We start from the raw sequence: 71,776 nt of genomic DNA, 5'->3' as shown, positions 1-71,776 counted from the left end.
GAAAGCTAAAGTACTTCAGATAGAAAATCTAAAAGTAAAAAATGGGAATTTAGAAACCCCTGTTGACATAACAAAGTTTGTTGAAGGAGAGACTCGATCACTGGGTACCGGTAAAGTGTGCAAAAGCTGGCTTTTGGGAGTGGTGGGGAATGCCTGGTTTGTGGCAATTGCCAATTTCTGTGGTGTAAATACTTCCACCACAGAGTTCAAGTTAACAATGTGATGTCAACCAGCTCACAAAAATTCTTTAAAAACTACCAATTCACTCTTGTTGGTGAGCTCCAGCATGCCACAGGAATAAGCCAGAATGACCGCTTCTGATGCCACCAGACCTCTTGTTCCCTTAGGTACATCCACCAAGGACAACTTTGAAATCTCAGAACTTCAGCGGGTCTGAGATCATAGCCCCTTTCCTATGGGCCAAGAGACTAAAATAAAAAGGGAACTCTAGCCATGAATTCTACTGGTTCTAATGTATTTTTGATATTAAGGTTAAGAATAGGTGTCTGTATTTTCTCCCTTTTCCCCCAAATTATTGAAAAAATTAAGTGAATAAGATAAAATCACATACAGAGATTCAGAGAGGTCACTTCCCATGTTTCAACATGTCTGTGCAATTCCAGGCCTTATGTTCTTAAGCAGTAGTTACACAGCTTGAGACTCAAGTAAGTGGCTGAGAAGTTGGTGTTGATTTATTGGATAATATAAATGACTTTGTTTCCTGTATGAAAACAATTCACACACAGAGATTTAGCTTAATGCCATCTTAAACAAAGGATTCATTGACCTTCTAGTTTCAAGTTTAAGATTATGAGTACTCACCAAAGTAGTGCATTTACAAAGTCATGGTTGATTGTCATGTGAACTTTCAGAACTATGCCTTTCCAGTTCCATTTCTGATTCATGTATGGTTTATAGTCTAGGCTTGAAACGGAACTTTAGGGTGGAATCAAGTTTTCTTTTCCATGTGATTGCTAGATTTTTTTAATGTCAATGTTCCTGGTATTATAGGAACACTAAATTCTTTTGTCATTTTAAATAAACATTTATTTGAAATTGGGATTCTAGATAAATATCTCAAAAAAAACAAGAGAAGTAACAAACAGTATTATTTGGAAAGGGAGAATTAAGCAATGTGTGATCCTGTGACTGACAAAATGTATTCATTCATTCATTAAATTTTTATTGAGTACCCATTAAGTTCCAGGCATTGTTCAGACTTGCTGAGATTAATCACTGTTCCTAAAGTACAAAGATCAGAAACAAAGTGCCCATGTGGTGGGAACAAAGTGAGAAAGGGCAAGTGATGGCGGAGATGACCTGACAGATGTAAGGGGAGCAGAGATCCAGATCACGTGTTGCCTGGTAGGATATTGTAAGGGCTCAAGACTGTTGTTCTCTGGGGCACATGGAAAAATATATCAGGGTTTTTAGTAGCCCAGGCAAGAATCACTGGTGACCAGACCAGGATAGTAGCAATAGAGAAGTGGTCAGATTCTGGATATATTTTGAAGGTTGAGCCAATAAAAAATTCCTGATGGGCTGATGTGAAATGTCAGAGAGTCAATTATGAATCGAGTGCCTGGGAGGATACAGTTGTCATCCATTGAGGTGAGGAAGGCTGTGGGAAGGGCTTAGGGAAGATCAGGAGTTCAGTATGGGATGTGGTTAGTACAGGATGTCTATTATTGTGCACATTTAAGTGGTGACGGCAAGTAGGAGGCTGGATGGATGCAACTGGAGTCCAAGAGAGAAGTCTGGAATGGAGAGATACACTTGGGGGTCATCAGCAGACAGCTGATACAAGACTGTATGACATCACCAAAAGAGGAAATATAAAGAAAAGGGAACCAAAGACTGAGCTCTGGGACACTCTATTGTTAACACGCTGGGAGAAGTGGCATGCAGGAAAAGAGGAAAGCCCAGAGTGTGGAGTCCCAGGAATCAAACAAATGGATTGTATCAAGGAGGAGGACATGGTTGGCTGTGCCAATGCTGCTTACTAGTTGTACCTGTGAGGACCAAAATCACCACTGGGTTAAGTATCATGGAGGTTATTGGTGACCTGGACCGCAGGCAAAGCAATATGAAGTACTGGGTACAATGGTCTGACTGCAGTGGCTTGAAGAGGAAATGGGAGGAGGAGATTGGAAACTACAACAAATGTAATTCCGTCTAGCAGTTTTGGTGCGAAGGAGAGTGAGGAAATGGGGCATTAGCTGGTGGAGAAAATAAAATCAAGAAAAGCTTTTCTTAGATGGCAGAGATTAATAGGATATCTCCAAATTAATTGTATACACATAGCTCCACGTACACACTCCAATCTTTGCACTTTTATTATACTATTTACATATCTCCCTCCCCCAATAAGTTGTGAGTTTCATGAGGCCAGGGACCTTGTTTTATTCAACTATAATGCACATAGGCTAACAGGGAATATTGGTTTTCTATCGCTGCTGTAACAAATTACCACAACTTTACAGGCTTAAAACAACACAGCTCTCTAAATTAGAAATCTGACGCAGGTCACTGGGCTAAAATGAAGGTGTCAGCAGAGTGTCTATTTCTTTGCTTTTCCCAGCTTCTAGAAGCTGCCTGCATTTCTTGGCTAACAGCCCCTCCTCCATTTCAACACCAGCATGTCTGCACCTTCCTGATGCCATCCCCATAGTCACCTCTCCCTCTGACTCAGAAATCAACTGTGAGCGGTTCTCTGACTGCAAGGAGGCGTGTAATTAGATTGGGCCTACCAGGCTATCCCAAACAACATCTCCATTTCAGGGTCCTTAGTTTAATCGCATCTGCAAGATCCTTCTACCATGTAAGGTAATGTATTCACAGGTTCTGAGGACTAAGACATGGACATCTACCCAGGTATTATTCTGCCTAGCACACCCAGTGACTGACATGTGGATAAATAAGCATTAAGAATGTAAAACGTGCATTTTTCCTTTTGACATTGGTCATACTGCATTATAAAGGCCTGAATTCCCTAAAAGACTACAATCTTTCTGAGAGCAGAAACTGCTTCACTTTTGTTCTTTACCCTATTCTGGGCCCTTAGCCCAGGGCATGAAGTAGGTGCTGAAGAAATAGTTGTTGAACGACGGAATGAATAAACAGATTTGAGCACTCCAGTTCTTTCTCGGAAGCTGCTGTAGGAGAATTCCCTTCTTTGGGCACAACAGATGACATCTAATCCCTTCAAGCGAGGTGGGACACCCTCTCAGGGAGCAGGGTCAGGTCCTCTTCCTCACCCCTCCTTCCGTCTAATCTAACAGGATTATGCAAGATCTAACTTTATGCAGACACAACTCTTTTACCTGAGAATGGGAGCATCCCAAGACAAACTTCTACTCCTTGTATTTTTTGACAATGCCAATCTTTCTAACAGCTGCTTAGTGTGTTATTAAGTAGAGCTTCACCGACTTATTAAACCTTTATATACAGGGCCCTAAAGTGGCAACTCAGAAGTGTGGTAGAATTTCAGGCCTTCAAGGAAGAGCGAATGCGACTGATCCTGTGTGGAAAAAAATGGTGGGAACCATGGTGTAGATTAGGCATCCAGAAGCCCAGACACGTGTCACAGCAAATCTTAAGGAAAGCAATATAGACAGGGCTGCAACAGCCAGAAGGCTGCTGAACAACTTCAGATGCCAGAAGAGGGAAGCCCAAGAAAGCAGAAGGAATGGGCGTTCAGGGCCGTTTGCAGACCATGCCCACCCAACCCATCCAGGTGCATCTTCCTCTACTTCCCTCAGTGCCGCATCCCTCAGAGCAGGTGTGTGTGCTCCTCCAGCTCCCCTCCCTCCCAAGCACATTCCTGCAGCTTTGCTCACATCCTCCTGCTTGCCTGGATGCATTGAACCCATTGCCTGCGCCCTCCTTCCTGAGCTCTCACCTGCCCAGTGTCCTGAGTCACCTTGCCCTACTGGTATTCCTGCTACCTCTCTGAACTTGCTTTGATTTTCTCTGGATCCCATTTTCTATTAGTTGCCTAGGGCTGCTGCAACAAGTACCACAAACTTTGTGTCTGGAAACAACAGAAACATATTGCATCACAATTCTGGAGGCTGGAAGTTCGAAATCAATAGGGACACAGTTCAACCTGTACCACTGTCCTATAAAGCAGGTATCTACAAAGTGGAGTGAGAACCCCACAGAATACACAAGATAATCCTTAGAAAAGGAAAGAAAGTACTGAAATTTTTATTTCTACTTATTTTTTTCTAAAAAAATAAGAGAGAAATTAAGTGTTACCAGCATTTACTACGTGGACCGACGCAGGTGACATCCCTTGTATTCCCTCTGTCAGAGCCCATGTCACGCGCCATGAGTGCCGGGTCCCAAGGGAATGGCAGACTCTCCTTAGTGCAGGGGGCCAAGGGAGATACCCTGCTTCCTATTGGACTTCCGTGTACTTCTGCATAACTCATTTGTGTGCTTTAAGATACCATCAATGTAGCTGCTTTTGTGTGAACAGGACCTTTAACTAGTAGAATCATTACAACACTTTGTATTAAGGCAAAGCATGACTGTGGAAAGATCTAAATTCTAACCAAAAGATGAGATTGCACTTTATTTTACAACATTACAAGTTTTCCAGTTTTGCTAACCTTTTTTATGATGATGGCAAATAACAATTAGTATGTCATCTACCAAATATATTGGGGGGAAAACAAAAGAGTAGGAGCTGGAACTGGGGAACCCTGGTAAAGCTGGGTCTTCCGTGGAAGGATGCACTGGAAGATCTCCATTCTCCAGCACAGAAACGCCTGGGGACATGTGTCAGAGTCAGCCTGCTCTTCAGGTGTGGACAAGGAAGTCTCCACATGGATTTTTAAGCCTGAGTCTGGCCTCATGTCATTTGAGGGGGTTCGAACTGTACTAATTACATGGAGTAGGTAGCTTGAAGCCAAGAAATCTGCATTAAAATTGTTCTTAAGCCGCTGACACCCATGGCAGAAGCAAACCAAAACCAATTCAGAGGGTGCTCCCTCAGCCTAGGTCTGGCAGGATTCTTCTTAACATATTTTTTAGTAAGTAAACTATTTGCATGATTAAAACCCATTTAAAAGGCTGTGGTAGTACAGGTTAGAGGTTCCAGCATCTGAACTAGAGGGGAGTGGAAGAGATAATCGGTAGGCTTTGATGACTGATTTAGAGGTGGTAGGTGAAGGAGTGGAAAGTTAAGGATGACTCCCTGGTCTCTAACTTGCAAACCTGAGTGAAATAATGTTGCCCCTTACTAAAACTGCACAGAGGAGCAGCAACAGGTTTGTAGGTAAGGAAGTTTGCTCAGCTTGGCTTGTGTGGAGCTAGAGTCACCTATAATGCATCCACATCCATCAGCAGGGAGGCTGTTCCAGTCTGGAGCTGAAGATAAAAACTCCAATGCTGTCAGCATATGTAAATGGAATTTTAGCCACAGCAATGGATTAAAAAGCCCAGGAGGTGTACAGAGTGACACAAGCCTAGGACAGAGCCTGAAGAACAACAGCTTTAAGAGGATGGGTGGAGAAACAAGCCAGCCAAGTCTAGGGTCACAGAGGCTAAATGTCAGTAAATATCAAGTGCAAGTCATATTGACAGGGGTCAACAGCCAGTTTCCTTTAGTCATCCTCACACAAAGCACAGCTTGTCCAAACACTCGGAACACTTCTGAGCCACACCTCTGCTCAATCTTCATTCATGAGAAAATAAATAAACATAAGGCACCCAACACAGCAGTGCTGTATTTGCCCAGTTGATCACATTTACTTGGGACATCTATTTGTCTTCTTTCTTGGTATTGTATTTCACTATTTCAATAAAACGATATGCAGAGCAGAAGTTGCATATAACAGCAATAAATCCTCTACACTAGGAAATTCTCTGATACGATCTCCTATCAACCCACTAATGTGAGAACCACGGGTTTATTTAGATGGTAAACTTTATAATGCAGTTTCCTTGAAGGAGGCTGTCAGGGATCCAGTGACTCAGAGGCCCTCTCTCCTTGTCTCACTGGTATCTGTCTGAGATGCATTACACATTCTTTGCTGCTGACTGGCTCAGTTCGAACGCTGGGCTAGCAGATTTGGGGTCACGAGACCAGTTAGTCCATTTCTCATTCTGTAGCCATATCTTGGCTACTTCCCTTTGTACTAGATGTATGACTTCTGCCTGTTACTCAACATTCCCCTCAGATTTGGCTGCTATCGCAAATCTTTCCTTGAACATTTCAGCCTATGGGTCTTTTTCCTTCCTATGAACTTTTATCAGATTTTTCTGTCACTCACCTGGTTCTTGATAATGTCTGGTTTGAAATTAACTTCACTAGATCTTATTTTTCCTCTGAGTTATTTGCTGTCATTAGGAAAGGCATTGAAAGACTTGGCATCTTTTATTCATTCCCCTGGAAGCTCAGACCCTCCTTTATCCTTGGCATAGGTATTACTAATAACTAATTACTAATTATATATAAAATATGGACATATTTATAATCACATATAAACCTGATTATGTCATGGTTCATTCTGAAATGATTCATTCCTTACTGAGGACCAGAGGTGAAGGAGGCATAGAAGAATAGGCTAAGATCATGTCTAGGCTAGGTACAATACAAGTGATTCATTTATTTCATAGTTACTTATTTTAATTTTAATGTTAAAATTGAGTGAATTGAAAAACCATTTGTTATAGAATGGTAATGTGTCAGTTACTGATCTGTTGCTTCTCATCTCGAAATTTGCCCTTCATTGCCAGTGTGTGGTACTAGAACTAGAGCTGGATCTGTAACCATCCTCTTACCTGGTAGCATTGCTAAGCTTTGTCTGGAGGGTACTGCGGGACAGAAGGAGAAAGGGAGTTATCTCCCAGTTCTGGTGTGTTTTGTTTGCTTCTTACCCCTGTGGCTTTTCCGTGGCAGAGGACAAGGTGGGGGGCACACTCACCTGAGCAAGCTTCAGCAGCAGGCCCACAGGCAGCCCCTGTGGAGTCAGTGCACACGCACTGTGCTGGCTTCCAGTGAGACCAGCAGTACTCCCGCGGGCAGCTTCTCAACAACTCTTTCTAGCGCCCCAGTGGATGACTCTGGCCTGCCAGCCCCAGCCTGCAACCCCTCCAAGAATTTTTGTGCCATTCATTGAGTCATGGTTGTAGGGTCTTTATTTCAGTCTTGGGGGTGGGGACTCTTTGAATTTGTCCCTCCCTTGAGTCCTCTGCCTCAGCCCTAGCGTAGGCCCTAGGCTGCTCTATCTGCTATTCCAATATTCTTCAGAGTTCATGTTACCTCTGAGTAGTTAGTTCTCTGTTATTAGTTCCAAGTACTGTGTGGTTTCTCCTACCTGGACCCTGAATAATACAGACAGAATGAAACGGGATCATTTCATCCAACTTCCTTACTTTACAGTTGAGGAGGTTGGACCAGAGAGACCAGGAGAGGGACCAGGAAAGGAAATGCCTTTTCTAAGTCACGGCTAGTGAGCAGTGGAATTAGAGGTGGAAGTCACATCACCTACTGGTCATTTTAAGTAGTGATGGCACTACATTAACCCTGGACAATACATAGGTGTTGAGTGAATGGGTTAATGACTAAAGGCTCTGAGAGCAAGGCTTCACAGCGGAAGGCCCAGGAGTCTTTGATAGTGGTGATGAAAGTTATCACAGAGACTAGAAAAGCACATAGTTAGGAGAGGCCAAGACCTCTTAGCAAAGAAATTGCCAATTATATCACAATGGAACAGGCTAAACCAATAGCTCTACTTCAGCCCACAGATGGCCAGGGGGGTGGGGGTGGGGTAACTTCTAGGGACATTTGCTTGCCAGGTTCCTGAGCCTTGAGCATCTTTGGCCAGAAAACATGTCTGTGTATCCCAGTGCCCACCCACCAACCCTTCAGATCACCCAGGCTGTCCAAATATTCACCAGATGGTGGCAGCTTCTCTGGAAGAGTCCCAACCTAATTGTAGCATCCAGAGGAGGTAGCCCTTTGTTGTGGCTGAAAACTAATGGCAGTGGAGAGGATGCCTCCTAAACAACCGCCATCACCCACCCACGTTCATGAGAGTCCCACAACCCACAAAGCAGTGGTTTGGATTTTGTAATTAATAGTTTTTCTTTTACTAGGATGGTTTTGGCACATGGGGGCCAATATACAGTCTCTTTGAAGCATTGGCCTGGGCCCAGCAGTTGCTTCTGATTTCTAATGAGGGCATGTTTACATAGCAAGAGAAGAAAGGCCAGTCTAGCAGCAGTGATTAGAATTAGGAAGGTGGTGGGAAGGGTTAGCCTCAGGCAAACTCACTTCAGACAAGTTCCTTAAAGGAGAGAGAATTCCAGCCGAAGAAGATAGAGTAGAAAGAATATTAGGCTTGAAGTCCAGCACCCAGAGGTCAAGTCCCAGCTCTGCTACTAGTAGTTGTTATGATTCTGGACCCCAGTAATAGCATTCCAAGAGTTGGGGAAGGAATTAGGAAAGCACCTCTCCTTTTCACCCACTGCTCCCTTCAATAAATTGACTCCAGTGTGTTTCAGAAAAAATACTATGCTTTAAAAGAATAAGGGTTTCACTTTGTACCTGTCTGGGGCCAAATGGCCCAATGTGCATTTCTTATGCATGCATTCATCCAGGTACCCTCTGCACACCTTCCGGGTCTTTCAGGTTCACACTCAGAGCCGTCCTCTGCAGAGCTTCCCTGCTCGCTGGCACACTTGAACGCCTTTCACCTAATTTCACAATTAATCCTATAACCTGTAGACCTTAGCCAATAAATTGTTACTTTATTTCTCAAGACTGACTCTCAGAAACTTAATTCACCAATCCATTAACCCATTTCTTGCCCATAGACTTGTAGGCAAATCCACCAATTTGCTGTGTCTCTATAACCAGGCTGTGGGCTCTCAAGGGTAGGAACTGGCCCTTACACTTTGTAACTTCCACAGATTCAAGCACAGTGTCCTGCATACTGTTAGTGTTCAATTAATGATCCTTAATCGATTGGTCCATTAGCACTGTGGTTGTACAAAGGCATGTAAGTAAAAGTTCTTGTCTCAGGAAGGATTCAGTCTGACTGAGGGATGTAGTCCAACCCGAGGAGGTAAGGGACGACATAAGAAGCAGCCCTGGCCTGTGACTCACTGTAAGTAAACGCAATAGGCCAGTGGGTCCCAAACTTCCAGCCTTGGATCCTTTCTTGTCCATGAGTTGTTCTAAGTACCACAAATCCTTACATTTATAAGAAACTCAGCCAATCCCGGAAGATACATATACTTATTTTTGAAATGTATATTGTGATTGGCAAAGTATAGAGCCACTTAAAAGCCTAGGAGTTCATGCTTTGCTTTGGTCATCACGAAATTTTAAAATAGTATTAAAAGATAATTATTGTCATGTGGGTTTCTGTGAACATTTTTTGAAGTTAAAAATTATCATAATCAAATAGGGTTATTCAAACCACTGGCATAGACAGCTGAAATGTACAAAAGAAAGTGAACACTTTAGCCTAGATAAGTCAAAGGATCAAAGAATTTTTTTTTCCTTAAAGAGATCGGATTTGAATTGAGCTTTGAGTAATAAATTCTTAACAGCGGGTCATATCTGCAGTTCAACTCATTTCAGGTGTTTCAATGTATTTGCCAGGATAAAGGCCACAAGACTCATACCTTCATGCCACCATTCTCTCCGCAAAGTGTCATGATACTTCAAAAGCAGAAGGTACGCCGATGAATTGGAGCACAGGTGGAAGGAATCCTCAGGTTAATTAACTTCCTTTACAAGCATCCAGGTTATTCACAAAGACTTGAGAAACCATTCACCCTACGAATGTATACCAATCAGTCAAGAGACTCTGAAACTTACTTGATCAGGTTTTTTTTTTAATTTCTTCTAAGCACTACATCAACTGTGAACATCTGTCACACCCTCAAAACTAAACAAACAAAACGTTGTATGAGTATGCCTGTGTACGAGGAATCATGTCTATGAGGACCGCGCGTTCAGATGAGGTGCAATGGTTTTTATTTGTCATGTGATGTGGGTGGAGATGTGGACATTAGTTCAAGATGGACCACAGACTCCCCCTGTACAACTTCTTGGGCAAGTCACTTTATTTTTTTTTCTAGCCTTTGATCAGAAAATAAGGGGTAGGAGCAAAGAACCTGTAAGGTCTCCTCTACTGGCATGTTTCTGCTTTTTGGATGGTTGCTGTGGTGGGACAAGCCCCACCTCTGTCCCCACGGAATCTGGCTGGTACCACTGCTCAGCCCTCTGACCCAGGAGACATGCACAGGGAGTTGCTCAGCGGGAGAGCAGAGAGAAAGCAGATGACTTCCCCATTCCATCTAGAAAAAGTCCCAGTAGGCTCTCATTCCTATAAAGCTTTCTGCAAAAGTAACAGCTCTGCAGAGAAGTAACACTTCACCCTCTCCGGTTCTGACCTTTCTCTTTAGGCTAAAATTTGTCAGTAAATCAAATTTCTGCCTTTCTTTGAACTTGATTTCAGTAACATAAAAATGATGCCTATTCACTCCACCGCACTGCCTAGGGGAGATCATGTAAGACACAGGTGGCAAACACAAGGCCTTCGGGCCGAATCCGGCCCTCCACCTTGTTTTATCTGGCCCAGCACCTTGTTTCTACCTGGTGGCAGTGCCGAGCTCCTTGCCCCTAGTTAAGGAGTAGTTACATTTATACAGTCCTAACATTACATTCAGCCCTTTGAAAGCAACCTCAAGGCTGACGTGGCCCCAGGTGAAAATGAGTTTGACACCCCTAATAAGATGACACAGCGCCTTTGCATAAACATTTTGGCATGAAGGATCACAATGCTTCAAAATATTCATACCCTTTTATCTTATAATTCCTTCCAGAAATCTACCTTAAGGAAGTAATTCTAAACATATAAAATCCAGTCATAAAGATGTTCACCATCAAATTATATAATTTACAATTGAAAAAAATGGAAGCAAACTAAATGCCTGGGATAAGGGAATGGTTAAGTAAGTCATAGTTTACGAAAAAAGTGAAATGTTGTGTTAATAAATGGTCTTAAAGAGTTTGAAATAACAAGTTGGAGACTGCTTAGTTTACAAAATGACAGAGAGAGATACAAAACTGGCTGACAAAATATAAATTGAAAAATATTGAAAAGCGCCCTGGCTGGCGTAGCTCAGTGGATTGAGCGCGGGCTGCGAACCAAAGTGTTGCAGGTTCGATTCCCAGTCAGGGTACATGCCTGGGTTGCAGGCCATGACCCCCAGCAACCACACATTGATGTTTCTCTCTCTCTCTCTCCCCCTCCCTTCCCTCTCTAAAAATAAATAAATAAAATCTTAAAAAAAAGGAAAAAAAAGAAAAATATTGAAAAGCAATACAGCAAAATGTTAACAGTGATATTTCTGAATGCTGGGATCCTTTGTTGATCATGTTCATCTATTTTTATTGATAAGCTTTTATTATTATCAAAATAAAAATATGGTTCAAATAAAAGGGAACACACCTGAACAAAATATTAACAAGAAAACCTCTCAGTGAAAGAATACAAATATTAATTTCTTCTTGATATTTTTCTTCATTTTTCAAATTATATACTATTTATATAACCAAAGCAAAAAAAATTCAGAAAGTCCACAGTTTAGGAGATCATACCAGGACAATTATCACAGGGCTCCCATGCACCCCCAACCCCCAGGGTGGCCCTGATGAGTTGGTGCAGCTCAGTAGCCTGCCAACGTGACCCAGTCAAAAGGTGCTCTACTGGGCTTGTCACTACATTTAGATTACAGGTGGCAGGAGGAAGGAGAATGATCCTAGTGGCAGCTGACTAGGATGTCTTGAGAACCCCAATCTGGGTTGTGCTATTGAATGGTAACACCACTTTCAAAAGTCCCAAACAGCCATTGATGTCCTGTTTGTCCTGAGAACTGAGGGCACACTCACTTGTCCCCACAAATGCGCAGCCCGTGCACCGCCAGCGGGAGATAGGGCAGGGAGCCAACTGAACAGGGGACCCCACTAGAGACTTTAGGGTGTGCTCCACTGCTTCCCTCTGTTGCCCTAAAGGCTGGCAGATTCCAGCTGCTGGGAGGTCAGATTCCAGCAGATTACAGGTTGGAAAAATCCCAGGAAACAACTAGAAGTTCTTCTCTTCATTTCAAACATTTGGCATCAAGACGAACTATGAGAGTCACATTGTTTTCCAGCTCTTCCACTCACTAGCTGAGGAACCTTGGATAAGCTGCTTGACCTGTGCCTCAGTTTCCCCATTTAGCATTGTTCCTAGGACATGGATGCTGGATACACGGTGATGAATGAAGGACAAAGAGTGAGATAGGGAGGGTTTCATGAAGCATGCCCAGGAAGGCTCGCAGGGATTTCTCCCCTTTGGGAAGAAGCAAGTAGTTCTCCCTCCCCTCCCACGCCCCGCTTATCTCGACAAATTCCCTTCTGCCCAGCACAGGCTTTTCCCGGCTTTCATCTTGGTTGGGGACACAAATCTACAATCCAGTCCATGATTAGGTGTTACTCGGTCTCATCTCCAGTGTCACCCAGGACAAGTTCATTCAACATCTATTTAAATGCTTGTTAAAGAAATAGGTAATATCTGTCCTTCCATTATAAATGAGAGCTTTGCTGGTTAGAGCAATCTTGGATGTAGGTCCTTGCCTTTCATGATTTTGAATACTTCTTTCCAGCCCCTTCTTGCCTGTAAGGTTTCCCCATTACATGAAATGTTCAATGGACTTATCTAAGAAAAGGAAGATCAAAACTATGAACAGTAAAATGACAACAAACTTACAGCTATTAACAACTGTACCTAAAAATAACAAAAACAAAAACAAACTAAGCAAACAACTAGAACAGGAACAGAATCATGGAAATGGAGATCACATGGAGGGTTATCAGCAGCAGAGTGGGAGGGGGAGAGGAGGAAAAGGTATAGAGAATAAGGAGCATAAAAAGTTGGTACAAAATAGACAGGGGGAGGTTTAGAATAGTGTAGGAAATGGAGAAGCCAAAGAACTTATATGTATGACCCATGGACATGAACTAAAGGGGGGAATGCAGGTGTGAAGGGTGTGCAGGGCAGAGAGGAATAAACAGGGGGAAATGGGACAACTGTAATAGCATAATCAATAAAATGTATTAAGAAAAGAAATAAGTAAGAAGTGGAGCTAGAAACAGGCATTGAAGACCATGTTCTGGCCCTCACCAAGTTCACTGTTTAGCCAGAGGAGAGAGAACTGGTTGTGGTTCACAATGTTAGGTGTAAAGTAGAAGTCTATATCAAGTGCTTCCTGGGCTCTCATATTAGGGAGCCCAGGAAAAGGATGGGGAGGGTGAGGCAAATCTTCACCTTTGAACTGATGTTGAGAAGGAACAACTTGCCTGAGGGACAGTAGGTGTTCAGAGTTGAATGAGAGCTGAAGAGAGAAGGACGGTGCCTAGGCTTCAGAGGAAGGGGTGAGTCTGCTGCATATAAGAAATGAAAAAGTGAAAAGATGTGGAGGCAGGAACAGAGGGTCCTCAAAGTCAGCAGGAGAGTGTGTGGTGGGTTGGAAGGGGAATCCTGGGGACAGTGCTTGCCCAGGAGATCTGCACAGGAGCTACCTAGCTGCTTATTGCAGAGATGCTGTTTGGAATGATGGAGGGCTGCGGTTAGTCTCTGTGCTGTCGTGGGTTAAACTGAGACACAAGACAAGAAGGACTGCAGGTGCTGGGAACAGAAGCAATCTGTGGGAAATCAGCCCCTGGACTCAGGAAATCACAGAGGGAGCGTTGTAGCATTGTCACGGGTGGGGGATGGTTAAGGGCTAAGCCAGGGTGTGCCTAGTGGCCGGGTTGGGCACAGCAGAGTTCCACCATTGGCTGGTGGGGCAGTGGGAGCCGCTGTTTTCCATCTGTCTCACAATCGAGCTTCCTCTGACATATTTCTATATTAGTCTTAGCTATGATTGTATATTATCTTTAAAAACATGGAAAAGCCCCCAACCCCCATTTCCCACCACCCCTACCCGGCTGCACTGCTGTGGTCACACACAGTGGAGTCCAGGCTGGAGCCCAGTATAACCAGCCCACAAGGGTCAAGGGCGCCCCAGGGGATCTTAAACATAAAAGGGAAAATAACAGCACATCAAGGCGGTCCCAAAGGGCCAGCCAAGTGAATGTTGAAGCCCACGCACACTCCTCTTAATGTTGGCACTGCAGGAAGAGCTTCCCGTGGGTGGGTCCCGGGGGAAAGATAAACAAAGGAAAATCAGCATTCAGAGGAGAGGGAGAGAAGGGAGGCCCCAAATGCAGCTGGTGTGAGTACGTGCGTAAAATGGGGTTTGATCGGCCCAACTGCTGCTTCCACAGTTGGGGATTTGGGGTGTCCTCTGAGAGGCCAGTGGAGCTAATTTAAGTCATCTGTCTGCTGGAATTTAGTTGAAATGAGGTTTTAGTAGGATTCTTCCTGTGGATACTGTGGTTAAACAGAAATTCCTTTTAAATGATGTCTGAAGAGTGAGTCAAAATGAAGTCAGGAAGCTCGAGATGAGTAACTCCAGGCTGGAGCACGCAGGAGCAGGGCTGAGAAGGTCTTTCTGCGGCAGGGGCAGCGCAGGAGCGCACAGGGAAGAAGCCTTCGGAGGGAGGAGCTGCTTCTCCTCACGAGGGGCGTGGCTCTTCCACTCCTCCCACCTCACCTGGGTTTTAGAAGGAGCCCCTTTTCCTTACAGAATTCTTTAGCATGCTTGAACTTCAATAATCATAGTCAATACCACTTGATTTTTTCAAAATAAAGTTTCTTCTATTGCTTTTTCTTATTAAAAAGTACCACTGTTCATTACAGGAAAACTAGTATATATAGGTAAGTACAAAGAACAAATAGCAAAATATTCATAATCTCATCTACTTTATAGAATCACTAATAACGCCATGTTAGATAATTAAAATACCCTCCTAAGTAAATATATATTTGTGATAAACAGAATATATTATACATAATATAATACACATGATACATATAATATATATTACATATACACAAACGTACCTTTCTTCAAACAAAAATGGGTTAATCCTGTATATATTTTGTGATTTCTTTCCTTCTTTTACCTGACATTTTCTGTGGCTTTAGATACATTTCTCAAGATCATTTTGAGGCCTTCATACTATCCTATTACCTGAAGTACTAAGTTTATTTAACCAGTCCCCTGCTGCTGGACACTTAGGTTATTACAACTTTTTCTCTGTTAATAATAGTGCTATAATGAACATCTATGCAGCTAAATATTTGCATGAATTCTTAATGCTTTTTTGGCAGGGATACATTCCCAGAAGCCAAATTGCTTGCAGTTTCTTGATTTTCATGTGTTAGGAAAATGAACTTCAGAGACTGGCCCAAAGACTGCACAAACAGTAGAAGCTGGTGGGGCAGGGGAATGGACAGCCCGGAGCCAGAGCCCAGGCCTGCTGGCTCAGGTGCAGTGCTCTTTGCACTGTGCAAGGTGAGGAAGGGACTCACCAGATTCCTCTTACCGTTGGAAACACCAGCTGTGAATATGGGAGCCACAATTATAATACTACTTCTTGTAAAAGCCAGGACTCTTAGGTCAAAGTCATCTGTGAGAGCTCCTCATGTCCTGGAGCCTCAGGTCTGGGGTACAGCTGGACCCGTGCTGCATGCATCAGCCCTGTTGGTGAGCACCTGTCTTCAGCATGCTTGGGCATTGCATGTCTATACCTCTCTCTCCTCCAGGCCACAGGGGAATTGGTATGTAAATGTTTTTTGAAGTTCTATAAGAATGTCCTGGACCATTATTACACAGTGCTTACTTCTCACTTAACATCTCTGCCCTGAGTGCTTTTGGAGAACATTCCAAAAGCCTCGGAACAGAAACACAAATTGCTGTATTTATTATAAAGCAGGGCAAGACTCCTCTCACCCACCATGCCCCACCGTGCCCTGTAGTACCATTTAAATTCAGCCACCTAGTAGCTGAATCTACTTACCCATAGTCCGCACCCAGGGAGGTAGTATCTGGATGGGGAAGGGGTGCTGGGACAGGCAGTAGATTTATAGAGGAATACAAGTTGGGGGTGTGGAAGTAAGGGGAGAGTGTGCAGTGAAGTTAAAGGCATGTTGGCCTGGGAGTGAGGAGACTGGGCTCCAGCTCTGCCAGTGTGCTGTGTGGTTTTGAGGAAGCTGCTTTCCTACTCTGGTCCTGTTTGTTCATCAGTTAACCAGGGGCCCCAAACCAGATGAGCTCCACTGTCCCTTTCTGCTTTCGCTGCTCTGCTGTTTTCCTCGCTCATTTGATAAGTTTGTTTTGTAACATGGTTCAGAGAATTCTTTATGTGACTTTTGATACTCTTTTTTGCTTTTTTGAGTATTATAGATAAGTTGCCCATAACTGATGCTATGTTAATGCCTTCAAAAAAAAAAAAACCTCTAATGCAAGTTTTGAAGTGCCGATGGCCAGTGTCAAAGGCTCTCAGTCACCTCTCCCATAGCAACAAGCTCTCATTTATAGTTGTCCATGCCATTTGTGTTTTTTTAAGCCTTCTATTTTCTAAAAGAATTTTTTAAATTATAGTTAATGTACAATACTATATTAGTTTCAGGTGTCCAACCCAGTGATTAGACATTACATAACTTACAAAGTGATCACCCGAAAAATCTGGTACCCATATGGCACCAGACATAGTTATTACAATATTATTGACTATATTCCCTATGCTGAACTTTACGTCCCCAAGACTGTTCTGAAACTACCAACTTAATCCCTCCACTTTTTTCAACCATCCTTCCCAACCTTCTTCCTGTCTGGCAACCATCAATAAGTTCTCTGTATCTGTGAGTCTGTTTCTGTTTTGCTTGTTTGTTTATTTTATGCTGTAGATTTCACATATAATTGAATCATATGGTATTTATCTTTCTTCATCTGACTTATTTCATCCAGCATCCACTAGGTCCATCCGTGTTGCTGCCAATGGCAAGATTTCATTCTTCTTATGGCTGAGTCATATTCCATTGTACATTGCACCACTTCTTCTTTATCCATTTGTCTACTGATGGACACTTAAATTACTTCAATATCTTGGCTATTGTAAATAATGCTGAAATGAACATATGTTCAATGTTCTGATTTCTTCAAATAAATACCCAGAAATGGAATTGTTATGTTATTTTGTGTCTTTTGCTACAGCTTTTGTTTTAAAGTATTGCTACCCCAGCTTTCTTTGTTATTTTGATTTTAATGAAGTATATTTTTCCATTCCTTTACTTTTAATTTGTGTGTGTCTTTCAGTCTAAAGTGAGTCCCTTGTAGACAACAAATATATATGGGTCTTGTTTTTGTTTTTTTTTAATCCATACAGCCACTCTGTGTCTTTTGACTAGAGCATTTAATCCATTTATATTTAAATTAATTTTTGATAGAGATGTAGTTATTGCCATTTCATTATTTATATCTTTTATCTTTTTTCTTCTTCTTAAAGATGACCCTTTAACATTTTTCATAATTCTGATTTAGTGATAATAAACTCCTTTAGCTTTTTGTTATATGGGAAGCCCCTTATCTCTCCTTTGATTCTAAATAATAGCTTTGCTGGAGAGTAATCTTGGTTGTAGGTCATTGCTTTTCATCACTTCGAATATTTCATGCCAATCCTTTCTGGCCTGCAAAGTTTCTGTTGAGAAATCAGTTAGTAGTCTTATGGGAGCTCCCTTGTAGATAACTAACTGCTTTCCTCTTGCTGCTTTTAGGATTCTCTCTTTGTCTTTAACCTTGGCATTTTAATTGTGATGTGTGTCAGTGTGAGCCCCTTTGGATTCATCTTGTTTGGGATGCTGAGCTTCCTAGACTTGTGTGTTTCTTTCTTTTGCCAAGTTGGAAGTTTTCTGACATTATTTTTGTTCAAATAAGTTTTCAATTCTTTGCTCCCTCTCTTCTTCTTCTGGCACCCCACTGATGTGAATGTTGGCACATTTGGTGCTATCCCAGGCACCACTTAAACTATCCCCATTTTTGTGGATTCTATTTTCTTTTTGCTGTTCTGATTGAGTGTTTTCTGCTACCATCTAAATCACTGATTTGATCCTCTGCTTCACCTAATCTACTGTTGATTTATTCTAGTGTATTCTTCATTTCAGTTATTCATTTCTGACTGGTCCCATTTTTTTAAGGTTTCTGTCTCTATTTTTATGTTTCCTATCTCTTTATTGAAGTTCTCACTGAGTTGATCTGTTCCTTTTCTAAGTTTATTGAGCATCCTTAAAACCAGCATTTTAAACTCTTGTAGATAACTTATTTCCATTTTGTTTAAGTTCTTTTTTCAGTTGGGACATATATTTTATCTCCTTATTTTGGCTGCTTCCCTGTGCTTGTTTCCATGTATTAGGTAGAGCTCCTACATCTCCCAGTCTTGGTAGAGCATCCTTATGTAGTAGGTGTCTTGTGGGGCCCAGTGGCACAGCCTCCCTAGACACCGAAGAGGGATGATCCAGGTGCATTGTCCACCCCCCCACACTGGTGTGGGCTGTGTGCATACTCCTGCTATAGTTGAGCGTTGACTGCTGTTGGCATATCAATGAAAAAGATAAGCCCCCAGACCCATCAGCTCTGAGGACTAGCTGAAACAATAGTAGAGGAGCTGCAGGGGCCCACCTCATGGAGCAGGACTCACTTCAGTGAGGCTCTGGTGCTTACTGAGTCTACCTCGTGAGTGTGTTACTCATGGAGAAGGTTGGGTGGTGCTTCCACATGGTCTGAAGCTGTCCAAGCTGGTGCTCTGGGGCCTTCTGGGAGGTGCAGGAAAGGTAAGCTGCTGCCTGTGCCCTGCCCAAGGCCACCCAGTATGAGCTACAGAGCTACCTGCAGATGGTTGCCTCTTGTCCTCGGCTTGGAGATGCCCAGGAGGGCACGCTGAGTCCAGGTGCTATTTATTTGTAGTTTTGGGGCCTTTGAGAAATTATTAGGGAAGTCCAAAGCAGGAGCCAAGACAGGCCTTTTGTATGGAAATGGTACTGGAAGTGGCTTGGAAGGGCTTGAAATTTGGGTGGAGCAGGGTCTCAGAGAATCACTAAGGCTGGGTGAATGGTGTTAGCCAGGTGGATGGAGACTCAGATATGGTGCCCGCCTGTGCCAGAAGTGGGAGGGCTCATCAATGGAACAATGGCCTCTGTCAACACTTCTTTCTGGGAGAAGGCTGCCTCCCAGCTCTCATCCTGATGCCAGACAATTCAGTTTCTCCCCATATGTCCCTGGTGACTTTCAAGCTGCTGCCCCAGTGCTGAAGCTCAGGGCAAGTGAGTCTCAGTAAGCCTGTGCATGGGCCCTTTAAGAGGAATGCCTAGGACTCCAGAAGCCCTTTTTCTCAGTTAGCCACATTCCTGGTTGGTTTTCACAATGGGAAACCAGGGAACTTCTCTTTCTAATATTGGAACCCTGGGCTGGGGAGCTGGTGTGGGGTTGGGACCACTCACTCCTCAGGGGAGACCTCTGCAGCCCAGATATTCCTCTTGATTTTTAACCACTGCATGTGGGTGTGGGACCAACTTATTCCCATCTCTGCCCCTCCTACCAGTCACCACATGGCTCCTTCTGTTATATCCTTAGTTATAGGACTTCTGTTCAGCTACACCTCATGTGGTTCTCATGATGGCTGCTTTCTAGTTTAGTTGTAATTTTCATGTGGTCATAGGAAGAGGTGAGTAGTGCATTTACCTTCTCTGTCATCTGATCAGAAGCCCATGCCCCAATGTATTTAAAGCCTAGAAGACGGAGGCCTCCAGGAACCAGGAATGCCCAGCTCATACATGCCTGGAACATTCTGCATTTCTGCCTACTCTCCGTAGGCCTTTGGGTCAGCAGGGACTACAGAGTGGGCAGGGAGATTTTGTCCAGCATGCCAGCCCAATCAAGTGGTGGTAGCTGCCTCAAGCGTTATAGTAAAAAGGACTCTAAGCCACTGCAATTCTCAATGAGAAAGATTGTCATGCCTACCACAAGCAAGAAATGTGGGACAGCATCACCATTTCTCATTCTCAGTAACCTAAACTATGAGAATCAAGATGTTTACTCTAGTTCCAGTTTTCCAATGGGTTCTTATGCTCCAGGATAGTGATACAAAAAATCATCTCTCTCAAGGAAGATGAGTCAGGGTAGAAGGAGGTGACTGCATCTCACCTCAAACCTTCCAGCTGCGTGGAGGCAGGGCGTCTCCTGTCATTCATACACAGGACTTCCTTAGATTGCATTTTTTCTCTCAGGTGGTAGCTTATCCTCTCCAAGGCTTTTCTCTACATTAACTTTAAATTTTCTCCTGTAACACATTTCGTTTGGAGGAAGTACATTGGGTACTTACAGGGAAATTAGCTCTGGGCCTTGTGCTGACTGGTGGCTCAGTTGGTTGGAGTGTCATCCCATACACCAAAAGGATGAAGGTTCAATTCCCGGTCAGGGTACATACCTAGGTTGTGGGTTCAATCCCTGGTCAGGGTGCATGCAGGAGGCAACCAATCAATGTTTCTCTCTTACATTGCTGTTTTTCTCCCTCTCTTCCTTTTTCTCTAAAACTAATAAGCATATCCTCTGGTGAGGACTAAAAAAAATCAGCTCTGGGCCTCTGTTTTCCATCAGGAGGATGCTGACTGGCTCATTTATGGGCTGGAAGTGAGAACTTCAAAGAGAATCCACTATCTTCTAGCAACAAAAGACTTAGAAACCAACACCCAGGGAAATATTTGATGTTTCCCCTCATTCTTTTCAAGTGAATGCAAAATAGAGCAAGTTTAAAATGGTTATTGGTGGAACTGTAAGGTGGGGAATAGCAAACCGCAGAAGAGTTTTAAAAGCAGGCTTCCTAGAACTGGGGACAGCACGCAGCTCTGTCTATGGCAGTGTGGTCTACTGGACGAGCCAGGATCTGAAATCGGGAAGCTGGAGCTCTGCTTTCAGCCTTATCACTCACTGAGAAGTCACTTGTCCTTGCTGGGCCTCAGTTTCCCTATCTGTTACCTGCCCTACCCACCTCAAAGGGTTTGGGGATAATCCAATGAGAGAAAGATGTGAATATACTTTGAAAAGAAGTCTTAAGAGCTGTATAAATGGAAGGAATGATTGTTTGTTTTTATAAGTGGAGTTGTCTCTTTGCCATCACTGTTGGAGAGGCTGTTTGGACCATAAGTATTTGCCCTCTGAACTTTCACTCTGGACTGGAGCAGCTGTGGGTGGCAGGAATGTAGGGGGGGAGGAAATAATCAGAGCTAGCAAGCATGGGCCTGAGTCTCAGGGTTGGCCAGGTTTCCAAGGGGAAAAAAGTCTCAAGTAGCTCTTTGTGGTCACAAAGAATACACTTATGTGATTATTTTGAATGTTTCAGAGTCTGGAGAAAAGATTTAAGGGACACATCACAATGGATAACAATAGAGTTACCCGTTCAACTTAGGCTGCACAAATCTACAAGAAATGGAGAATAAATAATTCAACATCCTTCTTCCTTTCTCACATATATACACACACATACACACTGAATCATCCAGTGATTCAGATACTGGTTTCAATTCTTCCCTCTTTGTACCTAAGTAGAGCACTTCCAATCTTCAAAGTTCTTTCCAGTTCTTTTGTCATTTTATACTCAGTGCTGGCTATAGTATCTGGATCCTAATAGATACTCAGGAAGGTTCTGATCAATGAAACACCACCTAATCTAGAGTATATTGTTATAGAAATGGCTGTAAATGAATCATGCCTTTGTGCATCCGTGTCCTTGTATAGCCCCTTTCACGTTGACTCTGGGCTTGTCCCATTTGCTTTGGTTAATAGGACCTTAGCAGGGACTTGAAAAGCACTTCAGAACATGCGCTTCATATGTAGATGCCTGGGCCAGCCTTCTGAAGACTGTGGTATAGTCAACAGCCAACTCCACCTACCAGTCAACTGAATGAGGTCATTTCAGCCTTTCCAGCCCCATCAAGCCACCCGATGACTACAGCCAGCCAAAGTTAGCAGAATTGTCCAGCCTAGCTCAGCCCAAGCTATTGGCCCACGGAATCATGAGAAAATATAATTGTAGTTTGAAGCCACTGAATTTTGGCTTGGCATGTTATACAGTAATAGGTAATTGAGATACTACTTCATTTTTTAAAAATGTATAGACTCCTTTAGTCCAGGAATGACAAATATGTTACATTTTGCCTGTCAACTTTAATTGATTAGTAGGGTCTTCCTGGGGGGCTGTGTTGAAAAGAATTTGAAAGTCACATTAATGGAAAAGAAAGACATAATTTGTCAACACTGTATGCAGAGAACATGGGTAGGAATAGTGGCAGTATGTTGCCTTATATTTGCCATCCTTCTTCCATATTATCAATTAGAGGTCAATGAATAAGAAAAGCAGAATCATTAAATGTTAAATGGGCCAGTTGGTGAGAGGGCTTTCCCAAGAGTTAGGTGATATTTCCCAGGAAAAGTGATAGTGAGGGCAGAACTCCTTCGGTGAACTCAGCCAGACATTATTCGTGCCCCTGGGGAGCACAGTTCTGTGACTGAGGAATCCCACAACTTAGAACTCCAGTTGGCTCCCCAGGCTCGTGCGGGGCAGTGCCCGGTGGGCTTGCTGTGGTCTGGCCTTCAGTTTCACAGGCCGAGAGGCTCAGTGTCATTGGTGCACCCAGAGCTGACTGGGCTCTTGGGAACAGATGTACAGGAATCACATTCATAAGATACTGACAGTAAAATTAAATCTGAGGACTTTCCAAGGATACAACCAGTCTTACTTGCTCCCTAGACTAACTTAGTCATTAAGAAGCCTCTGCCCCAAAAAGAGGATGGAATAAAAAGAAAGGAAGTAGGAAGGTTCAGAAAGAATATCTTACATGAATCAGAAAAGGCAGATAAAAACTCTCTGTCTGACAACAGTGCCCTCTCTCCTGTAACCCCTGACCTCAGGCCCAGCATGTGTCTCACTTGGGAAAAGCTTGAGGCCCACCAACCACTAATGGACATTGATTCTTCTTCTAACGTCTCTGCCAAACCCATTTCTTCTGGGAGATGTGCTTCCTTGGATACATTAATATAATTGATTAGGCCATTGTTACGTTTCTGTTCAGAAGCACTTCTGGGGATTTCACCTTAATAAGAGTTTGTTTCCCCCAAGTTCCTGACTGTCCATTACCACTTGATTTACATGGCATTTTATCCTTTCAAAAATTTCTACATAATGTATTGATGTCCATCCACCCATCCACCACCCACCTGCCCACCCATCCATCATTTCTCCTATTTATTCTGTGAATACGTATTCACTCAGTTGGTGCTAGAGGACACGAAGAGAAATAAGGCATGGGTTCTGCCCTTAGGGAGGCCCAAAAGTGAGAAAGGAGACAAGATCCAGGAGGGAAACCAGTCCTAGACAAGTCTAGGTAAGAAATAAGAGTGCTCAGACTAAGGTTGAACAGAGGTGTTAGGGAAGAAAGGGCAGACATCAGAGCAAGAGAGTATTAAAGAAATAAAATGGACTGTGATTGCCCATTGGTTGGGCAGTCGGGGAGGAGGAGACCTGGATAAGAAAATGACTGTTAACTAATATTCATTAGTGTCATCATCATTATTACTAATAGCTGGCATTTACTAAGCCCACCCACCATGTCAGTATTATTCCAAGCCCTTTGTATAACTGAATTTGTTTAGTCCTCAAAACCCAGAATGTCTGATACTGCCATTGCACTAATATTTCAGGTGAGGCAGTGAAGGCACAGAGAGAGAAGTAATGTCCAAGGTGACACAGCTAGGGAGTGATAAGAATGGATGATCCTCAGGTGTCCAGTTCAGTGTCTAAGTTGGTGCCTCCCACAGAGATGGGAAATGTAGAAGATACACAGCACAGTTATTTTAGAACTGTACAATTTGGGATGCCTGGGACCACCCCAGGGGACCACCCCAGTGGGAGCTTCAGGAGGGAGCTACAGGTATGGGATGGAGGCCAAGGAGAACGCCTGTGCTGGAAACATCGGCTTAGACCCCACAGTGTCCATAGGTGGTGGTGAAAGCCATGGGCCTGGTGTGAAATGTCAAGGGCAGGACCAAGGGCAGGACCTGGGAGAAGGCCCAAGAGTGAGAGGCATTTGGAGAAAGAGAAGCCGGGTAAGGAGTATGGAAATGAGTGATTTGGAGAGTTAGAAGCTGAGAACACGTGTCACAGAGGGTTTCTGGAAAGGGGGCTGCGCCGGTGGGAGCATCCCACATATCACCAAAGGGAGCAAACGAGTCAGGCCTAAAAGCAGCCACTAAAGTAGACATTCGGGAAGTTTGACAACCAGAGACTCTGACAAGCACAGGGTTGGTGGCGTGAACTTCCGCTCCCCAAGTGCCTGGGTCAGTGGTTCTCCAACTCTGGTGCAGAAGAATCTCTGATAGTTTACTAAAATATAGGTTCCTGGAACTGCCTCCAGGGACTGGCTTGATAAAGCTTGAGTTGGGGCCCAGAAGCCTGACTTTTTAACAAGCCCCCTCTTCGCTCAGGTGATTCTGATGCAGGTGGTTGGCAAACTATATTTTGATAAGCAATGCCCTGAAGACACGAGCATTCCCTCTCCCACTTGCCCCAGGTTCTGGTTGCCTGTTAAGTGATCCACAACCTCCTGTGGGAAATCAGCACTGTGAGTGACCAACCTTTCCAGTCCACTCTCCTGCCTCTGGCCCTGGTGACTCAATCATATTTTAATACAATTAGTAAGACATTCATACAGGCCACACACACACACACACACACACACACACATGTGTATACACACACACTCCATGCATACACAGAATAGGAGAGAAAGCCATTCGTCCCAGAGATAAACCCCAGAGGAAAAGTAGAGAAATATAAATGCACATTACTAATCCAGCAAGGGAAAAGGAGGCTAGAACAATACAAAAGACGGCAATGCACAAAGTGAGTCAAATAGCACCAGAGAGAGCATGTAAGAGGTTCTGAACCGTTAAGAGTAAATATAAACACACTGTATTTACCCTAAGGGAAAAAGTACAAAGGAACACAAAGGAAGGAATAACAAATTCAGGTCTGAGGCACTGGTGAAGGCATCCCCAAGAAAGTGATGTCTGAGATACTCATGTAAGATTTCCCCGGGGCAGAGACAGGAAAAAGAGGAACTGCAGTGTCAGAGGGCAGAGGCACAGGCTCCCAGTGTTCCCAAGACAGACAAGGAGTGTAGCAGGGCTGGAATAGAGGACGTGGGGTGGAGGGAGGTGGCAGCAGATGGAATAACAATGAGCAAGGCTGGAAAGCTACCTTGGGGAGCCTCTGATGCGTGTGGAGGGAATTGGACTTGTTCCTGAAGAAGTGGAGAGCTCATGTGGGCTGTTAAGTGTGGGCTGCAGCGTCTTCTGTTTCAGGGAGCCTAGGATGTGACAGTGGGGAAGCTGGCAGGTCGCTGCCCCTCAGTGACACAGCACCCAGGAGACAGGGAACCTCCAGCAGAGACAGACCCTGAATATACTCGGTGTTTGCAGACACAGCTTTTGAGATTTTCTTCTAAGCTGTGGAATCTGAAGGCTGCCGTTTGGTAAATAAACCTCGGGGAATGAGGGGGGAGAGAACGAGGGAGAGAAATAACACTCAAATGAACAGAGGGAGTATAACATCTCCCTGTCTCAACATGGATTTAAAATAAGTACAAAAAATCAAGTTTTGTTTTTGCAGGGTGGACTAGGGGAAGAGAACCAAAACTGACTAAAGAACAACAAAGGAGAGAAAACAGCATTGGAGAAAAGAATATAAAAACAGGAAATCAGCAGGCAGCAATTCCCCATGAGGTCACCGGCAAATGCCCCAGGGGCCGATTCTTTGCAGGTCATGGGGGTAGGGGAGGGAAAGCTGGGGTACAGCCCTGGGCACTAGCAGGAGGTCAATGCCAGGAAATTCAGAAATGGTTTCTATCCGGGATGAGGAGGGGCAGTCTCTTGGCTGCCCAGCTGGGCTCTAGGGGCAAGGTAGAGAGCAGCAGCTAATTCTGAGGCCCGCGTCTGGGTCTGTGTGACGCGGACCAAAGGCCTCTGCCTCTCTGGGCCTGTTTGCTCACGTGGGGTTTAGTGTGGTTGGCTGGGCCTCAGTGCCTGCGTGGCCAAGGGGAACATCAACATGCAGCTGTGCACTCTGGCACAAGGAGTGACCAGGAAGAAAGAATGCTTTATTTTTCAAATTTTCACCAGAACATTTTTCTGCCAGCCAAACCCAGAGCCCACAAGGCTCTTAGAGAGGTGCATTTCTCTTATCTGTACATAGGAGCTCCATGGGCTAATGGGGGCCTGGTAGGGGGAACATGGTGGGGCAGTGGACTAGGTTGAAAAAATAGGCTGAGTCTCCACCCTATGGAGTGTCTTGGATGCCAAGTTAAGGAACCTGGACTTGACCTTGAAGAAAGTGGAAAGTCAGACACACTTGAGCCCACTTGCTTCCCCCCATGCTCTTGTCCTGGCCCCGCTCAATGGAGAGCCTCCGAGGCCCTGCCGCCCACCTCCTGACACAGCAGGCTGTCTCAGCCACCCTGGGCAGAGTGCTGTCTTTGGCACGACCTTTATTATGCCCCTGTGGTCGGAGCGACTGAAACAGCTCTAGCACCTGTGTCCAACCCGACCTGGACCCACTGAGGCCGGCCCCATTGCTGCCCAGAGGGCCGAGGTACACCCAGAAGTATGGGGGAGTACATGCCCCATGGGGTGAGTTTTGACCAACTTCACTTCCCCTTTCTCTCATGGTCACTGCCCTGGGATTGACTCCACTTCCCATCAGCTTCCCCTCTTGTTTTTAGGGAGGCGGGGCTGAGACAGAGTGTTCTCAGTAATAACTGACTCTGGCCATCCTGCCGACCCCAGCAAGTGAGGGCTCACCACATTGGTAAAAGGACTTTTCTTGCCCTGGCCAGAGTGACTCTGTTTGTTCGGTGTTGTCCTGCAGACCAAAAGGTCACAGATTCAATTCCTGGTCAGGGCACATGCCTGGTTTGCAGGCTTGGTTCCCAGTTGGTGCACATGCAGGAGGCAACTGATCAATGGCTCTCTCTCACATTGATGTTTTTCTCCCTTTCCTTTTCCTTCCCTTCCTCTCTCTCTAGAATCGATATTTTTTTAATTAAAAAGGGTTTTATTTGCTCCTGAGTATGTTGGAACAAACTTATCCTTGCCAGAGACATTTGAGCAGTAGGATCAGGAGGGCATGGAGTCACACAGGCCAGAGCTCAGATCATGACCTCCATCACTCTCTGGCTGTGGGAACTTGGCCAATGACTTGACTTTTCTAAATCTTGGTTTCTACTGTGAGATGGAGATAGTAAAGCTTACTTTGTGGAGTTGGCGATGATTGAATGAAATGAGATGATGTGTGCAGAAGAGTTAGCAGATTTCTGGACACATACGATGAACTCAGACAATGGTGTTTTGTTGTGATGATTAGAAGAAATGAAGATTAGGCACCTGGGAGGCCTTTGAGTCAGCGCCTTGTAACAGCATCTGCAGAGAGGAGACATCAGCCGCCTGTGGGAGGGGCTGGTCTGGAAAATTTCCTAGGCTAGACTGTGAGCACAGAGAGGGCCGTGGACATTAACCCAGCCCCTGTCCTACACCCCAGTCACTCATTCCACCCCCAGGCTACATGGACTCACACCCAAGCAGACCCCCAGTCTGATCTCAGCCCAGAACTGCCCACCACTCACTCACGGGTGCTCTGTCCACTGTTGCTCCTGCCCCCATTTCATCGGGAGCAAGGACAGGCTTCCTGCCTGGCTCATTTCCACTCTGGGCTTGTCTTGAAGACTGAAGGTGAGATCTGGCAGGAGGTGAGGCCCAGGGCAAAGTAGAACAGAGGCTATCACTGCCCACAGCCACAGCAGCCTGCGGAAGACTCTGATGCCAGCTCGGATGTCAGCCACCTAACCTCAAGGCCATTGTCGAATTCCCACTGCAGGCTGTGACTGGGGCCCTGGGGTTACTTCCACTGCTCCACTTCGGAGTGGTAACAGACCATTGGCGGGGCAGGCTGGGGAGAATGGGGGAAGGGGCTTCTGACTCTTGCTCATCCCCTGGGTTTCTGTACCTGCCCCATATCTGAAGCTGAGCCCTTAGGTATGAGGCAACTGAAGCAGGCTTGAAAACGTGCTACTGTAGATGTTACAGAGGCTTAAGTTTGTTCTGTTTCACTTTTGGTGATAAGGAAGTTTGTACATGGAAAAAGCCAGGAGGAAGAGAGAGAGAGAGATGAAAACTGGTAGAACGAAGACCCAGAGCAAAGCTGGGTGGGAGGTGGAAGGCTATGGAATCCAGGACACAGGTGAGGAGATTCTGGTCTCTCTATGGCTGGGACACCGCCACCCTCTGACATGGGCGAGAAGGTGTGGTGGCAGCAGACATAAGTTTGTAGAGGGGAGCCTGGAAGTTGAGGGATTTCATGACGGGAGCTCTCAGTGTCCTCTGGGACCTAGGAGGCACAGCCGCCTGCCGAGAGGGGAGTTGAACTGAGGATGGAATTAGAGAGCAGTGGTGGAGGTAGCCACCATGGGGAAGGGACAAGATGCTCTCTAGAGATATGGCAAAGGATGGCCCAGAGGCACCAAGGACTGTGACTTTATGATTTCCTCTGCAGCAGCATCCAGCTCTAAAGACCCAGGGCCCAAGAGAGCAGTGGTGGCTTAGTCCAGAGTGACTCCCTATGAATGGGACTAAAGCACATCATTATAGGAAGCATCTTGCCCAACACATGGAGTCCAAGTAGTTATTAAGCCCAGATCTGCCGTGTCCCTCTCCTGAGATCGGTCAAAAGATAAGTGGCTCAGAGATACTTTGGTCATCATCAGACCATCCTATCCTCACCCTGTGTGTCCTCTCCTCCTCACCTCCAGGGTCAAGTGACTAGCCTTAGGGACAGCCCAGGTGTTACGGGGCAGATGGCCAGGTAGATACCCTGTCTCTCTGGCAATGATTGATCTCCCCGTGCCCAGGGTTTCAGGGACAGCACACAGATAAGACAGGGTAGGACCTCTGATTCCCAGGGTACACTGGGGCCATAGGCCTAGATCTCAGCCCATCAGTCAAAAACTGCTCATCAACTGTCACTCTGCCTTTTCTCCTAGGACCCAATGTACGGACAAGAAATCCCTCCCACCTTTCCTGGTGCCCAGGCCTTTTTTTTTTTAAGAGGCTGTTCTCAGGTCTCACTATAACTGACTCTGTGTTTCCGTGGATTAGTTGCTTCCCTAAATTCCCCATTGTGCATAGGAAGAGCCAGAGACTAGTGTGACTTAGACATGTTTCTTGGCAGAGGATTTATTGGCAGAGCAACCAAATTGGCACCACTTATTGTCCTTATATATAAAATAGCTTAGTGCTGAGCCCTGGCCTACCTCCCCGAGAGGCACACAGATATCAGCTGAATGGCTTAGCCTTCCAGGAGAGAGCTGAGCCAAGTATCTGATTTTTTTTTAAACCACTCTCAGTTTTGTTGATCCACTTACATAAAAGGATAGAGGACCAAAAAGCAACAACCAAACAACAACAACAACAACAAACTTCCACCAGTACTACATCTTTTATCTCCCTATTCAAGTTCTCATCCCTTTTCACTTGGGCAGTCAAGATTTTGTTCTGTAGTGATGCTTGGTATGTCGCCATCGCGTGGTAGAAGAGGGTAACTGCCTATTTACACACGGGGATTGTATTCATTGTTTCAGTAAGCACTGTTTTGTTGAGGGTCCGCTACTGCATGGTCATTGTAGTCATCTGTGGTAGGAGTCTGCCCCTGGGAATGGCAGTAACTGCCATTCCAGACCTTCCATAGCAGCCCCATCATAGGAATCCAATTGCCTCACTCCCCACTCTTTTTGAGGTTGCACCCAGAATCGTGGGTGCTGAGGGAGCCTGATGGAATACAGATGCCTGGGGCTGCAGAATTCACTTTGGGCACAACAAAATGTGACCCTTCCCAGCTGTGGTAATTCCCTATCCTTCTCATCAATGGCTCTCGGCACTAGCTGTGCATTGTAGTCACCTAGCAGGGGTATCCAGCCTTTTGACCTCCCTGGGCCACACTGGAAGAAGAGTTGTCTTTGGCCAACATTAAATACATTGCAACATGTATTTCATAATGTTTTAAGTAAATTTACTATTTTGTGTTGGGCCACATTCATAGCCATTCTGGGCTGGATGCGGCCCGTGGGCCAGAGGTTGGACACCCCTAAATCCTACAGGCTTTTAAAAACAACAATGCCAGATCTCACCTCCAGAGAGTCTGATTTAATAGTTCAGAGATGAGGCATTGCAAACTGTAAAGCTCTCCAGGAGATTCCAATGTGTGGTCAGGACTGGGAGATGCTGTAAAAACTGGCAAGGATGGGTCAGACATTGCCCTCTGTATTGTTATTGCTATTTTAATACTGGAAGAATTTCTCCCTCACATTCACACACACCTCTCCCCACGCCCCACATTCCGACAGAAACTGGGGAGCAGCATGGCCCCATCATCTAAGAACTTCATCTGTCTCTCACATTACAAGGAATATTTTCCAAGTTTCCAGGGGTCTTTGAGAAACTCCACAGGCTACTGTTAAAGGGTGTATAACCGATAGACTCCTTTCTGGTTCTTGTCCAGACTGTGGGAGCACAATCAAAGTAGAATGGGTGGGGGAAGGGCTGAGCAAAGGAACATGTTCTGGTCAGAATGTAAAGTAAAACTCCAAGGAGCAGCCTTACGAATTATGGGGAGTTAGAGGTGAATGAGTTTGTTTTGTTTTCCTCTTAAGGTCTGTGCTACCTCTGGGAATTAAAGTTTGTCACTGACAAATTAAAGTGTGTCATGGGTATCTGGAAGAATAAAGAGGTCCCTTTTCAATTCACAGAGGTGGGACACTTGAAACAAGACCAGATCTGGGGCCCCCACATTCCCCACAGCTTATCTGGCTCAGAAGGACTTGGGCAGCCCAACTCCATCTCGGATCATTTGTGGAGGCATTCTGGGAGGAATAATTAAGACTTGGCTGAATGAACGTCTAGGGACTTGGTGGGAGTAGGGGATTCTCGTGTGGCAGACCAGTGCCTATGGGTGGGAGATGGAGTTTCTCAAACACAGCGGGCGTGTCTGTCCCAGAGCTGTGGGGTGGGAGGGGGTGGGGGTGGGGGGCGGGTTGAAGGCTGCTGTCCAAGAGGAAGCAAGGGAACATGATTAGGTTCGGGAGAGCACCCACCTGAAGAGGTTCCTGCTGTGAAACTTAATTTCTTGGATATTTTCCCACATCTTGGATGTTTTCCAAGGAAAATGATACCTGGTGACCCTTTAAATTTTTCTCTCTTGCATGTTGTAACTTTAATTTTTCAGTCTTTAGTAAAATCTGATACATTTATTTGCATTTGGTTGACAACGTTGTGAGGAGGAAGACAAGCAGTCGCCTGCCTTCCCCTGCACGGAGCCCGAGGCTCAGGAAGGGCGATGCTGGGCGGCCTGCCCCGGTCCACCTGAGTGGCGGCCACGGAGCCCAGAGCCACCAGGAGGAGAACAAAGCTCGGAGGGACGGAAGCCGGGAAAACCCAGACATGAGGGAGGGTGACAAGCCCCACTTCTCTCCCAAATTTAGAGGGAGGGGACCCTTAAGAAGGAGGGGGGGTGCTGTCATTTGGATTACTCCAAATATCCTCCCTTTTTTTAAATGACAAAACTTGAATTTTAATGGACTCTTCAGTCTACTACCCCGCTATCACACTCACTGTTTTCCTTCTGTAACTGTGAGAATACTGACTCTGGTCTATCCCCCGCCTTTTTCTGTGCATTTTCCCCATTACCTTTATCCCCCTACATCCTCTTCCAACTCCATCCACCTCCTCCCCACCCCACAGTCACCACACTGTTGTCTGTGTCCGTGAGCTCTTTCTCTTTTTTCTTTTTTCACTCGATCCCTCCATCCCCAACCCCCACCCCCAGAGCTGTCAGCGTGCTATCTGTGAGTCTGTCTCTATTTTCCCTGTTAGTCCAGTTTATTTGTTACATTCCACTTACAAGAGAAATCATACGGTAATTGTGTTTCTCTGACTGGCTTATTTCATTTAGCATAATGTTCTCCAGGTCCATCCATACTGTTGCAAAGGGTTAAATTTTTTTCTTGCTTTTTACGGCCAAGTAGTATTCTAATGTGTAAATGTCCCATAGTTGTTTCATCTACTCATCTACTGATGGACACTTGGGCTGCTTCCAAGTCTTGGGTTACCCCATATACCTCTTCATTGCTGAGATGAAGGGGAAAGAGAAAGGTGGGTGACTGAGAGGGCTGAGCTAGAGATGGAATTGTTACTTCATTAGTCTGGGGTAGCAGTGGGCCACTCAGGCAGAGACCTTCCATAGGCATGGGGACGTATGTGGTAAAGACAAAGTGAAAATTTTAAGACTGGGGTGAAAATTGGGAAGTCTAAGCACTATGATAACTGTCCAGGTGTAACAGGTTTTGCAGACATAGAGAAGTCTTAACCATTTACTTCCCACATGAGGAGACTGAGAACCCGAGAGAGGCAAGGGTTGCTGATGTGCCCACAGCTACAGAGCTCTTTGGCTCCGCCTCCCCTGACTCCCAGTTAGGGCTCCTTTTTGTTTTCTCGTTTCCCAGGTGTCATCGTGACCCTGGTCATCTGAACCTCAACGACACCAGACATGCAAAGGCACGGGTGGGATGTTGTGGGGAACTCACCAACCTGTTCTCTTTCATTGGGTTTTGTGGTGCTGATTGAAGGTGAATTTAATTTCAGTTTTCTAGAAATCTATTTTTGTTGTGCTTTGTTTTTAGTAGAATAATTACCAAAGTTTGTGTAGGCAGGGAGTTAAATATCTGAGCCAGCACTCTCCCTTTTGTTTTCAGGATACTCAGACTTTAGAACTGCATGGGCCAAGTGTACCAAATGGTTTTCATTTACAAGGGAACTTGAAATTGAGCCACAGAGTTTGGCTGCAGTTCCCATGCTAAGTGGTTCCAATGAGGGCAGGCCTAACTCTTTTGGTGAGGAGACATTTGCCTGTGACCAGGACTCTGACGAGAAAACAGGAAAGAGATACAGAAACACCTTAGGAACCAAATGAGCTTAGGAACTCTTTGCATGAGAATTGGCTACCCTGGGACAGCAAAGAAGGAGATGTCAATGATTCTTAGAACTCAGACTTAAAAAATTTTCTTTCTCTCTCTCTCTCCCTCTCCCCTGTGTGTATGTGCGCGCGCACACACACAGAGAATTAATGTCCATATAGCCATTTTGTCACCTAGACTTGGGAGTTTAGGTTGGGATTTTTTCTCCCTGTCAGAGGGTCCAGCAGAGACCTATGTTAGCACTCAAGTATCTTTTTTTCCTTCATTAAATGAGAAACCACCTCAAGTGGTGACTCACAGGCCTCCCAACAGCCTTGACCACCCTCGTTTTCTGAGGTCTGAGGTACTGGCCCTTCCCATGATGGTCTGTTCTCCGTGGTTGCGCCCCCTTGTCCTGGAGGCTTTGGGATGGCACAAAAAGTAGTTCTGGGGGCTGTTCAAACTTGCCCAGGCCTCCTGAGTGCCATGTTTATAGCAACAGGACCCAGGCCGTGAGCTGGAGGAAGCTGACCCTGAAGTGTGTGTGATCTGGATCAGGTCGTTCTCTGCCTAGGACCCTCTGAAAAGCCTGGAGACACCACATTTGTTTATGCTGAGGCAGAAGGCCAACAAAATACTTTGGAAGAAGCCCTGCCCCTTCATCACTGAAGCTAGCCAGACAAGGAAATTCTCTCTAACCACAAGACCACACCGCATTTTCAAAGCAAACTGATTTCTTGTTCCTATCCATCCTCAGTTTCAGTAAAATGTTCTAATTGTTTGGACCTCTCTTCTCAAGGCACGATTACTCTTCTCTTTAAGTAATCACTTTTTAAAAACTGCAAAAGCCCTTTTCCATAATTGATTGTTGTACATCCATTCTCTACCTGACAGCCAGGGTGATTGTGAAGAAGAACAGAATCCTTCCCACTGTTTCTGTGGCTCTACCTGGGCTGCCTGCCCTCCTCCCCAACCTCCCCGTGCCTCCCCCAGCTCTCAGCTCCCAACACATGGCCTTGGGTTACTCACCAAGCATGTCACGGGTGGGAGACTGAGAAGGATGAACCAGGCTGCAGACACAGGTGAAGCCATCACCCATCAATCATTTTTACTACTTTTTAAAAGTTTTCACACAATTGACTTTGCTTTTGTTGCTGTGTAGTCCTATGAGGTTTAATAGATTCTTGTAATCACTACCATAAACGGGACACTAAACGACTCCAATGTCCAAAAGAATTCCCTCCTGCCACCCAGTTTAATCAGCTCCTGCCCCCATGCCTAGCCCCCATGGATCTGTTCCTGTAGTTTTGCCTTTTGTTGACAGTCACGTGAAGTGAATCATACAGTAGCTAATCTTCTGAAATTGGCTTCTTTTGCTTTGCATGATGCTTTTCAGAGTCATCCACATTGTTCTACGTGACAATAGCCCATTCCTTTTCAATACTGAGTAGTGCCCCATTGTGTGGATGTCCCACAGCTTTTTAAATCCATGTACTCATGGAAGAATATTTTAAAAATTTATATTTGGAGAAATTATAAATAATGCTGCTATTAAACATTAACGTATAGATTTTTGTGTGAACTATGTTTTCACTTCTCAATAATACATACAGATGAGATTGCTGGGTCAAACAGTAATTATACTTTTAACTTTGTGAGGAAATATCAAACTGTTCTTTGGAGTGCCTGTCCTATACCATACTGCATTCCCACCAGTTGTGTGCAAGGTTCCAGCTGCCCCATATCCTTGTCAACACTTCATATTAGCAGAATTTTTTAAACTCCAAGTTTATCACTTTAGCACGTGAAAGTGTGTAGATAAGCGGTGCAAGGATGGTATGGTAGACTTGGTTCCACATAGTCCTCAGGGATCCAGTCATTTCTCTTTCTTCTCTTCTTTGCAGGGTCACCTCATAGCCTCACGTGGTAGTTCTCACTCTGGTCATCATGCCTCCTTATCAGTCATTAGAACAGAAGAGGAAACTAAAGGTGTGTGTGCCAAGGCTTCTTAAAGGAAGTTCCTAGAAGCTGTCATTCATCATTTCTGCTTTCATTCCATTGGCTGGAACTTGATCACACAGCCCTACCTTACAGCAAGGGAAAGGGAGCATGTAAGCTGTGTTCTGGGTAGCTGTTAGACCAGCCGGAACTTGGAGATTCTATGGCAAAGAGTGGACAGAGAGAGAATGGGTATTGGTGACCATTTTTGCCTGGGGCCAATCATCTAAATGTCTCTCCTGCCTCCTGGTCTCTCCTCTTATCTTTCTCATGGCCCCACTTTCTTTTTTATTAAATGATATTGTTTTGATCATGCTATTACAGCTGTCCCAATTTTTTCCTATTTGCCCCCCTCCACCCAGCACCCCCCACTCCCTCAGGCAATCCTCGTACCATTGTTCATGTCCGTAGGTCATGTGTAGAAGTTCTTTGGCTACTCCAATTCCTACATTGTACTTTACATCCCCATGGCTTTTCTGTAACTACCTAATTGTACCTAATCCCCTCACCTCTTCACCCATTCCCCGCCCCCACACTCCTCCTATCTGGCCACTGTCAAAACTCTCTCTATATCCATGGTTCTGTCTCTGTTTTTCTTGTTTGCTTCGTTTTTTAGATTCAATTGTTGATAGATGTTTTTATTGCCATTTTATTGTTCATGGTTTTGATCTTCTTTTTATTGAATAAGTCCCTTTAACATTTCATGTAATAATGCTTTGGTGACAATGAACTCCTTTAGCTTTACCTTTAGCAAAGCACTTTATCTGCCCTTTGACTCTAAATGGCATCTCTGCTGAATAGAGCAACCTTGGCTGTAGGTCCCTGCTTTTCTTATTTCTTGCCAGTCCCTTCTAGCATGCAGTTTCTTTTGAGAAACCAGCTAGAAGTCATATAGGAACTCCCCCGTAGGTAACTAACTGCTTTTCTCTTGATGCTGTCAAGGCCCCCTCTTTGCCCTGGCTTCTGTAGCTCAGAGGATTCAGTGTGGGCCTGCAAGCCAAATGGTCAATGGTTTGATTCCCAGTCAGGGCACATGCCTGGGTTGCAGGCCAAGTCCCCAAGAGGCAGCCACACATTGATGTTTCACTCCCTCTCTTTCTCCTTCCTTTCTGCTCTCTCTAAAAATAAATAAATAAAATCTTTTAAAAAAAGATTCCCTCTTTATCTTTAAGTGTTAGCATTTTAATTATGATGTGTCTTGGAGTGGGCTTCTTTGCATCAATCTTAAAGGGGACTCTCTGTGCTTCCTGGAATTCCATGTCTATTTCCTTAAAAAAATCAGCGAAGTTTTCTTTCACCATTTTTTCCAATAGATTTGCAACTTTTTACTCTTTCTCTTCCCTTCTTGCACCCCTATGATGCAAATGTTGGAATGCTTGAAGTTGTCCCAGAGGCTGCTTACACTATCCCCAACCTTTTTTTTTGGATTCTTTTTCCTTCTTTTTGTTCTGATGGGTTGATTTTTTGCTTCCTTGTGTTCCAAATTATTGATTTGATTCTTGGCTTCATCTACTCTACTGTTCTTTCCCTATAAATTGTTCTTTATTTCAATGAGTGTATCCTTCATTTCTAACTGGATCTTTTTTGTGCTGTTGAGGTCCTCACTACGTCCCTTGAATATCCTTAAAGGGGACTCTCTGTGCTTCCTGGAATTCCATGTCTATTTCCTTAAAAAAATCAGCGAAGTTTTCTTTCACCATTTTTTCCAATAGATTTGCAACTTTTTACTCTTTCTCTTAGGTTGATCATCTCCATTTTGTTTAGGTCTTTTTCTGGAGTTTTGATCTGTTCTTTCATTTGGGCCATTGTAGGGTAAGTGGAAGCAGTCTGGCTTCCTCACCCAGGTGTCTGGGTAACTAAGGGTAGCAGTGTTCCCATAACCCTGGAGGGGCCTGATAAGTAGTGTTCTCATAGCCTTGAGACTGTGTCCAATAAACTGTCCCCATAACATGAAGTGGGCTTGCATGCACAGAATTATGTTAATGTTATGTAATGTTCTGGCATCTTGCTGGGTTTGTTGGCCTCTAGTACTTAAACAAGGAGGGACTCCCTGCTGGGGACAATGATGGGAGATGTGCAAGGGGATAGGTGCCACAATGGGTGACATACTGGGGAGCAAGGGCCATGATGTGTGACATGCAGGGAGACATGCAGCTTGTAGTGTATGTGACTCACCAACCCATGAATGAAGGCATGCCAGACATCCCAATGGCTCCGTGAATATTATTCTGTCTGCACGAATACCGTGGACCTGCCCACTCTTGAAGGGTCACAACACAGCCATATTTCCTTGTCTCCTCATTTTGGCAGTTTCCCTGTGTTTGTTTCTATGTATTTGGTAGACCTGCTATGATCCACTATCTTGGTAGTGTGGCCTAATATAGTAGGTAACTTGTAGGTCCAGTGGCACAGCCTCCCTTATTACCCAAGCTGGGTACTGGAGGTGTGCCCTTTGTGTGGGCTGAGTACATCCTTCTCTTGTAATTGAGTCTTGGTTGCTGTTGGGAGATGAATGAGAGGGATTTACCCAGGCCAGTCAACTGGAAGGACAGGCTGTAACCACTCACCACAAACCTCCATCCTCCATGGAAGATCAGCTGTGTGAGGGCAGGTTGGTGATGTTCCGACATGGTCTATAGCTATCCATTGGGTGCACAGACCTTGGGGTTTCCTGGATGGTGCAGGCCAAGTTCAGCCTCCACCTGTGTTCTGCCCAGGGCCACCCTGCATGAGCTATAAAGCAATCTGAGATGGCTGCTACTTGTACTTGGCTTGGAGATTCCTAGGCAAAGCCAAGCTGTGAATCTAGGCTGGCTGCTGCTAGTGTTGGGCCTGGGGACACTTAGCAAGAGGTATGAGAGGATGGGTGCTTACTCTGGCCTGCAGTTGCTTGTTTGATTGGATTTAGGAAGTTGTGAATCATGAACCAAAGCTAGCCACTCATATGGAAAAGGAGCTTAGGTGGACCCAGAAGTTGGGTGGGACAGAGTTTCTGGGAATCTCCAGGTTAGCAAAGAGTGTTAGCCAGGTTGATGGAGTCTCAGATATGGCACCAGCCTGATAGCCTGGTGTTCTGTCGGGGGAGAGTTCATAAAAGGGACAATAGCCTCTGCTTGCCTTTCTGTCTGGGAGAAAGCTCTCCCCCAGCTCTCATCTTGATGCCAGACACTTCAGTTCCTCCCTGTATGCCACTGATGCATTTCAAGATGCTATCTCACTTCTGGAGCTCAGAGGGAGTGAGCCTGAGTAAGTCCGTGCGTGGATTCTTTAAACTGCTTGGGACTCCACAAGTTTCTTCCATCAACTCAATCCTTGCTGGGTTTTGTAGCCAGGACTTACGGGGACTCACTCTTCCTGGCACTAGAACCCTGGGCTGGGGGCCTGGTCTGGCTGGAGCTGGGACTCCTCACGTCTGAGATATCCCTTTCAAATTTTTATTCACCACATGTGGATGTGGGACCAGCCCGTTCCACATCTCCGCCCCTCCTACCAATCTGAATGGATATAGTTTCATTAATTCTGTAGGTGTCAGACTTCCATTCAACTCAATTTCTGATGGTTCTGAGTGATGGTGGTTCTATATTTTAGTTGTAATTTTGATGTGGTTGTGTGAGGGGGCAAGCAGTGTTTACCTGTGCTGCTGTCGTGACCAGAAGTCAGAATTTTTTATATTAGCTATTCTAGTAGGTATGTAATGATATGTTATTCTGACTTTTAATTTGCATTTCCCTGATGACTAATGATGTGAACAGCTGTTCATATGTGCATTTGCCATCTGTATATTTTCTTTGGGAGGTACATGTTCAAGTCTTCTGCCCATTAAAAAAAATCAGGTTGCTTGCTTTCTCATTGTGAGTTGTGTATATATACATATTCCAGATTCAAGTCCTTTGTTGTATATGTGATGTGAAAATATTTTCTTCCAGTCTGTGGTTTATTTTTTCATTCTCTTAGTGTCTTTCACAGAGAAAAAGTTTTTAATGCAGTGGATTTCAATTTATCAATTCTTTAAAGGATTTTGTTTTGTGGTCCAATAGCACAAGATTTTTCTCATTTTTTAATCTGAGTGTTATTTTTAAAAATTTCACAATTAGGTCTGTGAATGATTTTTATTTAGTTTTTGCATTTGATGTGAGGTATAGGTTGAGGTTCAAACTTTGTATATGAATATTCAGTTGTTCCTCCACCATCTGTTGAAAGACAACCTGTCAAATTGCTCTCATACCTTTGTCAAAACTTTGAATAGATACTTCATAAAAGACATTATATGAATGGCATATATGCCCATGAAAGCATCTTCAACTACGGAAAATATCTTCAATGTTAGACAAATGCAAATTAAAACCATAATGAATTACCTTACACACCTTTTAGACTGGCTAAAACTAAGTGTTGCTGAAGGTGTGTCAAAGGTGGAACTCCCAGACACTGCCGATGGGAATGTAAAATGGTACAAACATGTGAAAACAGTTTGTCCGTTTCTTTAAAAGTAAACATACAATTACCACTTCATCCAGCCATTCTACTCCTAGGGATTTACCAAAGAGAAATGGAAGCATATGTCCATACATATGTCCAAAAACTCATACGAGAATGTTCATGGCACCTTTGTATGTAATAGCCAAAGCATGATACAACCTGAACTATAAATTATAAAAGAATTACCAAATATTATAAAGACCACATTAAAAATAAAGTTATATAAACAGGCAAAATCTAATCACCTGAACTAACTGTTTTAATGTAGGTGCTTTTTCTTTCATCTTTTAGAAAACATTTTTATTATACTAGAGCAGTTGAAAAGAGTATGGGTTGGTGAAGTATCATAAAGTGAACATATCTGTGAACTTACCACTCTGTCACTCCAGGGCTTTTTCTTATTTTCACATCCACCATCAAATGAATAGATAAGCAAAATGGATACAGTAGAGTACTACACAGCAATAAAAAAGGATGAACTATTGATACATGTTATAACATGGATCATTCTCAAAATAATTTTGTCAAGCTCAGGAAGCAAGACAACAAAGTACCTCTGTATGGTTCTATGAATATTAAATTTCAAGAAATGTAAACTAACATAAATGATAGAAAGTATATCAGTGATTGCCAGGAGATAAAATAGGTAGGTGGAGAGGAGTAGGAAGACAGGATTACCAAAAGACAAAAGGAAACTTTGGGGATAGTGGATATGTTTACTATCTTGATTTAGGTGTTGGTTTTATAGGTGTATACTTATGTCAAAATTTATCATCTGTACACTTTCGATATGTGCAGTTTGTTGTAAGTCAATTATACCTCAATCAAACACTTTATAATTAACTATATTTTGTGGATATATTTCTGGAGTCCCTATGCTGTTCCACTTATCCATGTGTTTATTTTTTAGTCCATACCATCCTGTTCTTATCACTTCAGTTCTGTTTTATAGTATATATTAAAATCAGGAAGTGGGAGTCTTACAACTTCTCTTTCAAAATTGTTCTGGGTATTCTAGCTCCTTGATTTTACATGTAAATTTTATAATGAGTTTACCTGTATCTACAAAGAGTCATAGTGGGATTTGTGTGGGATTGCCTTTAATCTACAGATTGGGTAGATTGGGTAAGTTTGATATTTTAACTATAGAGAGAATATTCTAATACATGAGCAGAATATGTCCCCTCATTTATTTAGATTTTCTTTGATTTCTTTTATCAGTGATTTGTAGCTCTCACCATTTACATCCTCACATATTTTATTAAAGTTATAACTAAGTATATCATATTCTTTTTGGAGCTATTACAAACAGTAACATTTTTTGACTTTCAGTTTCCAATGTATTGATCATTTGTAAGTTTAGAAAAATGATTGATTTTTGGATGTTGACCTATTCCATGACCTTGTTTACCACACTTAGTTCTAGAAGCTTTTTTTGGTAGCTTCCTAGGGATTTTCTACATGTCATCCATGATGGAGGCATTTTATTTCTTCCTATTCTTTGAAGCCTTTTCTATCTTCTCTAATTATACTTGCTAAGACATCTACTATAATTTTGAATAGCAATGGTCAGAGACAACATCCTCCACAGACCACTCTTTTTTTAAGTGCATTTTATTGATTATGCTATTACAGTTGTCCCATTTTTTCTCCCCTTTGTCTCCCTCTGCCAGATACCCTCATTCCCTCTAGCACTTCCCCCCCTTCATGTCCATGGTTTGTACATATAAGTTGTTTGGCTTCTCCATTTCCTATACTATTCTTAACCTCCCCCTGTCTATTTTGTACCTACCAATTACGCTTCTTATTCCCTGTACATTTTCCCCCATTCTCTCCTAACCCCCTCCCTGCTGATAACCCTCCATGTGATCTCCATTTCTTTGATTCTGTTCCTATTCCAGCTGTTTGCTTTAGTTTGTTTTTGTTTTTGCATTCAGTTGTTGATAGTTGTGAGTTTGTTGTCATTTTACTGTTCATAGTTTTGATCTTCTTTTTCTTAGGTAAATCTCTGTAATATTTCATATAGTAAAGGCTTGGTGATGATGAACTCCTTTAACTTTACCTTATTTGGGAAGCACTTTATCTGTCCTTCCATTCTAAATGATAACTTTGCTGGATAGAGTAATCTTGGATGTAGGTCCTTGCCTTTCATGACTTTGAATACTTCTTTCCAGCCCCTTCTTGCCTATAAGATTTCTTTTGAGAAATCAGCTGATAGTGTGGGAACTCATTTGTAGGTAACTGTCTACTTTTCTCTTGCTGCTTTTAAGATTCTCTCTATCTTTAATCTTAGGTAATTTAACTATGATGTGTCTTGATGTGTTCCTCCTTGGGTCCAATTTCTTTAGGACTCTCTGAGCTTTCTGGACTTCCTGGAAGTCTATTTCCTTTGCCAAATTGTGAAAGTTCTCATTCATTATTTTTTCAAATAAGTTTTCAATTTCTTACTCTTCCTCTTTTCTTTCTGGTACCCCGATGATTCGGGTGTTGTAATGTTTAAAGTTATCCCAGAGGTTCCTAAGTCTCTCCTACTTTTTTAATTCTTTATGTTCATTCTGTTCTGGTTGAAAGTTTATTTCTTCCTTTTGTTCCAAATCATCGATTTAAGTCCTGGTTTCCTTCCCATCACTGTTGGTTCCCTGTATATCTTTCTTTATTTCACTTTGCATAGCCTTCACTTCTTCCTTTGTTTTGTGGCCATAGTCAATCATTTCTGTGAGTATCCTGATTACCAGTGTTTTGAATTTTGCATCTGATAGGTTGGCTATCTCCTTATTGCTTAGTTATTTTCCTGGAGTTTTGATCTGTTCTTTCATTTAGGTCATATTTCTTTGCCTCAGCACACCTTTTACATTGTAAGGGGCAGAGCCTTAGGTTTCTGCCAGGGTGGGGCAACCCACTTCGCAGCATTGTAGTTCTGTATGTGGGGGAGGGGTCAGAGAGGGAACAATGCCTCTTATCCCCCTTTCAGTCACTTCCTCTGCTTCTTACCAGCAAATTGTGCCCTTTCACATGCTACTCTGGTGCTGATTCTCAGATGGGTGGATTTGTGTACATTCTAGGATCCCATTGACCCCTCTAATGGACTCTCTTGTGAGACTGGCAGTTTCTCACACTGCCACAACCCCCACAGGTTTTTACAGCCAGAGGTTTTCAGGCTTTATTTTCTTGCACTGGAACCCTGGGTTGCATGGCCTGTCTCCCTACACAGTTGTTCCTCCTGGCTTATGTGCATATGAATGTGGGATTGCCCCATCCACCAGCCACTGCTTTGCCACAGAAAAATAACATTTCAATACAGTATTTTAAAAAATCAAAATCAATGGAAACATTCATGATAAACTAAATATCAACACTTTAAGTAATGGCAGGATCACTATTACTGGTTTTCCCTTTGCTTCAGGCTTCGTAGTGGCTGTGCACTATTCCTGAACTTGACCTCATGCAGAGTCTAGATCAAATGACCATTTTACAGAAAACATAGGGATAGGAGAAATGTTGAATGGACCCAGTATGTGAGAAACCACAAGACAATGATTAGCTTCTTCAGTAAATAAGAAAACCCCCTGGAGTGCCGGAGTGGTAAGTTCACAGATGTGCTCCCTTTATGATGCTTTAGCAAGCCACACCCTTTTCAACTGTTCTAGTGCAATAAAAATGTTTTCTAAAAAATGGAAGAATAAGCACCTAAATTAAAACAGTTAATTACTTCAGGTGATTAGGTTTTGGCTATTTATATAATTTTACTCTTAATGTTTTATAATGTTTGGTAATTATTTTATAATTTATAATTTTATAACAATGTGTTATATAATTTATAGAACTATAATTACTATTAAGTGTCTAGTTATATTGTTATATAATTTATAATTTTATAATTTATACAATATAACTTATTGAATCATAAATGTAAGCAAAGTTTTAGAAATACTGCTCTGGTCCAAAATTGTTAGAGATGCATACTGATGTGTGTAAGGGTGAATTGAATAAACAATAGGATCTGTTTTTAAATATTTTAGCAATTAAATCCAGAAAATTTGCCCTAAAATTTACCAAAAAACAGCCCGAGTCAGTGTAGCTCAGTTGGTTGGGCATTGTCCCGCAAATTGACAGGTTGCCAGTTCGATTCCCAGTCAGGGCACATACCTGGTTTGCAGATTGAATCTCAACTAAGGGCACATACTGTCAGGGCGTGTACAAGAGGCAACCAATTGATGTTTCTCTATCTCATAGTGTTTCCCTCCATCTCTCTTTTCCCCCCTTCCTCTCTCTCTAGAAGCAATGAAGAAAGTTTCCTCCAGTGAGGGGGAAAGAAAACGGAAGGAAGGAAGGAAGGAAGGAAGGAAGGAAGGAAGGAAGGAAGGAAGGAAGGAAGGGTTGGTTCTAATGAAGTAAATGTGAGAAAAATGGATAATTGTTGAGTCTGGGGAACATATTAGAGTTTCTTACTCTCTACTTTTGTGTTTGCTTGAAATTTTTTATCATAAAATTAAAAATAAGTAAAATAACCTTTCAGCCCCACCTGCTGTCACTTTCTACCTTATTACATTGTTTTTTTTCTTTTAAACTATCATGTGATATTGTCTTGTTTACGGGTGTGTTGCAGGCTTCCTCCATGAGAACAGGATGTATCTGAGTCTTGTTCATTTCTTTATACCCAGCAAGGAAAAGAGTTAAGACAGTGAAATTTATCAGTATCTTACATCTAACATGACTTCTCAAACAGGTAATGTGTTTTAGTTGATGGACATTTCATTTTTATGTAATTTAAAGAGTCAAATCTTAGTATGGCCTCACTTTTTCTCTGAAAGGGATCCCAGTCCCTCACATGGGTTCCCCAGCTTCTCTTTCTTTGGATGAGCAGTAAGATTTTGATGGATGCAGAATTAAATTCCTTCCAAGAATTCTTCACAATTACTCCAGCCCTGAAATCTGGTTGCCATCTGTAAAGGTTACAAAGCCCAACACTTTCATTTGACCTACTGTTAAATTCTGCTGTGAAGCTATTAATTTCAAAGTACTCTGGGGTTTTATAGAACCCATCTTCTTTAAATTATTGCAATTACCAGTTTTTAGTAAGGTTTCAATGTCAAACTCAGCTTCCCCATCTTTGAAGAGACTGTACATCTCTGAATAAGCAAGTTTCTGTTCCAAAATTTAGCTCCTTAAAAGTAAAACAGTTGAAATTTCTAACATGATGTTTCTTGAATTTAAAAACAGAACATATCTACCTGTCTTTCTCATTTCTTTTCCGTTCTTCGTTGTGGGTTTGAAGACTTAAGGTATTAGTAGAATCACTTTAGAATAATAAAATAAATAAATAAAATATTTATTTATGTTTGTTCTTCCTCTGAAATCTACCCTATGGCCATTTGAGATGACATTTTGCAGGGGTGTCCAGCATTTCAGCGTTTCTGGGCCACACTGGAAGAAGGGTTATCTTGGGCCACACATTAAATACACAAACACTAACAAAAACTGATGAGAAGAGAAAAAGAGGTTTTAAGTAAATTTATGATTTTGTATTGGGCCGCATTCATAGACATCCTGGGCCACATGTGGCCTGTGGGTGGTGAGTTGGACACCCCCACTAGAGCCTCAAGTACATTTGTGTAATTGAATTCATCTGGGTAACTGTTAATTTAGTTGACCCTTCAGAGCAAGGGTGTCAAATTCATTTTCACTGGGGGCCACATCAGCCTTGCAGTTGCCTTCAAAGGGCCGAAATAATTTTAGGGCTATATAAATGTAACTCCTTAACTGTTAAGGAGTTGAAATTACATTTGGTCCTTGGAAGGCAACCGCAAGGCTGATGTGGCCCCAGGTGAAAATGAGTTTGACACCCCTGCTTCAGAGCATATTCCAAGTGCTTCAGGATGGGACTGTTATAGGACAGGGACTGGGCCTCAAGTGGGTCTGCTTCCAACTGGCCTATAGTGTGTGAGCTCTTGACTTCCTGCAGGAAAGATCTCACAACCTGAGCCCAGGTGAATTTTAGAGCACATTTGTTAAAGCTAGGGGCAGTGTAACAAGGAAGGGGTTAGGATAGAAGAAGCCATAGGAGAGAGTCTAGGTGGGGCTGCTTTGCCTCACTGAGAAATTGGAGTCACAGAAAAAGAAGTGCACTCACTGGGAAGTGGGAAAAAAGAGGCCTTGGAGACAAGTTCAGAGGTGAGCCCAGCACGAGCTGCCACTGCCCACTGCTTCCCTGGTTGCAAGTCGCACAGGTTCTCTTAGAGTTCAGGAGAAAGAGAGCAGAGACACAAGGTGCGTGTGTGTTCTAGCAAGAGTGCATCATGGGTCCCTTGTCTTGAGGCTTTTCATCTTTTCTTAAGCTGGTGGGAATCCTAGGGGAGGTCTCAGGGGAGGTCTTAACAGAATATGCATTTCATTTCCATGTATGTCCTTCAATATGCTGACTCATCTAAATGTGTGTATGGAGGGCCAGGGTTATTTTCTGCTTAGTTTCATTTTTTAAAGAATATTATCAGAGCACGGGCTGCGAACCAAAGTGCCGCAGGTTGGATTCCCAGTCAGGGCACATGCCTGGGTTGCAGGCCATGACCCCCAGCAACCACACATTGATGTTTCTCTCTCTCTCTATCTCCCTCCCTTTCCTCTCTAAAAATAAATAAATAAAATCTTTAAAAAAAAGAATATTATCAGAGAGGGACTGGGACCAAGGCTGTTCTGTCTCAGAACATTCTGGAATATGTAAATCATTTGCTCCGAAGTGTCCTTGGTTAGGGGAGATACAACCTTGTGATTCATTGGTTGGCTGTAAATTGCTTAAATTGTTTGGGCTTGTTAAGCTTCTTACTGTACTGCCTCAGGACCATCAGTGGCTGCTCAATGCAGACATGGGCTCCATCCCTTCATTCCTCCCATCCCCCCTCAGTTCTCACACTCCTTTTCATATTCCTCGGGGACCAGAGTTCAGGAGTCCCCCTCCCAGGCTTAATCACACAGAATATACTTTTCCATACATTACAATGGGAAGTCGCACATGCTCCAAGGTGCATTCCAGGGCCAGATTGTTTCAGACAAGAGTTGTCACGAAGCCATTGCAATATGTGTGGCCTCTGAGAGGGTCTGCTTACCTGTGTGGAATCACTGAATATATAGTACACTGTACAAAGTACACTGCATAGTGTAGTGTGCTGTACAGTGTAGTGTGCTATACAGTGCAGTGTGCTGTATAATGTACTGCACGGTATAGTGTAGTATGCTGTATAGTGTACTGCTCTGTATAGTGTAGTATGCTGTTCAGTGTAGTGCACTGTATAGTGTAGTGCCCTGTATAATGTACTGTGTAGTACAGAATAGGGTGCTGTATAATGTACTGCGCTGTATAATGCAGTGTGCTATATAATGTACCATGCTGTATAGCATACTGCACTGTATAATGTACTGGGTTATTTAGTGTAGTGTGCTGCATAGTGTCGTGCACTGTATAGTGTAGTTCACTGTATAGTGTAGTGCACTGTATAGTGTAATGTAGTGTGCTGTATAGTGTAGAGCACTGTGTAGTGTAGTGCACTGTATAGTGTAGTGCACTGTATAGTATAGTGTAGTGTGCTGTATAGTGCAGTATGCTGTATAGTGTAGTATAGTGTGCTGTATAGTGTAGTATGCTGTATAGTGCAGTGCACTGTATAGTGCAGTGCGATGTATAGCATAGTGCACTGTATAGTATAGCATGGTGCAGTGTATAGTATAGTGCAGTTCCCTGTATAGTATAGTGTAGTGAGATGTATAGTGCAGTGTAGTGTGGTGTATAGTGCAGTGCACTGTATAGTGTAGTGTGGTGTATAGTATAGCATAGTGCACTGTATAGCATAGTGCACTGTATTTTTAAGAGTGAGGAAGACAAGTTTTTATTCCGTAGTCCCTGGGACAACATGTAGTCCCTGATCTCCAGCCACAGGGCAGACTTAGTTAGATGGGTTGAGATACATGGTCTTTACCACGTATCTCATAATCCAGCAAAGAAGTGGTGCAGGAGTAATTGACTACAATGTGAAGTGATTTGTACACTAAATAAGTCTTTCCCGCACTTCTCAGGATGAGTTTATGAATGAAAGTTTGAATGATGACATGTGTTTTTCAGTTTTGGGGTTTTTTTTTTTGTTTTTTGTTTTTTTTTTTTTGAGCAATTTCTTTAAGGTAGTATTGTGTGAAATATTTTCCATATATTACCCCCTTTAAAACTTACAAGAACATTGATGTGTAGGTATGTACCATCATTTTACAGCTTTGAGAGGTGAGACAGGACTCATAGTCTGACAAGTAGCAAGGTTGGAATTTAGACTGTTTCTTATTCCCCAACCTTGAAAGTGTAAATTAGACTCCATGCAGGTGTAGGATTGTAATCCATTTAGATAGGGTTAAGTCAGAGGTTGGACACTAGAGGGCGCAAAGAGAGCAAACAAATGAGAGGAATTTGCCTCCAGGGTCTACCATTCTGAAAAGCTCTAACAAATTGACTTTCTCAAATTCATCTTTGAAGGTGAGTCAATTTTAAGCTCATTGTTGAGAAAGCAGGTCTGAACCTACTGCACATTCCAGTTACAGATAAGGGCAAGGATCATTCAGGCTACATCTTTCATCCAAAGCACTTCAGCCTGCTGTTTTTTTTTCCCCTGTAGCACAGAATGCCTACAGATTTTAATTAGATGTCTGTGTACAGTAACAAGACGCAAGTCTCTCTTGCTTCTGCTCTTCCCATAGCTGATTTCAAATCAGGAGTGTTGTGCAAACAGCTGCTCAACTAGAAACTGGTCCAGGTGAAAGTCACTCAGCTTACCCCCTTGGGCTGCATGCACACCCAGACATGACCCCACCGCACTTGTTTCTGCTCCCAGAGCAACAAGGGCTGAGCCCGACTCCTACTGCACTGGTAATGCCACAAAGGACTGACCCATTGACACTCCCATGCCCATCTTTGTGAGGGGTGCTTCCTATGGTGAAGTACTCAGGCTGTGGTCTACTGAATCACATTTCTGCTAGGGAGTGGGCACTCATCATGGTCAAAGGTGGTGCTGGGAGCCAGAAGTCAGCATTCCCTAGTGTTCTCTCCTCTCTTCCTAGAACATTACTGTTAGTTCTGGGTGTTTTGCCATCTTCTTTACCACTTACTAGGTTAGACTGCGCAGCTGAATACTATTGGGAAAAGTGAGTTCGCATTTTGGGGGAAGTAGTCAAAAATAATCGGTGACCAATGTATCTTCAAAGAGTCCTTTCTCATGTGTTTCAGTCTGTGTGGCGAAAGCAAACAGAGCCCTTTTCAACCCGGGCACACCCTGGAGTGATGCAATGGCAAAGGAAATGCAGGCCAGGACACGCTCCTGGATCAGCTGAGCTCATGTTCAGAGGGCCTTCCCTGAAGATGTGCAGCAGCAGGGACTGGGGCAGTTTGGCCCTTATTCTGTGTTTAGGGAAGGGGCAGCCCGCACCTTTTTTTTTTATGCGAACAAAATGTAAGATGGCTTTGGGAGCATTATGAGGGAGGTTAAAGGGGACAAGAAACTAGAAGGTCTTGGGAAAAGGGTATAAGGACTTGGGGAGGAGGGAGCATGTAAGAAACATTCCAAAGCTAGAATCAATAGCTCTGAGTTGTTGACTGAACTTGGAAAATGGTGAAGAAAAAGATATATATATGAGACCCTCACATTCTCTGAGTGTCTGCCATGTGCAAGTCATTAAGTATTTTAGATAGTAACTCACTGAATTCTCACAAATCATGAAGTGGGAGTATCATCATCCACCTTGCAGAGGAGAGGAAATGGAGGCACAGAAAGGTTAAGTCACTTGCCAAAGGTCGCTAGGACTTGAACTCTGGTGATTAATCCCCTAAACCTGCATTCTTCACACACACCATACAGTCTCTTTTCCAGTCTGGGGACATGGAGGACGGTTACTCCCTGGTTGCAACGGGAAGTCAGAAGGCGCAGGTGTGTGTGGGCGGGGGGGAGGGGGGAGGCGAGGTTGGAAGAGGGCATCAGGACATGTGTGTGGAGTTTGAATGTTCTGCCAGCACCTCAAGGGGAGATGTCCAGCAAGTTTTGGGTCCCAATATGGAGAAAAAGTTGGTTTTAATTAAAAACAATGAAACATCTGTAAAAATACTCTTGGCTGAGTTCCCCAGTGAAGTTATTCAAGAAAGTCCTGCTCTGCTAATAAACAGGAAGCCCATGCGCCTGCTGAAGGGTTGGCCAGAGCTTTAGAAAGATCAGGTTCTTCAGCAAGGTGCTCAGAGTCTCTGGGCACAAAGGTCTGCAAGGTCTCCGAAGGCCTAGCCTTGAAGGAGAAGCAGGGGATGGATGTGTCTAAGGCCCCTCAATAGTTCAGAGTGCCCTCCTCACTCTAACGGGTCAGTGCTTCTCCCATTGCCTGTCCATTAGATCCTCCCAAGGAGGTTTAAAAAACACTGATTCCCAGGCCTCACTCAGAACTAATTGAATCAGACTGTCTCAGGGTAGACGCAGGCAGTTTTGAAGAGCTCTAGGTGGTTCTAATGTGAGGCTGCGGGTGAGCACAAGAACACTAGACGAGCAGAGGGCGACAACTAACATCTCCAAAGGACTTTTTGGTTCACAAAGCACTTGCACATGCATGGCCTTAACAATGAGCATCTTATTATTATCTGCTGGTTGGACGGGAAACTCTGAATCACAAAGAGAAGTGACTTGCTCAAGGTCAAACAGTTACTTATTGGAAAAGCTAGAGCCCATATCTGCTGGGTTAATTCAGGGGTTACTTCATAAGGCCATACAGGGCAATGTTACAAACAGAAGGCCAAGTTCATCTGTATTCACATAGAAAGGTGAGAGAAGAAATTATGACCCACAGGACTGAACCTAAAAATAGAGCTGTAGCTTGTGTACATAAAGGAGTGGACGATTCTGAAGGTCGCCAGGCCAGGCGCTGGTGAAGCCCAGAGGGCCCTGGCCAGGAGCAGGTGGGCGAGTGGAGGCAGAGTCAGGGAGGGAAACTCGGAGAGGCCTGAGCACACCGGGCCCTGCCCGAGGTCCGGCGGCTGCTGTGCCGCCTACAGCTGGCGGTGGTGGAAATGGCAGATCTGAGTAATTCCTGGAGGCATTTACCAATTAATAGGAATTCTTCTGGGTCTTCAAAGGGACAAGCTATCTTACTAGCCAGTTAAGAATCGCCCAGTAACTGGTGTAGAGCTGTGTAATTTAAAGGCATTGTCTTCTCCCACTTTCACAACGGGTGCCGCACGACCCCGCCCCGGCAGCTCCCTGGGTAAAATGGGCATAATAACACCTCATGGGGCACTGAGAGGAAAACCCAAAGAATGTTTCTAGCAAAATTTCTAGCACATAGGAGGTGCTGAATAAATATGCACACCTTTTGTGGGTTTTATTTTTAATGTGGGTAGTGAGGTTTGGAGATGCTAGATCCCGTCGAGCAGTGAGAGGGTGGGCTCTGGAGGCACACCGCTGAGCTCAAGCCAGCTCCGCCCGCCTGGACGGGTCAGTTACTTCCCCACATAATGTGTTTCTACCAGTGTATAACAGAGATGACACCTGAACCTTTCTTGTGCAACTGTTGGGAAAATTAAATGAGATGATGCATGGAAAACTCTTAGCATAGTTCCTGGCACCTAACCAGTATTCAATAATTATTAATAAAACCCATGAAGTGACTTGTCCCAAATCTCTCCAACTAGCAAAGGGAGAAGCCAACACTGAAATCTTGGCCAGTGCTCTTTCTGCGACACCAAAGTGGCTCCTGGTGATAATGGACATTAACTCCAGGAAAAGGAGCTACCACTTATGGAGGGCCAACTGCATTTCGGACACTGACATTAAGACAAAGCACCTTGCGGGGATACAATGAGGCTGGGTGGGGCTATGAACTGTCCTAAGGTCACAAAACTAGGCAGTGGGGTCTGGGACGTGGAAGTTGCTCTGTGTGACATCTAGTCCCACAGCTTTGTTCTCAGAATCACCAGGTAGGGTTGTTAAAATCCAGATTCCAAGCCTTTCTCCCAGTTTCTGATTCAGTGGGCCCGAGCATTTGCATTTCTAACAGGTCCCCAGGTGATGTCACGGCTGTGGGTCTAGGTCTGCGCTGAGCTCTCTCCTGCTCTGTGACTCACTGTGATGAAAGGTGTGGCGCTCCAACATCTGCCCAAATTCTGCCCGCCTCATGCTGCTGGGAGCCCCAGGGAGAGCCCCAGGGTTGCCCTGGGGCACATTCAAGAAATGTCTTGGTTAAGCTCCCCAGGGCCTCATGACAGCTAACCACAGCGTGTTGGACAGGCAGACTTTTGTCAGGCGCAGTCTATGACTTCAGAGCCAGCACTCCCAGTCGAGTGTTTTATTATTTATTCACTTGACAGGAAACATACATTAGGTCCTGTGAGACACCATGCTACGGGTTTAAAGTAGTCGCCACTACATGAGAGAATTCCTCTGTGCGCCGAGGAAGCCCCAGTACAGCCAACTGGGGTCGGCGCGGTTACCGCAGAGAAGAGCCCGGCTGCGCGCCCGGCCTTCCCAGAGGAGCCCCGCCCCACAGCGGAACAGGGCGGTGACTTTCGCACACGCTGGGCGGGGTCGGAGCAGCAGGCTGGCCGGGCGGAGGGGCGTCCTGAACTAGAAGAGGGTCTTAAAACCAGAGCGTACCAGACAGTTCATATACATTACAAATATATAAATTAAGAGGTTTACATGTATACAAATATCTTTGAAAGGGGACTTCATTTCATTCTACGTCATGCCAGGTATTTGTCAGAACCTTGAAGACAGAGGCAGTTTGTAATGGAGCTGGTATCAAAAATAGAAGGCATTTACTTATACATGGGCCCTGCTCCTCTCATGTCCAGCATGGAAACCTCTGGTGTTGTCAGGGCCTCTGGGCAACCTCAGCACACCCACAGGCAACCCATCTGCAGTCTGCATCTTCCGAGACAGCAGGGGACTCGCTCGGGGGCTCCTCTCCTGGGTCCCCATCTCGGCTTGGCGGCGCCTGCGGACCCAGGGGCTGCCGGAGGGAGTGACACTGCTGTCAGAGGAGTAGTCCATGCACTTGCGAAAGACCTCGGGGCTGGTGCTCGAGTTCAGCCTGCCTTCCTCGGCCAGTGGGGATTTTCTGGAAATGCCTTTCCGCTGAGCCAAGGGGCTGCTCCAAGGACTTGAGCACGGGGAGGCATTCGGGCTCAGAAAGAGATTCTGGTGGCCAGAAGGGCTGAGCTTGCTGGTGACCGCATGCCGCCGGCCAGCCATAGGGGATGTGGGATTGCTCTCGGGGTCGGAGGAGCTGTTAGCAGAAGACTCATCGCCCATGTACTGAAGCTCCTCAACTCTCTTGTTCAGGGACTTGCTCCAGGGGATGCTAGCAGTGTGCTCCTCGTCCTGGTTCTTGTCTTTGGGAGGTTTCTTTTTGGGTGGCTTCATACCGATCAGGACAGCTTTCATGTTCTCCTTGCCCTGAGATTCCGTGATCATGAACTCATGGGCTTTGATGGCCGCTTCCACCTCCTCGAATTCCACGATGGCACATTCTTGGGTCCCCACCTGGCTGTACCGGCTACTGATCCTCCGGATATCAGGGGGCAGCTCTCTCCCGGGTTTGAGGATCCGCACTGAGGAGATGACACCAAAGGTCCCAAAGAGCTTCAGCAGGTGTTCCATCACCTTCTCCTGCACCCTCCCGTTCTTCTGGGGGCTGCCCAGGGCCCACAGCCTGGGGGACAGGTAGAGATCATAGACCAGGAGCATCTTGCTGGGGAGGTTTTCGTTGGGGAAGAGTGGGACAGGGGTGGTCCTCCTCACTTTCCGATGGTCCTCATTCAACTCCAGGGTCACTGAGTACTTCAAGGCATGTGCTGTGGTTCTCCAGTCCCGTGTAAGGTGTTTCACCTGAAGAAAACAAAGCAAATCTGAAATGGTACCTCATGTCTCTGTCCACCCGTGTCCCTGTAATCTCCCTCCCACCTTTCCTTATCCTGGAACACTGGTATCTAGAATCATACTTGCTGTGGAAAGGCACTCAAAAGCCTAGTGAATGAGTGAGTGAACAAACACACTTCATACAATGTCAAGGCAGGCAGCACAGTTTAAAGCCATGCGGTCCCACAGAACTTTCCATGGTACAGCAGATACTCTATCCTGCATGAGCTTAGAGGTCAAACCTGCAGGCTCCGGGCCAAGGCCCTATTCAGCTGCTCAGTGCCTAAATTTCCTCATCTGTGAAATGGAGATGTTAATATGCCTACCCCACAGGGCTGGCCCGAGTATTAAATGAATAAATACATATGTACATACATATCTACATCCAGACACACACATACACACACAAAACTTAAAACAGTGCCTGGCTCCCAGTGACTACTCAATAAATATTAGATGCTGTCATTATTTCAAATGTTACATGCTATCATTTTGATAGGACTCAGAGATTTTAACATTCCAACACCTCTCCAAAGTTGTGTTTCTGCATTTATGTATTTGCTACACAGGAGGCTCCAAAGGTGTTTCATGTTTCGCTGCCATATCTCCTGGAAATAATGTGTCCTGTTTCAACGTGGAATTAAATCCAACTTGGGCCTCACGGAGCATGAGGAAATAGATCCCTCCTCACTTAGTGGAAATTGTGTGTATCAAGGTTGCTGTATGTGAAAGCTATATTTATGTCGTAAAGCAGTAATTTTCATGAGGCCCACTTCCACTGAAGGGAATGCCAGGGAGAATGAGTCATCCCGAAGAGGTGGGGGAGGTGGGTGGGGTGGGTGGCCTGATCCAACAATGGCGAGATCACTCCGAGATCACCCCAAGTTCTCCAAGGCCAGGCCAGGGCAGTTGCTCTGCAGAGGAACCCTGAGACCAAACCAGGTGCTCCCCAGGACTCAAGAAGGGAGCACTCCCCGCCAGGGCAGCTTGGGAAGAACCTGGGCAGAGCCATTAGTCGTACAGGCTGCTCTGGGAGAGAGGACACTGTCCACTCTAGCCTGCAGCCTTCAGATGATACGGCCCAAATGTAGGCTTTGAGTGTGGGAGCCACAGCCTCACACGGAGACTCAATGTGCTGATCACCATGACACAGACTAAGGGCAGAGAGCAGTGGGTGCAGGGAAAGGGCTGGACTTCGGCTGCACTGACACAGTTGGGGATCCAGAAAGGGTGAAGACTGCAGATCAGTGCCAGGCTGTGGGAGGGCAGAGCAGAGGTTCTCCTGGGGGCAGAACATGGGGCCTTCTCCAAGCCCTGTCAGGGAGGGAGCACTCGGGAGAGAGGGCATAGCCACTGCCTGAGCCTGAGCCTGAAGCCTGAGCAAAAGTGCCTGGGCGGGGGCAGGAGGTGGGGCTGCCTTCCTCTGAGGGCTGCAGAGGCTGAGGGGGTGGGGCACATCCAGTCAAGAGAAAAGTGGGCTCTGGCAAGAACCTGGCAGCCCTCCAGCAGCTCCCCTTCTCCAGGAGCCAGGGGCCAGGCCGGCTGGGGGCGGGGGTCTCAGTCTGAGCGTGGAAGCCTGTGTCTGCGAGCCTCAGAAGGAGTGCACAGGCACCAGCTAAGAGGAGCCAGGGAGCTGTGGGCTTTGTTATACTACAAGAACTTTGTGAGGTTTTCAGAAACTGTCACTTCCCTGTTTGTTACCTTTATCATACAGGTTTCCTATTGCGATTACCAGGAAACCCTTTAAAAAGAAAGGGTCTCTGCTGTCATTCTGGAGGGACTGGGGAGTCTGCGTCCACTCCGAAGCCAGTGTGCAACAGAAAGACCCCTCCTAAACAGACCTGTAAGTGACTACTTGAAAAGGAAAGAAAATCAGGGTGACTCCTAGGGTCCCTGGGGAGGAAAGAGAAGTGTGTAAGATGACTCCCCTAGCTGCAACATTTTGGGGTCCCCCACAAAGACTTTGCCTGTGAGGGCTTGCTCATTGTCCTCTGCACACATACGGCATTGTGATTTATAAGAATATATATATATTTGGTCTTCGTCCCCATTTCTGGCACTGAGCTCCCAAAACCTCTGTAAATTCCTCGGGGACAAGAGCACTAGGGGCATCTTTTGCTCTGATGAGGTGACACTGGGTGGTCTCCGAAGGCTCCTGGAATGGCACTGGTCACCAGAAAGACCAAGCTGTGGTCAGCGGTTTGAACTTTCACCAGCCCCCACATCCTCCAGTGAGGGGAAAGAGGGTGGAAATGAGGTTAATAATTGGTCATGGCTATGTGAAGAAGCCTCCAAAAAATCCCAGTAGTAGGGGTCTCCGAAAGCTGGCAGGTGGGTGAACACACCCACCCACCTGGCGGACGGTGCACCCCAACTCCACTGGGACAGAAGCTCCTGTGCCGAGAACCCTTCCAATCCTTGCTCCGTGTACCCCTTCACCTGGCTGTCCATCTGTCCCCTTTATTATGCCCTTTAATGAACTGGTAAATGTGTTTCCTTGAGTTCTATGAGCTACTTTAGCAAATAATTGAATCCAAGAGGAACAGGTCACGAGAGCCTCTAACTTGCAGCCAAGTTGGATAGAAACTGTGGGTAACCTGGGACCTACTACTTATGACTGGCATCTGAAGTGGGGGCAGTCTCATGGGGTGGAGCCCTAACCCCCTGAGGTCTGATGCTGTCTCCAGGTAGACAGTGTCAGGGCTGAGTCAGACTGTAGGGCACCCAGCTGGTGTCAGAAATGCCTGGTGAGGGGGTCCCCCCTCACACCGGCAGCAGCAGTGTGACTGAGGCAACAGCGTGACATAAAGGAGACACACAGAAGAAGAGCAGGGTTTTCCTTTGTAACATGACATGCCCTCCCCACTCCTGTGTCTTGAAAACTCCTATGCATCATCCTCCAAGATCCAACCTGAGCGTCATCACTTCTGGGAAGACCCCAGCTCTCCAGGCAGGGTTAGTTGCTCTGATCAACTCACCCCCGGCAGTGCTTTGTTCTCTTTCGTGGTGCTGCTGATGGTCACACTGTAATCCTTCACTGATCTCTCTCCTTCAGTGGACTTGGGGAAGGCAGGGGGATGCCCAATTCCTTTGCATTCCTGGGCTAACACAGCACTTGGCATAGAGGATGAATACGTTTGATGAATGAATAAGGGAAAGAGAGCAACAGGAGAGGGCAGAGTGCCCCTGGAGGTGAGGCCGGGAAGAGCTCTGGGGGAAAGCTCTCCCTGTGCTCCCTGACAGCGTGGCCACAACCCACTCATCACACACCTCATTATGCAACAGGCACGTCATGCTTTCCATTCTACAAACACACTTCCCCCGAGATACACACAATTCTTAGGCCAACTGGTCTGCAGGCCCTTCAAGAAGCAGGCAAACAGTCCGGCTACCAGATGTGCACACAGCAGTGTCGCCCGGTCTGATGCCCGGGCAGCAGTCACAGGTAGGTATCCCACACCCCACCCTGGACAAGGATGTTGGCATTGCACAGCCATGGCTGCTGACGTCCTGGAGGAGGCCCATCTCCCAGAGTTCTGAGCACTCCTTCCTCCTTTTATTTACTCAACTTGGCAAACAAAACACTGGAATTTCACATAACTCTAGGCCTAGTGGGCATCTCACAAGACTTTGCTGAGATATGACCCAACACCCAGGACCTTTTACAATTGTGGGACAATATTTCTAGTAACAATTCTAAATCCCTTCTCTTGATCCTTTTTCTCTTTTCACCCCTGAGAGGAAGTAAAAAAATCACTAGTCATTTGGTTTCCAAAGGGTAAAAAATATTTAGTCCTATAACCCAAAACACCCTTGAAATCCTGGAGGCAGCTCTGACAAGGAAGCCTCACCTTTTTGAAGGACGTAAGTAGTTTGACGCTCACATATCCCAGCTTGTTCCTCCTCACATGCTTCAGTAGGAAGGCGTCCTTCTCCAGATTTTCATCGGAAAAGTAGAATTCGATCTGATCCACCAGCTTCTTGATTAACTCCTCATCTGGGGGCTTCCACTCCTGCTCCAGGTCCTCACGCTCATTCTCACCCCCACTCATTGTGGCGCCGCTGAGACCAGAAGGACACACTGGGTGTTAAGAGCTGAACTATTTCCCCTCACCGTGAACTCTCAAGTTCAAGTCCCAGAATGCGAGCTTATTTGGAAAGGTCATTATAGATGTCATTAGTTGAAGATGGGGCCGCGCTCGAGCAGGAAGGTCCCTGATCTAATACGGCCGGTGTCTAGGAAAGGGGATCTGGACGCATGCGCACAGGGAGAATGCCTTGCGAAGGTGAAGGCAGAGGGTGTGGAAGGCGGGGAACAACAGAGACCGCCAGCAAACCGCCAGAAATGAGGAGAGGGGCCACAGCAGATCCTTCCATCTCATCTTGAGAAGGAGCAGGCCCCTTGACACCTGGACTGTGGGCGTCTGGCCTCCAGAGCTGTGAGGCCATCAATTTTTGCTGCCCTGGGACCTCTGGTTTGTGGTGCTTATTTAGAGCAGCCACTGGAAATTGCACTGGGTCACACCCGAGCTGGACTCCCCAGAGGTGCTGGTCACATGGCCACATGGGAGTAGATTTTGATTCCAAAAAACTAAGAAAGCACACTTTTGTTTTTAAAAAGAAGGGAGGATCATTAAAACACCCTCGACGAACCTTTATGTGCTGCTCTGCTGTCCTGTGGTTTTCACCAACACTTTCTATTCTTCCCTCCTCACTTCCACCCCACAAATCCGATTTCCACAGGACAGTTTAGTGGAGTAGCTAAGAGTTCCAGTTCTACAGTTAGACTGCCTGAGTTTGAAGCCTGACACCACCATTTATTAACTGTGTCCACTATGGCCAGGAGCCCCACGGCCACACCACAGTCTGCTGTCCCTGAGTTGGGAGTCCTGATCATCACTCTCCTGCCAGGCTTGTTGAGCAGATTAAATGAATTACGACATGCAATATCCAGAAAAGCTCCTGGCGTACCCTTAGAGCTCAGTGACAGACACACTCATTTGCACACACAAAAGAGGCAGATCTAGGATTCAAGCTCAAACTTTGTGTCTCCAAAGCCAGCACACATGCTACCTTCCAGGTTTTGTTGAGTGGGACCCTGTCATCAAATCTGGAAAATAATCCCGTTCACTGGGGCCTCCTAAATGAAGCAAACTCACAACCAGCTCTGCCTGGATGGACTTCCCCCTCCTGAGAATATTGGGACATGAGAACAAGCCAAAGAAATCCTGGGGAATGCTTCTTTAGGAAGGCCAGCCTTTCACAAAGAGATTGTTAAAAACTTCAAAGCCATACGTAATTAGGGAACCTGTGATTATCTAAAAACATCACAGTGAACACCATTATTAGAAGCTATCAAAGGTGATTCTCTTTTGTATACATATTACCAAATTATGTATTGCAAATTATACAATGAAAAGAATTAGTTAAAAATTACTTCCAGAAAAAAATAACTGCTTTCCTCTATGGTAGCTTGATGTCTAATAACATGACCAGCAGACCCAGAGCTGGCACGGACACGTCCTGAGCAGACAGCACTCCTCCTGGCAGATGCACACACCTCGGTAACCCACAGCCACAGCCGCAGCACGCTCTGCTCTGCGGGGAGGACTCACCTGGCTCCCAAAAGGGCTCAGAAAGTGCACAGCCAAAAGGTGGAGCAACTCAAGAGTCCACGGATGGATACATGGATTAATGAGATGCGGTATGTATATACAATAAAATATATTTCAGCCTCAAAAAGAACATTCTGACACCTGTTACAACATGGATGAACCTTGAGGACATTATGCTAAGTGAAATAGGCCTGTCACAAATACTGTATGATATCACTTACATGAGATCCCCAGAATAATCAAACTCATAGAGACAGAAAGTAGAGTGGTGGTGAACAGGGGGAGGGGGATGGGTTGGTGGGGGATACTGTTTAATGAACACAGTTTCTGGTGGAAAAGAAAAAAGTTCTGGAGATGGAAGGTGGTGACGATTGCACAATGTGAGTGCATTTAATGCCACTTAAAAAGGGTTAAAATGATAAATTTTGTTATTTGCGTTTTACAATTAATTTTTTTTAAAGAGGCCTTCAACACAAAGAAGCATGAGTGTTTACATGCACATTATATTGCTTTCACAAAGAAGCAAACAGTTAACATTTCCCTTGGATCAGGATTAACTTCTTAAATAACCAACCAATGAAAAAAGAGGGGTGGGACCATAAAAGAACTGTAACCCATTACTGCGACCCTTTAAAGCTGTCCTTCAACTCTAAGTTTTCACTGGCTCTCACGTTGAAGCAACCATGAAAGAGTCAAAATGAGAATAAAAATGAAATATTCTGTCAGGAGAAGAAAAACTAAATCCATTTCACAATTTTTCAAATTCAGAAATTAGAATTAGCATAAAAATAGGCATTGGTTCATTTTAAAAATGAAGAGCTTAGTTATTTGCCTGTAGAAAGTCTGGAAGTGGTTCTCTAAAATACCTTCCTATGTCCCAAGACAAATGTGTATGAAGAAAAAAAAACTGCCTGGGAGACTAACCTTAAAAATATCCTTTTTAAAAAATGTCTTTTAAAAATGGAATGATAAACAAGGAAATATATTAAGGCAACCCCTAGGTACAACAGGTCAAAAGCAACTTACACTAGAGGAGCTGACTATTCTAGAAGTCTGTAAGGGGCAGCTGTGACAGACCTGAGTCTGGCTCACCCAGCGTCTAACAGCAGAATCTTCCCCACTTGCTTTCCGTTGCAGTGCAGGGGTGTCCAACTTTCTGGTGTCTCTGCACCACACCAGAAGGAGAAGAGTTGTCTTGTGCCACACATCAAATACACAAACACTAATGAAAACAAAGAAATCTCATAATGTTTTAAGTAAAGTTATGATTTTGTGTTGGGCCGCATTCATAGCCGTCCTGGGCTGCATGTGGCTGGAGGGCCACAGGTGGGACGCCCAGTTATTAAAAAGCAAATATACATTTTCCCAGCTTCTCTTACAGGTAGCAGCCATTTGTCACGTTATGGCCAATGACACACAAGTGCACATTTTTTTGGCCCTGCCCCTTCCACTTTTCTCTGTTTGATGCACGGATGTGGTGATTGGAGTTTAGTACCCATTTTACTGCCATAAGGAGAAGACCAAAAGAGTCGGCTTCGTCTGGCTTATTGATGTTACTGAGTTGCTGAACCAATTCCTATAACTACCTACCTAAATATTTCTAATTACATGAGAAAGATAATATCCTATTTGTTTATTCACTTGTGAGTTGGGCTTTCTATTGCTTATAGCCAAATTTTAGGGCAGTAACACTGCAATGAGAAAGGAGGTCTTCCAAACGTGCCGAAGAAAAATGGCAGTGGGACAGTCAGTGGGATGAAAAAGGAGACGCAAGATGGACAGAACAAATTTTCACTTTATTAGAGAAAATGTATGTACCAAGTAGTAGTTAAAACAGATAGGCTACTTATATAAGATGAAATAACTACAAATGCACAGGGAATTCTAAGTGCCACTGACACAGGATGAGGTGAGATGTGTGATGAGGACCAACGAAGAGTTCTGGGTAGACTCAGGGGTACCAGCAAATGGTCTAAGTTACTCTAAGTGGCTAGTATACCAGAGGTGCCCAGACCATTGAGGGGACCTACAAACCCGTAAATCCTACTCCCACACTAGAGCAGTTGATGCTCTTATAGAAACTGTGCTGGTAAACAAAACATAATGGGAGAAAGGCGATTCAGGTTTTCAGTCTCTCCAGTGGCCATTCTAGAGCCTCCTGTCCTTCCCCAGGTCTCCCATGGGAAGACCTTACTTGCTGTGGATGAGCTTTGGGGGGCTTCGCTGAGAAAATAGAGTTCATCCAATCAGACGTGCCCAGACCTCCCTTGAGCTTTGCTTTCCCACGCTCAAGCCTGTTCTGAGTCTGGACATCCACCAAGAAGCCCATCTGCCATGTCCAGGTGGCCTTTCTCTACCCTGCTCCTCTTGCTCTGTGGCAGGGTGATGGACTGCTGAGCACCTTCTTGCTACTCTTCCCCTTGGGCTTAAATGACTTGTTCTTTTCTAATTCTTCTCATCCCTTTAATTGCCCCGTCAGTCTTCTCTTTCTTCTCCCATTCCTGAATGTACGTATTCCCCAAGGATCTCTCCTTGACTCTTTATCCCTCGGCAGCCTCTACACTTCTGCCCCTGGTTGCTCATCCCATTCAAATTGGCCTTTCCCCTCATGCCTCTGTCCCCCTCCCACTCCTGAGCCCCAGTCCTCAATTCCTACCTATGTGCTTAACAGTTCCACTTATATAGCCCGATATTGCTTCCAATGCGGTAAGTCCAGGATCGAACTATCACCTTCTGCAGAACTCAGCCTCAGGTAGGATTGAAGCCTGGACCTATCATGAGAATTCTGTCTGGGAAGCTCACCTTCCTTTCACAGTCTCTCAGTACACAATCCATACTGTGTTCGGGGGTAACTGCATCAGTTACTTGCACCCAGGGAGAGGATGGGCAGGTAGGCAGGATTCTGAATAGGTCGGCAGTCCTGGGGAGGTGTATAAAACACCTGTACTGGTGCAGAGGCGAGCGTCTTGCAAATGGGAGCCCTCCCTCCACATGCGTGCTCTCAGCAGCAACAGTGTTTCTCCAGAGGGGCATCTTGTAAGAACAGGATGGCCTGTTTTATACCTGGAAGTACACTGCACTGTTTCCTGGTTCATGCAACCGCCTTTAAACAAAAAAGACCCTGGCCCTGACTGGTGTGGCTCAGTTGGCTGGAGCATCATCCCATACATGGGAAGGTCACGGGTTTGATTCCCAGTCAGGGCACGAGCCTAGATTGCAAGCTCTGTCCCTGGTTGGGTGGGTACTGGAGGCAACTGATGGATGTTTCTCTTACATCAGTGTTTCTCTTCCCCTCTCTCTCTCCCTCTCTCCCTTCCTCTTTCTCTAGAATCAATAAATATGTCCTCAGATGAGGATTAAAAGTTAAAAAAAATAAAAAGAACCTATATCCTTTATGAGCATTAAAACATTTATATCCTTCAAATATGAACATTGGCAACTTTTTGTCAATTACAATAGCCTGTAAAAACCATATATTGTCCCTCCCAAAAAGTCTCACCAACTGCTTTGCCTAGTCACTCTTATCTGCACTTCAGCTCAAAACCCAAGATGTGTCTTCTGCCCCCACATCGAGTCAGTTGTCAAGTGTCGGTTTTGTTCTGCAGTGTCTCCCACCCGTTCTCTTTTCCATTCCAACTGTCCTTCAAGAATATTAATAGCTTATCAAAAATAAATCTTAAAAATTAGAAAAATACATATGCATAGTGAAAACAAAAATAAAATAGTAAAGAATTTATACAATCAATAGTTTCCTGCTCCACTTCTTCTCCTTAGAGGCAATCTCTCTCAATAAAATCACTTAGTTCTTGTGACAGTTCCCTTATGAGTCAGTAAAATGCTCACAGCTCTATTTCTCACTTGTCAATTATAGACATTCTCTATTCACGTCCTATTATATAAGATGAGGCTTTGGGGTTGCCCATCTCCCAAAGCCTCTTCTTCCAATTTAAAAAAATTTATATTATTTTATTTTTTCTAGTTGTGTTTTTAAAGTATGCACCTAAAATTCTGTTTCTTACTCTATCGACCTTAAATAATATTTCTCAATTCCTCAATGCATGATGTGCATGTTACCCTACCTTTCCCTCCCCTCTCCTTCCATTTCCAGCCATCCCAATTCTGTCTGATGCACCTTTATTTTGTCCTGGTTCACACTATTTACATTCTCTTCTGTAACTGCTTTCCCATGTTTTGTCTATAGATGGATGAAGGGGAAAGCCAATCAGTTATGCGTCTTCTGTGCCCATGTAAGCGCGGCTCACTGCAGGGCAAGGCGTTTGCTGAGGTCACTTCTGTTTTTGGACGTCCTGGTGGCTGGCCAGTCGCCTTGGTTGACTCTCTGCCTCTCTCCTCTCTCAAGCCGTCTATCTGTGCCTTCATCTTTGCTTTACACGGTAAGACATCTCTTTGCCTTTATCTTCCAACCTTTCCTAGTAAGTGTTTTAATTTCAGTAATTACTTATTTATTCTCCAAGAACTCTTCTACATCTTCAGATTTTTCCTTTTTAAGAGCATCTCATTCTTGTTTTGGGGGTGCATTATTTTAAATTCCCTCTCAGGGGACTACCTGGAGTATATATTTTTAGTCTTTTTGTTTCCAAAAATGTCACCTCTGTATCCTCTGCAGTCGGTTTTTCTATTTAACTTTCACGTTACTGGTTTTCTTCATGTGATTGGTAAACCAGTCATCTTTTTCTTTATAAACATTTTCAAAATAAACTGATTTTGGAATAGCTTTAGATTTATAGAAAAATTGTGAAATTAGTACAGTCCCCATATATACCCCACAGTAGGCTGCTTCTATTATTAATAGCTTACATTACTAATGTACACTTCATGAATATTGATACATTATTATTAGCTAAGGTTTATACTTCATTCAGATTGCCTTGGTTTTGACCTAATGTCCTTTTTCTGTGGCAGGATCCCCTCTGGGACACCATGTTACATTTAGTCGTCATGTCTCCCCAGGCACTTCTGGGCTGTGACAGTTTCTCAGACTCTCCTTATTTGTGATGACCTTGACAGTGTTGAAGAGGGCTGTTCAGGTAAGTTGGGGAGTGTCCCTCTTTGAGACTTGTCTGGTATTTTTCTCGTGATTAGACTGGGAGTGTGTATTTGGGGAGGACCGCAGCAGTAATTTCCATTCTCAGCACCTCACATCAAGGGTGAGTATTGTCAGCGTGACTGGTCACTATGGAGGCTGACCCTGATCACCTGGCTGAGGTAGTTTGTCTCCACTGCAAAGTGACTCCTTTCCCCCCCTTCCCATACTATACACTGTGGAAGGTAGTCACTGAACACAGCCCACACTTGAGGGGTGGAGAGTTAGGCTGCGCCACTATTCACTTGGAAGAATGAAGGTCTGGATTGCTTTTTGTTGGTGGGTTGTGTGGATTCCCCCTACAGATGCGCACTCTTAAAAAATTACTTATTTTTAGAGAGAGAGGAAGGGAGGGAGAAAGAGAGAGAGAGAAACATCAACGTGCGGTGTGGTTGCCTCTCTTCCACCCCCTACTGGGGATCTGGGCCACAACCCAGACATGTGCCCTGACTGGGAATCGAACCAGTGACCGTTCGGTTCGCAGTCCAGCATTCAATCCACTGAGCCACATCAGCCAGGGTGAGCTGTATACTCTTATTGTATACGCTGTTTTCTTCTTAGGTGGCTGTATATGCATGGGTGGGGCATGCCAACTTTAGGCAGGGAATCATTACTTAAGGGCTTTCTATGGAGAAAGCTTTACACTACAGGTGCTGGCTTTACTTCAGCAGCTCTAGATCACCAGTTAGTTAATTTGATTTCCTTTAGAGAATAATCTTGTTTTTTCTTTTCCCCCTTGGAAATAAATAGTATGCTGCCCTCTACTTTTCAGTGTCAGGCAGAGGGACTGGGCAATTGTTCTATAGGAAGAATTTAAATGACCTCTCAGATATTAGCATCCTTCACATATTTCCCAACCACAGCCTTTCCAGGGTTCTGTCTTCCCACCTCCTGCCACCTGCTCTGGCCCCCTTCCCCACTCCAGCTGTATTTTGGGTTAAGCCTCTTCCACTCTGTGCCTTATTAAGTGTTTAGAAGAACAGCTATGTCACTGGTCTAATGATGATGTAAAAATAACCATGATGTTTTCTACTTTACATTAAATAAAACCTGAAGTCCTTAGCTTTTTATTGAGATTCATTTAGAATCTGGCTGTAACCAGCTTTCAAACTTATTTCTGTATATTTCTTTCCAGGTCCTTTGCTCCAAGCAAATAAAAGACTTACAGTTCCTTGTAAGGGTCACAGGTTTCTGGACTCTGTGCCTTTCAGCATGCTATTCCCACCTCCTAGCTACACCTCGATGTCCATCTCAAATGCAATTCTCCCAAGAAGGAAATCACTTCAACTTTCAACTAACATTTGTCTGTACTTGTATCAGAACTACTCATGTGCACATCTCTTGATGCCCTGAACTGTAAGTGCCCAGAGAGTAGGATTCATATTGGTTTCTTTCACTCTAGCATCAACCCAGAGCCTTGTACACAATAGGAATTTTAAAGGGTACCACCAATGTAAAGTGAATCATTTCTGTGAGGGCAAATCACGCCTATCAGGATTCTTTGAGACAAAAAGTATAATTACTGGTGAATATCCTGTTAGTGGCCTTTCAAGAGGACTTCAAAAAAGTTTTATGTTTCCATTAGTGCTTAATTTTAAATAAAACATTGCACTTGGGAATGGTGGTACTTTTTTTTTTGTTGCAGCTGTAAACCTGCTGGAAATGGAAACAAGGTGGAAATAAGGGGGCACATTTCAAAATAGATGACTGGGCTCCACAAGCCAGTATTGAAATTTTTATCATATTTGTAAATAATTTGGAGAAACAAGTGCAGCATAAAAATCTCTAAGGCTTTCATCATAAAATCTTAAGCTAACTTGGATATGTTAATTGAGTGATTAATCAAATGATACCTTATAGAAGGAAACTATCCAAACTAAAATGGTGGAGTAATGAGCTCCCTCACTGTGGCTTTGCACACAGGAAAGACTTCCTGGACTCATCTATCCTTGCAGATGGTCTAATATGGCACGTTGGCCACCAAGACCAGGAAAATGCTGGACAGCAACAAGAAGGATATTGAGAAAATATCATTTATGAAAAACACTAGGGTTTAGTCCCATCTGTGTGAAGTTCCTTTTGCTCTGCCTCCAAAAAAAAAAAGATAATGAATCCAAAAAGGCAACCAAATGGATGATGCAATATAAAAACTTGAGGACACCCCTGGCCAGGTGGCTCAGTTGGTTGGAACATCATCCCCGTACACGAAAAGGTTGCAGCTTCAATTCCCAGTCAGGGCTGGTATGGGAGGCAACTGATTGCTGTTTCTCTCTCCAGTTGACTCTCTCTCCCTCTCTCCCTCTCTCTCTCTCTCCCCTGCCTCCCACCTCTCCCTCTAAAATAAAAAAACATATCCTCAGGTGAGGATAAAAAAAAAACACGAGGGCTGAATCAAAACATAAAGGTTCTTCATGGAGACAAATTGAAAATATACAAGTATGTTTCCAACTTTGGAAAAGCATCTCAGGAACAACTTTACTTTGGATGCCACTAGCAGAGGCCACATCCTGTGTTCGTATGGCCACACGTTCTTACATATTTATTAGAGCTCATGACCTGTCTCCTGATGTGACGTTCTGATATGTTTCTCAGTGCCTGGGAAAAGGGTACAACTCGTGAATGCCTTTGCAGACTAAATAATACTTTGTGATGTGGAGCAGAGATGAGGTGTACAAAGTACTTAGCTCCATGTCTGGCACAAGCTGGCACTGATAAATGGAGGCTTTCGTTATCACCATCAGAACAGACAAATGACAGCTGGAGCGATGTCCCTAAACATCATGGAGAGAAGGAAACCTAGCTGCTTCTTTGGCTAAATGAAAAGCAGTTGTGCTCAGTGGTTTATTATTTATACTAATACTCAGTATTATGATTTTATACATGTTATACATTGTAAGACAAAACAAACAAGTAAATAGGTCAATGTTATTGGAAATCAAGATTTTCAGTATAAAAAATAAAGGAAGTAGAGCAAAACCTGTAATATTAAATTTGAATTAGCAATGTAAATTTTTAAAAAATACCTTTCCTAATTCTGTCCATTGAAAGGACCTAACAGCAATAATGCCCCAGTAGAAATCAGCAGTCTTAACCCAAGTCTTGGTCTCTAAATACCTTTCCACTAGTAGTTGAAAATCCTGGGATTCCTGTGGAAATATCTGGGTCCCATGACTGAAATAAGAAACACACAAATTAAGCCGAGAATATCTAGTATCAGAAAATAAGGAAGTACTTAAAGAAAGGGGAAATAATTAACTATTTCTGCTTGCCTCTTGGTGGGGAATTCTTGTTCAATCCCAGGTGAGGAAGCAAAACTCTCTTTTACAGCAGAATGCTAGCTAGTAAATGTACTACAGTTGATAAAATTAGGAAATCACCAATTTGTAATGTCCAATAAACTGACTAAAGCAAGGACCATCAATGAATGCTAAAACCATTAGGGGAAAATCTTTGGTGAAAGAATACCCGCAGGAAGGCCACTTATTACTTGTTCATTGCAACGGAGAGACCACCCTAACCAAGAGGTTATATTTAGCATTGCTAATGGTGGATGCCGTCTAAGGTGATGCAATGAAAATTCCATAGCATTGCTTATGAAGTGTCCTTGCCAAAATGTTTAATCTGAATCTAATTAAGCCTTTAGCCCTAACTTCCCATTTACAGGAAACACATGGTACAAAGGAGAAAGTTATACTAGATGATGAGAACATAACCAGAACAATTCGAACTGTTAAACATTCAATAAGACATCTGGCCTCTTAGTTCCAAAACAGAAAAGCATTAAAAAAGAAAAAAATGGTAATGTTCTAAATTAAAATATTCTCAAGAGACATTACAGGCAAATGCCTCAAACTGGATTGGATTCTGGTTAAGGGGAAAAATAAACAGCTATAAAAGACAATATGGACCAACTGGAGGAATCCTAAATATGGAATGCAACTATTGGAGTATTTTAGGGATTATATTAGGAAATTGTTCCTTTTCTGAGTTGCAATAATAGTATTAGGGTTTTATAAGAGAGTGGCATTATTAAGAGCTGTAAAACAACATACATAGGGTCTTATGTACCAGATATTTTCAAATGCTTCAGGAAAAAACCATTTACACTGTATAGCCATCAAATAAATATGGCAAGATATTTACAACTGTCCTATTCGTTCACATTTATGTTTGAAATTTTTATGTTAAAATAAAATAGTGATCAAGCTGTGAAGAGAAAGCTAATGAATATTTGGTGGTTACAAAGATTTTTCCTTTCTTCCACTTTTCCCTCGTCCCCCAGGGATAAGCCAGGTACTGGGCTAGGTACAGGAGATATGGAGAGGCCTCAGGCAAGATCACAGCCTGCAAGGGTCTCACTGTCTAGTGGAGGAGACACACAAACATTTCAGCTCCACAGGGTGAGTATGATGACAGAGGCATGCATTCATTCAGCAAATATTTAGAAAGCACTCCGTACGTGCCAGGTGCTGAGCATACAATGAGAACAGGGCAAGCAAGTGTGTCCCCTGAATTCACGGAGCTCATATTCTGGTCAGGGAGATAGAATCTAGAATTATAATTGTGGGTAAGTGCATGAAACAGACAGCGGGGTACAGCAACACAAAGGAGAGGAAACAAATTCAGGGATGGGGTTGTTGGGAAAGAGGCAGTGAAGTTTTTGGGCTGACTAGAAATCAATCAGAAGCACCTAGAGATGTGACTTCAAAAGTGTGTGGACTAAAACTACACCCTGTGTTCTGGGACCAGAGGGGTTGGTTCTGTAGGAGCATGAACTGCTGGACAGGCAGGAAAGGAGGCAATGGGCTGAGGGAAGATGTGGGTAAGTGCCACACCTCCCCGAGCAGATTTAGGAACCAGGGCTGTCTCCTGCAGGCTCTGGGAGCCCAGAGTGCTCTCTCAGTGTGGCAGCTGCTCCTGTGCCAGGCGGGGCCCAAACCAGGGACAGTGTGGATCTTGTTCTTGGCTACATCTCCTTGTGCTCTGGATGTCTGCCTGCTGGGCTCTGTTGGCTCCACTACCCTGAGGAGCCCCAGTGGGCAGCAGGAAACACTTCTGACTGAATGCTCCATGAGGCTCAAGCCCCTGGAGCTGGGAGAAAAGGGTGGCTCTGAAGAGATAGTGTTGAGGATGAGGGCAGGAAGCCTACCAGAACCGACGATCGTGAAGTCTGATAGGGGATCTTTCCAGGCCCAAGAAATAAGTAGGGCTTTAATCTCTGCTAATGGTATTATCTCAAAACTTAGCCCCGGGCCCTGGCCTGTGTGGCTTAGGTGGTTGGAGCATCCTCCTGTAGCTGAAAGGTCACCAGTTTGATTCACAGTCAGAGCACCTGCCTAGGTTGAGACTCAGTCCTCGGCTGGGGCATGCAGGAGGCAGCCAACTGGTATTTCTCTCTCTCTCGCTCTTCCTACCTCCCTCTCTCTCTAATGAGAATAAATGAAACTTAAAAAAAAAACTTAGCCCCAGGATAGGGGACAGCTTTTTGCCAGTCACAGGCAAAAAAGTCAAAAGAATAAACCACTCCGGGCTATTATACATGGTCTCTGAAATTATTTGACTAGGTGACTGCCTTCTCCTCAAGACTGTGAAATGCCAGTGATGATGGAGTCATTATTTTTGTATTCCCAGTACTCAGCACAGCTGAATGAATGAATCAGACTTTACAGTATATACAGTGCTGATGGATCTACTGTGCCATCTGCTGTGACCCAAGCTCTCCTGATCTATATTGTTGGGCTGGACTTTCCTCCTTGAATTCGTCCATCTCCACTGAACTGTTCTGAATCTCTGGGCCCCTAAATCCAGACTTTCTCCACTAGGAAAGGGTCAGCCAGTGATAGGGAATGGGTTTGGCCTCAGCCTCCTTATGCCCTTGAGTTGACTATTCTCTCAATGAAGGAGATATATGCCTGCCACAGAATAACCCTACAGAGCCCTGCCAGCTAAAAGCATGTGCACAGAGTCCCAGAAGAGGGTTCTTAGTAAGTGCATGTTGGTATTTCCCAGATTGCGTAAGTTCTGCCATGGCCCTATTCTCATTTCTGTGGGTACTCCATATTGTATCTCCTTTCAACAGCAAGAACAACAACAACAAAAAAAACCAGTCCTCAAAGGCCTAGGCATTAGTTGGACACAAGACTAAGATCATCCACTGATGACAAAGCTCAGGGCCCAAGGCAAGGTTAGACAGGTGATTTGTGCCACACCACCTCCAGACCACCCATCAGCCAGGAACCCAACACCAAGGCACAAGATGATGATGCACGCATAGATGTCAGGTGGGGAAGGCTGCGTGAAAACGGGAATTCCCCAGCAAGGGAGGATGCAGGCAGCAAGCTCTAAACTGATCCCGATTCAGGGCAAGAGAGCTCTCCACACCATTACATCACCCCTCCTGGGATCCCATGGCAGCAAGTGTCAGCTGCGCCTGGCCGCCCGCACCCAGAGATTGAGGGAAGCCATTTGGACGGATGAGCAGAGAGGGCAGTGAGGGCTTGCTGGAGCCACTGGGAAACGGTCGGGGAGGGCGGTGTGAGTCTAGGGTTAGGACCCAGCTGGGCTGAGCTTCCTAGAGGGTCTTTGGGAGAGCTCAGAGAGGGAGAAGCTCCTGGAGCAGGCAGGGCGCGGACTGCCCGGGAAGGACTTTCTCCAGGACCTCAGAGCACGGCCATGAGCAGACCCCTCAGACCCCACCGCCAGCCCCGGGAGGGACCCTTGGTGTGGTTTACAGAGCCGTGGACCAGGGCTCCAACAACCGCCACTAGCCTGTTCTGACATCCTGCGACGGCCCGGAGCACCTCCGTCTCCGGGGGCACGCTGATTCAAACCCCTGTGCCCGCCGAGTTGTCGCCAAACTCCCGTGCGCCCGGACCCTGGTCCGCAGCTCCCACTTCGACCTGGCAAGCCGCCGCGCCTACCTGTGCCCGCGACTCGGCTCCTCCTCGCTGGCACTACCCCATCCCGGGCTGAGATACCGAGCTGGATCCCCCGCACCCCGCGCCTCTACGCTCTCCTCCTCGTCCTCCAGCTCCTCGGCGTCCTCGGCCTCCTGGATGGCTACGCGGATCTGCACCGCGGTCTCGGGCCCGGGCAGAGCCTCCTCGCCGGGTTGGGCCATGGCGCGCGGGCCGGCCGGGATGCGGCGCCGCCGGATCCCCGCAGTTCAAGGCCGGGCCAGCCGGGAGACGGCTTCTGCGACCTAGGGGGCAGGGGCGGCCTGGGAGGGACGAGGGTCGCGGCGCCCCGCCCCGCGCCGCAGCCGCCACCGCCCCGGACGCAGACTGGAGGCCAGTGCAGGCGGGCCGAGAAGAGGGAGGGCGACTTCCTCTGCCCTCCTCCCAAGGAGGCCTGTCCGGGAACGAATGCCTGGACCCCCGACGCTTCCAGCGCTCGCCCTCTGCTCGCGGGCCCCAAACCCGAGAGGAGGAGCCTGGGCTCCGGGTTCCAGCCCGTTCCTTTCACGGCTGCCCCGGGGAGGGGCGCAGTGCGTCTGACTTCTCAGTTTGTAGATGACGCTCGGGGTGGCAGGCACTAACAGCAGTCTCCTGCGTGTCTCCGCCACTGACCTGCCGAGAGGACTGCAGCCTCCACCGCTGGTCC

The 71,776-nt window shown here is 44.8% G+C and overlaps 1 protein-coding gene across 1 annotated transcript; it reads right to left on the bottom strand.

Annotated features, from left to right (window-relative positions):
* Positions 1–51,874: 51,874 nt before the first annotated feature.
* Positions 51,875–71,575, bottom strand: LARP6 (La ribonucleoprotein 6, translational regulator). The gene is made up of 3 exons (XM_028508089.2): positions 71,095–71,575; positions 57,307–57,517; positions 51,875–53,425 (listed from the first exon to the last, which is right to left on the bottom strand). Exons 1-3 carry the CDS (start codon positions 71,292–71,294, stop codon positions 52,358–52,360), a joined length of 1,479 nt encoding a protein of 492 aa, XP_028363890.1. The 5' UTR covers positions 71,295–71,575; the 3' UTR covers positions 51,875–52,357.
* Between the last annotated feature and the right edge of the window lie 201 nt (positions 71,576–71,776).

This window comes from Phyllostomus discolor, chromosome 1 (assembly GCF_004126475.2).
Source record: "Phyllostomus discolor isolate MPI-MPIP mPhyDis1 chromosome 1, mPhyDis1.pri.v3, whole genome shotgun sequence".
Taxonomy (NCBI): Eukaryota; Metazoa; Chordata; class Mammalia; order Chiroptera; family Phyllostomidae; genus Phyllostomus; species Phyllostomus discolor.
This window is presented reverse-complemented; position numbering and strand designations above follow the sequence as displayed.

Excerpts from the sequence above, each read along its gene's own strand:
- LARP6 (XM_028508089.2), bottom strand. The coding sequence starts at position 71,294 with ATGGCCCAACCCGGCGAGGAGGCTCTGCCCGGGCCCGAGACCGCGGTG. Across the intron at positions 57,518-71,094 it reads GAGCCGAGTCGCGGGCACAG|CGGCGCCACAATGAGTGGGG; the intron begins GTAGGCGCGGCG and ends TTCTGGTCTCAG. Across the intron at positions 53,426-57,306 it reads TACTTACGTCCTTCAAAAAG|GTGAAACACCTTACACGGGA; the intron begins GTGAGGCTTCCT and ends TGTTTTCTTCAG.